The sequence below is a fragment of the Mya arenaria genome, chromosome 6 (assembly GCF_026914265.1).
Source record: "Mya arenaria isolate MELC-2E11 chromosome 6, ASM2691426v1".
Taxonomy (NCBI): domain Eukaryota; kingdom Metazoa; phylum Mollusca; class Bivalvia; order Myida; family Myidae; genus Mya; species Mya arenaria.
The window spans coordinates 5,917,566-5,989,654 of record NC_069127.1 but is presented as its reverse complement, the minus strand read 5'-3'; the positions used below and the strand labels follow the sequence as shown (position 1 = coordinate 5,989,654).

The 72,089-nt window shown below is 39.1% G+C and overlaps 3 protein-coding genes across 9 annotated transcripts in view; 2 read left to right on the top strand and 1 right to left on the bottom strand.

Annotated features, from left to right (window-relative positions):
• Positions 1 to 36,038: 36,038 nt before the first annotated feature.
• On the top strand, positions 36,039 to 43,274 carry LOC128237205 (glutathione S-transferase P-like). Its single transcript, XM_052952537.1, has 7 exons — positions 36,039 to 36,210; positions 36,494 to 36,526; positions 36,727 to 36,827; positions 37,151 to 37,238; positions 38,157 to 38,260; positions 42,002 to 42,100; positions 43,025 to 43,274. Coding segments are annotated over exons 1-7 (615 nt in total). The 5' UTR covers positions 36,039 to 36,209; the 3' UTR covers positions 43,214 to 43,274.
• A 1,117-nt stretch (positions 43,275 to 44,391) lies between these two features.
• LOC128237206 (glutathione S-transferase P-like) lies at positions 44,392 to 57,642 on the top strand. 2 transcript variants are annotated; one of them, XM_052952539.1, is made up of 7 exons: positions 44,392 to 44,545; positions 46,081 to 46,113; positions 49,421 to 49,521; positions 51,189 to 51,276; positions 51,742 to 51,845; positions 55,245 to 55,343; positions 57,337 to 57,642. In XM_052952539.1, coding segments are annotated over exons 1-7 (612 nt in total). In that variant the 5' UTR covers positions 44,392 to 44,544; the 3' UTR covers positions 57,523 to 57,642. The 2 variants fall into 2 exon arrangements, with proteins under 2 accessions (XP_052808499.1, XP_052808498.1); XM_052952538.1 differs by lacking the exon at positions 44,392 to 44,545 and adding an exon at positions 45,660 to 45,784.
• Positions 57,643 to 64,170: 6,528 nt separating this feature from the next.
• Positions 64,171 to 72,089, bottom strand: part of LOC128237204 (uncharacterized) — an 11,463-nt gene continuing 3,544 nt past the window's right edge. For 2 of the 6 annotated variants that reach the window (XM_052952532.1, XM_052952534.1), the window contains exons 2-5: positions 68,795 to 68,910; positions 68,466 to 68,678; positions 66,377 to 66,523; positions 64,171 to 65,598 (exon numbers count right to left, since the gene is read on the bottom strand). In XM_052952532.1, coding sequence (XP_052808492.1) covers positions 65,306 to 65,598; positions 66,377 to 66,523; positions 68,466 to 68,678; positions 68,795 to 68,888 — 747 coding nt within the window. In that variant the 5' untranslated portion in view covers positions 68,889 to 68,910 and the 3' untranslated portion in view covers positions 64,171 to 65,305. Of the gene's footprint in view, positions 65,599 to 66,376; positions 66,524 to 68,465; positions 68,679 to 68,794; positions 69,396 to 72,089 lie in introns of those variants that run through there. The other 4 variants (XM_052952536.1, XM_052952533.1, XR_008261522.1 and 1 more) reach the window with 4 other exon arrangements.

Genomic DNA, 72,089 nt, shown 5'->3' with positions numbered 1-72,089 from the left:
ATGTAGGTTATTCTGTCTTGACCCTCTTGGCTGAATGTTTCAAGGGTATTAATCACACCCAGTGATAGCTCAAGGTTCTTCTGTCTTGATCCTCTTGGCTGAATCTTCCAAGTAACATTTCTTTGTCTCCTACTATTTCAGTCTTCACCTTTCTTTAAAATCTCTTACAATATCGTCACTTTTTCATACTTTCATGTTGTTAATGTAGATGAACTTTCAGCATATTTTTCTTAGTCCATTAGGTTGGGGCTGTGCCTGAAAGTAACAAAACTCATCAAACAATCTAGTATTATACTTTTAAATGAACACAGAATTCAACTTGAAATGCTCTACTCGAATGTGAATAGTTATGTCTCCCCCTCTCTGGGGGAGACATATTGTTTTTGCCCTGTCCGTCAGTCCGGTAGTCCGTCAGTCCGTCAGTCCGTACGTCACACTTCGTTTCCGATCGATAACTGGAAAACCGCATGACCTAGGATCACCAAACTTGGTAGGGAGGTTGGTCGTGAGGTGTAGAGGATCCCTATTGTTTTTGGGGTCACTAGGTCAAAGGTCAAGGTCGCGGCGACCCCCAATATAAAAAACATTTCTGCTCAAAATCTTGAGAACGGTTTGACCTAGGTTCACCAAACTTGGTAGGGAGGTTGGTCGTGAGGTGTAGAGGATCCCTATTGTTTTTGGGGTCACTAGGTCAAAGGTCAAGGTCGCGGCGACCCCCAATATAAAAAACATTTCTGCTCAAAATCTTAAGAACGGTTTGACCTAGGTTCACCAAACTTGGTAGGGAGATTGGTCATGAGGTGTAGAAGATCCCTATTGTTTTTGGGGTCACTAGGTCAAAGGTCAAGGTCGCGGCGACCCCCAATGTAAAAAACATTTCCGCTCAATATCTTGAGAATGGTTTGACCTAGGTTCACCAAACTTGGTAGGGAGGTTGATCATGAGGTTTAGAAAACTCCTATATTTTGAGGGGTCACAAGGTCAAAGGTCAACGTCGCTGTGACCTCTAATGTAAAAAAATATTTCCGTGCAATATCAGGAGAATGCTTTGTTCGTTTCCGATCGATAACTGGAAAACCGCATGACCTAGGATCACCAAACTTGGTAGGGAGGTTGGTCGTGAGGTGTAGAGGATCCCTATTGATTATGGGGTCACTAGGTCAAAGGTCAAGGTCGCGGCGACCCCCAATATAAAAAACATTTCTGCTCAAAATCTTGAGAACGGTTTGACCTAGGTTCACCAAACTTGGTAGGGAGGTTGGTCGTGAGGTGTAGAGGATCCCTATTGTTTTTGGGGTCACTAGGTCAAAGTTCAAGGTCGCGTCGACCCCCAATATAAAAAATATTTCTGCTCAAAATCTTGAGAACGGTTTGACCTAGGTTCACCAAACTTGGTAGGGAGGTTGGTCATGAGGTGTAGAAGATTCCTATTGTTTTTGGGGTCACTAGGTCAAAGGTCAAGGTCGCGGCGACCCCCAATGTAAAAAACATTTCCGCTCAATATCTTGAGAATGGTTTGACCTAGGTTCACCAAACTTGGTAGGGAGGAAGTACAAATTTCATGTCCATTATTGATTATTTCTCACCTACGACCACACAATGGGGGGAGACATGCGCTTTTTCAAAAAAGCAATCTCTAGTTCTTATCATGTTTACATTCCTACAATTATTTAATCATATTAACCCTCAGAAGTATTATTGTTTCCTTATTTGATGTTGTATAAAGTGTAACAAAATTGAGTATAATTAAATTCACTTTATTTTAGGTCATGCTAAATTGGAATTTTGTTAAGGGTCCGCATGCACCAAGGTTTTTCGCTCCTCGAGCCAAATAAAAAAAACAATATTTTTCTAAGACATTCTTGATGGGTGTTCTATATTGTAAAAACGTACAACTGTTCTCTGATATGCAGGTGTGCCATTGAAACACTGAAATTACTATTACAGTTCGTAAGAAATGTTTACTTTAATTTTTGTGAAAGCTAGTGACAGTTGTTGGTATTGAGTAGACACTACATTGACATGCAGTATGAACTTGCATTTGCTTGTAAAGTGGTGTGGTTATAATTGTTAATAAGTAATCCACTTTCCTTTTGACATACAAAAAATGTTATTATCTATGTATGTAAATTGTATTCAATGATATTGTTAAATAGAAAAACATTCTTCTTATACATATGTATATCCTATGCGGGTCCTACATGGGTCTCACTGACTGACTAAAATGCGACATACACTGACCGCCATTAACTGATTAAGATGCATATCATCACGTCTTCCACAAAATCTTGTAGACCTTAGTGATGTTGAGGGGGAGAGAGGCCTTGATCCAGTTCTGGTCTTTCTTTTCACTCAGTAAATCTCAATAAAATGTCATTATTTAGACATGAGATCGAATTCATTTCATTTAGGTTCGCTATCCAAGTAAACAAATATGTGACAAACATTCAACAAAACCTGTGTTCTAAAACACATTGGCTTCAATCTACTAGTAAAGTAGCTTGAAAAGGTCAAGGGTATTAATCATGCCCAGTGATTGATGTAGGTTATTCTGTCTTGATCCTCTTGGCTGAATGTTTCAAGGGTATTAATCTCACCCAGTGATAAATATAGGTTCTTCTGTCTTGATCCTCTTGGCTGAATGTTCCAAGTAACATTTCCTTGTCTCCTACTATTTCAGTCTTCACCTTTCTTTAAAATCTCTTACAATATCGTCTCTTTTTCATACTTTCATGTTGTTAATGTAGATGAACTTTCAGCATATTTTTCTTAGTCTATTTGGTTGGGTCTAACAGTGCCTGAAAGTAACAAAATTCATCAAACAATCTAGTATTATACTTCTAAATGAACACAGAATTCAACTTGAAATGCTCTGCTTGAATGTGAATAGTTCTTATCATGTTTATATTCCTACAATTATTTAATCATATTAACCCTCAGAAGTATTATTGTTTCCTTATTTGATGTTGTATAAAGTGTAACAAAATTGAGTATAATTAAATTCACTTTATTTTAGGCCATGCTAAATTGGAATTTTGTTAAGGGTCCGCATGCACCAAGGTTTTTCGCTCCTCGAGCCAAATAAAAAAACAATATTTTTCTAAGACATTCTTGATGGGTGTTCTATATTGTAAAAACGTACAACTGTTCTCTGATATGCAGGTGTGCCATTGAAACACTGAAATTACTATTACAGTTCATTAGAAATGTTAACTTTGATTTTTGTGAAAGCTAGTGACAGTTGTTGGTATTAAGTAGACACTACATTGACATGCAGTATGAACTTGCATTTGCTTAGAAAGTGGTGTGGCTGTAATTGTTAATGAGAAATCCACATTCCTTTTGACATACAAAAAATGTTACCTATCGATGTTAAATGTATTCAATTACATTGTTAAATAAAAAAAACATTCTTCTTATTCATATGTATATCCTATGCGGGTCCTACATGGGTCTCACTGACTGACTAAAATGTGACATACACTGACCGCCATTAACTGATTAAGATGCATGTCATCACGTCCTCTACAAAATCTTGTAGACCTTAGTAATGTTGCGGGGGAGAGTGGCGTTTATCCAGTTCTGGTTTTCCTTTTCCTTTATTGAAAATTGGGCTCTCTTATCCCTCAACAAATCGCGATAAGATGTCATTATTTTAAATTTGGCTTCCTTCTTGCTCAATAATTCTCGATAAGATGTCATTATTTAGAATTGGGCTTCCTTCTCCCTCAATAATTCTCGATAAGATGTCATTATTTAGAATTGGGCTTCCTTCTTGCTCAATAATTCTCGATAAGATGTCATTATTTAGAATTGGGCTTCCTTCTCCCTCAATAATTCTCGATAAGATGTCATTATTTAGAATTGGGCTTCCTTCTTGCTCAATAAATCTCGATAAGATGTCATTATTTAGAATTGGGCTTCCTTCTTGCTTAGAATTGGGCTTTCTTCTCGCTCATTAATCGCGATAAGATATCTCTATCCAAGTGAATGAATATGTGACAAACATGATTACTGATACTAATATTTTATACAAGTTTATTTCATTATCAAGCACTTTTTTACCATTCTCTTCATGAAGATATATTATACTATTTACAGTTGGTTTGGTCCTTCACTGTTTCTGGACACTTTATTTCACACAGACCTTCACCACAACAGTCACATTGTACAACCATGTCAGGACTGGCAGCCAAATATGGATGTTTCAAAGAAACAGTCAATCCAGTCTCACTAGACTTGAAATGCTTGTGTTGCTTCATAGAGAGTGTTTATTCCATCTTGGCTATTGTTTCTAGTGAAGTTCCATGCTTCATGGCAATACTTGTTGTGAAGGCTTTTTTCCTAGAAGTGTGTTTAACCGGGTTCACAATCCACCAAACTATCAAAACATGTTGTATACCAGGGATGTGATTTGTCCGCGGATTCGCAGAATTCCGCGGATCTAATGGCCCCAGAGACCCATCCCCCCCCCCCAAAAAAAAAATAAAAAAATAAAAAATAATAATAAAATATATATATATATATATATATTGTTTTTTTTTACCTGAAAAATTTATTTGGTTGCTTTCAGTTGTTTAAGTTAATATTCAAGTTTGCTTCAAATTTAAAGTCAGGAGAGCCCTCAAAAGAGCTTCTAAAAGCTATTTTTTCTTCTACAGCAGTTCGCTTTTGACCCCAAGAGTGCCCCATAAACCCATGGCCGAAAATGTTTCAGCCCTCCAGCTACCAGGTCAATCACATCCCTGTATACGTATTTATTATGTTCAAATACACATAAGAAGGTTGTCTCTCCCTTTTTGGTTCTGTGATACACAAATGATTTCATCTATAAAAAATACAAAGTAATATAAAACCTAAAAATGCATCCTTTTAAATTGTCTCTGTATTCAAAATTTTGAAACACTATCTTGTCCTTTAACACATTGCCTTGTCAAATCAATTAGATATAGTGTCATTAATAATTGTTTTAAAACAGCACTTTTATATATTTATGTCTCCCCCTCTCTGGGGGAGACATATTGTTTTTGCCCTGTCCGTCAGTCCGGTAGTCCGGTAGTCCGTCAGTCCGTCCGTACGTCACACTTCGTTTCCGATCGATAACTGGAAAACCGCATGACCTAGGATCACCAAACTTGGTAGGGAGGTTGGTCATGAGGTGTAGAAGATCCCTATTGTTTTTGGGGTCACTTGGTCAAAGGTCAAGGTCGCGGCGACCCCCAATGTAAAAAACATTTCCGCTCAATATCTTGACAATGGTTTGACCTAGGTTCACCAAACTTGGTAGGGAGGTTGGTCATGAGGTGTAGAAGATCCCTATTGTTTTTGGGGTCACTAGGTCAAAGGTCAAGGTCGCGGCGACCCCCAATGTAAAAAACATTTCCGCTCAATATCTTGACAATGGTTTGACCTAGGTTCACCAAACTTGGTAGGGAGGTTGGTCATGAGGTGTAGAAGATCCCTATTGTTTTTGGGGTCACTAGGTCAAAGGTCAAGGTCGCGGCGACCCCCAATGTAAAAAACATTTCCGCTCAATATCTTGAGAATGGTTTGACCTAGGTTCACCAAACTTGGTAGGGAGGTTGGTCGTGAGGTGTAGAGGATCCCTATTGTTTTTGGGGTCACTAGGTCAAAGGTCAAGGTCGCGGCTACCCCCAATGTAAAAAACATTTCCGCTCAATATCTTGAGAATGGTTTGACCTAGGTTCACCAAACTTGGTAGGGAGGTTGGTCGTGAGGTGTAGAGGATCCCTATTGTTTTTGGGGTCACTAGGTCAAAGGTCAAGGTCGCGGCGACCCCAATGTAAAAAACATTTCCGCTCAATATCTTGAGAATGGTTTGACCTAGGTTCACCAAACTTGGTAGGGAGGTTGGTCATGAGGTGTAGAAGATCCCTATTGTTTTTGGGGTCACTAGGTCAAAGGTCAAGGTCGCGGCGACCCCCAATGTAAAAAACATTTCCGCTCAATATCTTGAGAATGGTTTGACCTAGGTTCACCAAACTTGGTAGGGAGGTTGGTCGTGAGGTGTAGAAGATCCCTATTGTTTTTGGGGTCACTAGGTCAAAGGTCAAGGTCGCGGCGACCCCCAATGTAAAAAACATTTCCGCTCAATATCTTGAGAATGGTTTGACCTAGGTTCACCAAACTTGGTAGGGAGGTTGATCATGAGGTTTAGAAAACTCCTATATTTTGGGGGGTCACAAGGTCAAAGGTCAACGTCGCTGTGACCTCTAATGTAAAAAAATATTTCCGTGCAATATCAGGAGAATGCTTTGATCTAGGTTCACCAAACTTTGAAGTGAGGTTGGTCATGATGTCTAGTTGATTTTGCAATCAGTTGGTCAAAGGTCAAGGTCACTGACCTTGAGGTGAAGAACCGGTTTCTGCTCAATAACTCAAGAACGTTTACACCCAGGAACTTCATACTTGGTATGCCAGTTAGTCATGACTAGTTGATGGCCCCTATTGATTTTGGGATCCATCATTGATTATTTCTCACCTACGACCACACAATGGGGGAGACATGCGCTTTTTCAAAAAAGCAATCTCTAGTCTAGATATAGTTATTTTAATTAACAAAAACATTAAATAGTAAAAACAATGACACAGCAGAAATACTCACATGAATGTATAAACTCAAAGCCCCAAGGCCAAGTTACACTACATATAGTCAGGCCATAGTATTCAATCCCCGAAAATACTTGTATCTCTTTAATGTAACTGCCAGACAAAAAAAGCTTTAGTAAAGTAGTGGTTAACGGTCAAGGGTAATAATCACACCCAGTGGTGGATGTAGGTTATTCTGTCTTGATCCTCTTGGCTGAATGTTCCAAGTAACATTTCATTGCCTCATACTATTTCAGTCTTCACTTCTCTTTAAATATATTTTACAATATATTCTCTTTTTCATACTTCCATGTTGTGAATAAAGATGGACTAACATCTTTTTCTTAATCTATTAGGTTGGGGCTGAGCCTGAAAGTAACAAAATTCATCAAACAATCTGGTATTCTACTTTTAAATGAACACAGAATGCAACTTGAAATGATTTACTGAATGTGAATAGTTCTTATGTTCACATTCCTACAATTATTTAATCATTGTAACACTCAAAAGTATTATTGTTTCCTTATTTGATGTTGCATAAAGTGAAATAAACTTGAGTTTAATGAAATTCACTATTTTAGGCCATGCTAAATTGGAATTTTGTAAACCGTGCACGTGCACCTAGGTTTTTCGCTTCTCGAGCCAAATAAAAAACAATACTTTTACGAGAGATTCTTGATAGGTTTTCTATATTGTAAAAACGTACAACTGTTCTCTGATTTGCAGGTGTGCTATTGATACACTGAAATTACTATAACAGTTCATAAGAAATGTTAACTTTAATTTTTGTTTAAAAGCTAGTGACAGTTGTTGGTATTGAGTAGACACTACATTGACATGCAGTATGAACTTGCATTTGCTTGTAAAGTGGTGTGGTTATAATTGTTAATAAGTAATCCACGTTACTTTTGACATACAAAAAATGTTATTATCTATTGATGTTAAATGTATTCAGCTTGTAAAGTGGTGTGGTTATAATTGTTAATAAGTAATCCACGTTACTTTTGACATACAAAAAATGTTATTATCTATTGATGTTAAATGTATTCAATTATAATGTTTAAAAAAAATAATCTTAATATACAAATGTAGGTCCCATGCGGGTCCTACACGGGTCCCACTGACTGACTAAAATGCGACATACACTGACCGCCATTAACTGATTAAGATGCATGTCATCACGTCCTCCTTTAGATCTTTTGTAGACCATCCTTAGTGATGTTAATGGGGAGAGTGGCCTTGACCCAATTCTGGTCTTCCTTTTCAATCAGAAATTCTCAATAAGAAGTCATTATTTAGAATTGGGCTAATCCTTCTCACTCAGTAAATCACGTTAAGATGTCATTATTTAGAATTGGGCTTCCTTCTCCCTCAACAAATCGCGTTAAGATGTCATTATTTAGAATTGGGCTTCCTTCTCCCTCAACAAATCGCGATAAGATGTCATTATTTAGAATTGGGCTTCCTTCTCCCTCAACAAATTGCGATAAGATGTCATTATTTAGAATTGGGCTTCCTTCTCCCTCAACAAATCGCGATAAGATGTCATTATTTAGAATTGGGCTTCATTCTCCCTCAACAAATCGCGTTAAGATGTCATTATTTAGAATTGGGCTTCATTCTCCCTCAACAAATTGCGATAAGATGTCATTATTTAAAATTGGGCTTCCTTCTCCCTCAACAAATCGCGATAAGATGTCATTATTTAGAATTGGGCTTCCTTCTCCCTCAACGAATCCCGATAAGATGTCATTATTTAGAATTGGGCTTCCTTCTCCCTCAACGAATTCCGATAAGATGTCATTATTTAGAATTGGGCTTCCTTCTCCCTCAACAAATTGCGATAAGATGTCATTATATAGAATTGGGCTAATCCTTTTCACTCAGTAAATCGCCATAAGATGTCATTATTTAGAATTGGGCTTCCTTCTCCCTCAAGAAATTGCGATAAGATGTCATTATTTACAATTTGGCTAATCCTTCTCCCTCAAGAAATCTTGGTAAGATGTCATTTTATAGAATTGGGCTAATCCTTTTCACTCAGTAAATCGCCATAAGATGTCATTATTTAGAATTGGGATTCCTTCCCGCTCAGAAAATCGCGATAAGATGTCATTATTTAAAACTGGGCCAATCCTTCTCACTCAGTAAATCGGCATATGATGTCATTATTTAAAATTGGGCTTCCTTCCCGCTCAGTAAATCGCGATAAGATGTCATTATTTAGAATTGGGCTTCCTTCCCGCTCAGTAAATCGCGATAAGATGTCATTATTTATATTTGGGCTTCCTTCCCGCTCAGTAAATCGCGATAAGATGTCATTTTTTAAAATCCCCTGGGAAGCCTCTCAGAAAAATGGCATGTATGAGTATGGATCAACATGAGTCGTCTTACCGTCATCCATGCTCATCAAGGGTGGACTTAAGACAGATAGGTTTTACAGGATAGATCATCTCCAGTCTAATTAAGTTTTACAGGATAGATCATCTCCAGTCTAATTAAGTTTTACAGGATAGATCATCTCCAGTCTAATTAAGTTTTACAGGATAGATCATCTCCAGTCTAATTAAGTTTTTTTATCACTCCGAAGTCAACTTTAGGATCACGCCGTGGTCCCCTGCCCTCTTAAAATTTTCAAGAATCAGGGAGACCATCAGTGTTTCCCGAACCTCCAGAAACTCCGCTCAGGTCAGCGGGTCCTCAATGCCCCTGATGAGCAGTTGGGTGCAAACTTCCTGGTGTCCACCCGCCAGGAAGCTGCCAGCCTGCCAGGCCTGTAACGGCAGAGCGCCGTCAGGTGTCTGTGCAGCTTGTTTCACCTGAAATAACAAGAATATGAGTTAGGACCCCAGTGCTATACTTCCATAGCAAACATTAAGTCGACGATCACAGTGTATTAAGTCTACAATCACAGCGATGTGCTTTGAAAAATATCCTTCAGTCGACGATCACATTAGCTTAAGTAGACAATCACAAAGTAATACTTTGAAAGTATTTCTTAAGTCGACGATCATGGATGCTTTAGTAGATAATCACATATTAAGTTGACGATCACGATTAAGTCTACAGTCATTTTTTTTTTACAAGATCTTGTACTCACTCGCTGGACACAGATGTCCTTTTTCAGGGATGATACGACAGCCTTGACTTTGGAAGCCGTCACAATTGTCTCTTCGTGCGACACGTTTTAGTACTTTCGTGTATTCAGGTATTGACAGAGCGTACTATTTTGACGGCTTTACCGTACAGCGATTTGTAGTAAGGATCTGATATGCCTACTATGAATGTTGGCCCTGAAGGAACTCTGTTCAAAAACGATAATGACAAACAATGCAATTTGGAATTTATGATACACATTCATTAACACTTTACAGTTGCACATAACAAATAAACAACGTTGGACAGATTCCTCTTGATAGAAATGGAAATATAGTGTGTGCCCAAATTTGATGAGATTTATGGGATAGTAAAATATTTTATATACGTTATGACTTATAAGCTGTCTATATGACGTTTAATGAGTCGTCAGTCTAATTATACAATGTATGTCATTTAAGTTATTGTTGATTACATTGTTTGTATGTTGTTTGTGTAAATGTTATTAAAACAAACAATGCTATTGTTACTGTTTTGTTCACAGGCTGCATTTGTTAATAAAACTTGAATCCTGGAACTGTGCAACGATTATTTGAAACACTTGGATTCAACTTTTTATGCCCCCGAAGGTGGGCATATTAAAATCGCACCGTCCGTCCGTCCGGCTCTGTAACTTTCCCTTGTATGGACAGATTTTAAAAATAACTTGCCCCATGTGTTCCACATACCAAGACGACGTGTCGCCTGCAAGACCCGTGTCCCTACCTCAAAGGTCAAGGTCACACTTAGTGTTTATTTACAATGGAGTCCTGCATATAAGGACATAGAGTATAGGTTGTCGTGTCCTGGCTGTAACTTTCCCTTGTATGGACAGATTTTAAAAATAACTTGCGACATGTGTTCCACATACCAAGACGACGTGTCGCGTGCAAAACCCGTGTCCCTACCTCAAAGGTCAAGGTCACACTTAGTGTTTCTTCATAATGGAGTGCTGCATATAAGGACATAGAGTATAGGTTGTCGTGTCCGGGCTGTATCTTTCCCTTGTATGGACAGATTTTAAAAATAACTTGCGACATGTGTTCCACATACCAAGACGACGTGTCGCGTGCAAAACCCGTGTCCCTACCTCAAAGGTCAAGGTCACACTTAGTGTTTCTTCATAATGGAGTGCTGCATATAAGGACATAGAGTATAGGTTGTCGTGTCCGGGCTGTATCTTTCCCTTGTATGGACAGATTTTAAAATAACTTGCCACATGTGTTCCACATACCAAGACGACGTGTCGCCTGCAAGACCCGTGTCCCTACCTCAAAGGTCAAGGTCACACTTAGTGTTTATTCACAATGGAGTGCTGCATATAAGGACATAGAGTATAGGTTGTCCTGTCCGGGCTGTAACTTTCCCTTGTATGGACAGATTTTAAAATAACTTGCCACATGTGTTGCACATACCAAGAAGACGTGTCGCGTGCAAGACCCGTATCCCTACCTTAAAGGTCAAGGTCACACTTAGTGTTTATTCTCAATGGAGTGCTGCATATAAGGACATAGAGTATAGGTGGTTGTGTCCGGGCTGTAACTTTCTCTTGTATGGACAGATTTTAAAATAACTTGCCACATGTGTTCCACATACCAAGACGACATGTCGTGTGCAAGACCCGTGTCCCGTCTCAAAGGTCAAGGTCACACAAAGTGTTTATTCACAATGGAGTTCTGCATATAAGGACATAGAATATAGGTTGTCGTGTCCGGGCTGTAACTTTCCCTTGTATGGACAGATTTTTAAATAACTTGCCACATGTGTTCCACATACCAAGACGACGTGTCGTGTGCAAGACCCATGTCCCTACCTTTAAGGTGAAAAATACACTAAGTGTTTATTCACAAGGGAATTCTGAATATAAGGACATAACAGTGTAGGTTGTCAAGTATGGGTGGTATTTTTTATGTTCAGAGGCAATTTAAAATAACTTGCCATATGTATTTGACACGTAAAGGCAAGATCAACTTTTCATGTACTGACCTTGTTCGTAGGTCAATGTCACATTCGGGGGCTTTCGTCACATACTGTGACAGCTCTTGTTTTTGTTATCTTTGTGGTTAAAATGATACGTTTAAACTATGTATTTTTCACGTTTATTGATAGTTGTAAATGTTTTATACAGGTATTTATTATGTGTTGTTTTTTCATCTTTTTGATTGTATTTGTCTATTCCACAAAGCATTCATCTGTATTCCACATAGTATTTATTTATACTCAACCTAACGTTTATCTCTTTTCCATAAAGCATTTCTCTGCATTCCGTAAGCATTTATCTGTAATCCTGTATTTTATTCAATGTACGGTATTGCTTGTATGTATTTTTGTGAATGTGTTATCAATAAACATGAATTGAATAATCAATAAACATGAATTTAATAAAATCGACGCAGAGAAATTCAATATTTATTTTCTTATTTTTAGCCCAGCTTTGCCGTAGGCTGAGGGTGAGCTATTAGGATAGATGAATGTCAGTTGTCCGTCCACACTAAGTTTGTTAACACTATAGTGGTCTCATTTTTGCCTCAATTGTCTCGAAACCTGGTCAGGATGTTTGTCCCAGTCATTACTCGGACGAGTTCGAATATGGGTCATCTGGGATGAAAAACGAGGTCACATGACCCAAAATTAGAAATTCTATAGAGGCTACTTTTTCAGTCCAAATATCCTGGAAATTCGTTAGAAAGGTTTTTTTAGTTGATTTCTAGCTCAAGTTCGAATATGTGTCATCTGGGGTCGAAAACTAGGTCACAGAGCCTAAATATGGAAAAAGGTTAACACTCGAGAGGTAACATTTTCCCAATATTTTGGAAATTTGTCAGAAAGGTTGTTTCTATGATTTCTAGCTCAAGTTCGAAAATGGGTAATTTTGGGTCAAAAACAAGGTCAAAGCCCAAATATCCTGGAAATTTGTCAGAAATGTTTTTTTTCTTTGATTTCTAGCTCAAATTTGAATACGGGTCATCTTGGGTCAACTAGGTCACATAGCCCAAATATTGAAAAAACATATGGTAACAGATACCAAATATAGAGAAACCTTGTTAACACTCTAGAGGTATCATTTTCAGCCCAAATATCAGATTGCAATATTTATAAGAAATAAAATGGAAACTGCAGTGACGACAAGCCCTGGCCATGATTTAATGAAGATCATGTTTACAGGTCTACACGTAATGCCGTTCTTGACGCAAAATAATAGTTACACTGGCACAAGGTTATGTCCTTACAGACACTAAAATAGAAACACACAGGCAAAAGGCTAAGGTCTTGCAGACAATAAATGAGAGACATGCAGGAACAAGGCTAAGGTCTTACAGACACTGAACGAGATACACGCAGGTACAAGGCTAAGGCCTTACAGACACTAAAATAGAAACACACAGGCAAAAGGCTAAGGTCTTGCAGACAATAAATGAGAGACACGCAGGAACAAGACTAAGGCCGTACAGACACTAATTGAGGGACACACAGATATAAGGCTAAGGCCGTACAAACACTTAACGAGTGGCATACAGGTTGAGGCTGTACAGACACTAAATGAGACATGCAGGCACTGGGCTAATACCTTATGGACACTAAACGAGAGACACACAGGCACAAGGCTAAGGTCTTACGTACACTAAAATAGAGACACACTACAAGGCTAAGGCCGTACTGACAAAAAACGAGAGACACGCAAGCGCAGGACTAGGGCCTAACACACACTCAATGAGAGAGACGCAGCTCCAAGGCTAAGGCCGTATAGACACTAAATTAAGAGGCACACAGGCACACGGTTAAGGCCCTACATACACTAAACGAGAGACACGCAGGAACATGGCTAAGGACTTCAAGACACTAAACGAGATGCACACAGGCACACGGATAAGGCCTTACATACACTAAGCAAGAGACACGCAGAAACAAGGCTAAGGCCTTCCAGACACTAAGTGAGAGACACACAGACACAATGCTGATACCTTACAGACACTAAAAGAGAGACACACAGGTACAACGCTGATACCTTACATACAGTAAATGAGTGACACACTTGAACAAGGCTAAGGCTTTACAGACACTAAATGAGAGACACGCAGTACAAGACTAGGGCCTAACAGACACTAAACGAGAGACACGCAGGAACAAAGCTAAGGCCTTAAAGACACTAAAGGAGAGACACACAGGTACAAGGCTAAGGCCTTGCCGACACTTAACTAGAGACACACATGTATAAGGCTAAGGCCTTACAGACACTAAACGAGAGACATGCTGGCGCAAGACTAATACCTTACAGACTATAAACAAGAGACACGCAAGAACAAGGCTAAGGCCTCACCGACACTTAGCAAGAGACACACAGGCGCAAGACTAATACCTTACAGACCATAAACAAGAGACACGCAGGTAAAAGGCTAAGGCCTCACCGACATTAAAAGAGAGACGTGAAGGTGCAAAGTTGATGCCTAACAGACACTAAATGAGACACACAGGAACAAGGTTGATGCCTTGCATACACTAAACGAGAGACTCTGGTGCAAGGTGAGGCCTTACATATACTTAGCAAGAGATACACAGGCGCAAGGTTGAGGCCTTACATACAGTTATCGAGAGATACACAGGCGCAAGGTTGAAGCCTTACATACACTTAACGAGAGACTCTCAGGCGCAAGGTTGAAGCCTTACATACACTTATCCAGAGATACACAGGCACAAAGTTGAGGCCTTACATACACTTAACGAGAGACTCTAAGGGACAAGGATGAGGCCTTACATGCACTTAACGAGATACTCAGGGTCAAGGTTGAGGCTTTACATATACCTATCGAGAGATACACAGGCGCAAGGTTGAAGCCTTACATACACTTAATGAGAGACTCTCAGGTGCAAGGTTGAGGCCTTACATACACTTAACAAGAGACTCTCAGGCGCAAGGTTGAGGCCTTACATACACTAAACAAGAGACTCTCAGGGACAAGGTTGAGGCCTTACATACACTTAACGATAGACTCTCAGGTGCAAGGTTGAGGCCTTACGTACACTTAATGAGAGACTCTCAGGTGCAAGGTTGAGGCCTTACGTACACTAAACAAGAGACTCTCAGGGACAAGGTTGAGGCCTTACATACACTTAATGAGAGACTCTCAGGCACAAGGTTGAAGCCTTACATACACTTAATGAGAGACTCTCAGGTGCAAGGTTGAGGCCTTACGTACACTAAACGGGAGACTCTCAGGCGCAAGTTTGAAGCCTTACGTACACTAAATGAGAGACTCTCAGGCACAAGGTTGAGGCCTTACGTACACATAACGATAGACTCAGGCGCAAGGTTGAGGCCTTACATACACTTAATGAGAGACTCTCAGGCACAAGGTTGAGGCCTTACATACACTTAACAAGAGACTCTCAGGCGCAAGGTTGAGGCCTTACGTACACTAAACGGGAGACTCTCAGGCGCAAGTTTGAAGCCTTACATACACTAAACAAGAGACTCTCAGGCGCAAGGTTGAGGCCTTACATACACTAAACAAGAGACTCTCAGGGACAAGGTTGAGGCCTTACATACACTTAACGATAGACTCTCAGGTGCAAGGTTGAGGCCTTACGTACACTAAACGGGAGACTCTCAGGCGCAAGTTTGAAGCCTTACATACACTAAATGAGAGACTCTCAGGTGCAAGGTTGAGGCCTTACATACACTTAACGAGAGACTCTCAGGCGCAAGGTTGAGGCCTTACATACACTAAACAAGAGACTCTCAGGGACAAGGTTGAGGCCTTACATACACTTAACGATAGACTCTCAGGCGCAAGGTTGAGGCCTTACGTACACTAAATGAGAGACTCTCAGGCGCAAGGTTGAGGCCTTACGTACACATAACGATAGACTCTCAGGCGCAAGGTTGAGGCCTTACGTACACTAAACGAGAGACTCTCAGGCACAAGGTTGAGGCCTTACATACACTTAACGATAGACTCTCAGGCGCAAGGTTGAGGCCTTACGTACACATAACGAGAGACTCTCAGGCACAAGGTTGAACCCTTACAAACACATAACGATAGACTCTCAGGCGCAAGGTTGAGGCCTTACGTACACTAAACGAGAGACTCTCAGGCACAAGGTTGAAGCCTTACATACACATAACGATAGACTCTCAGGTGCAAGGTTGAAGCCTTACATACACTTAACGAGAGACTCTCAGGCACAAGGTTGAGGCCTTACATACACTTAACGAGAGACTCTCAGGCGCAAGGTTGAGGCTTTACATACACTAAACAAGGGACTCTCAGGCGCAAGGTTGAAGCCTTACATACACATAACGATAGACTCTCAGGTGCAAGGTTGAAGCCTTACATACACTTAACGAGAGACTCTCAGGCACAAGGTTGAGGCCTTACATACACTTAACGAGAGACTCTCAGGCGCAAGGTTGAGGCTTAAAATACACTAAACGAGAGACTCTCAAGCACAAGTTTGAAGCCTTACATACACATAACGATAGACTCTCAGGCACAAGGTTGAGGCCTTACATACACTTAACGAGAGACTCTCAGGCACAAGGTTGAGGCCTTACATACACATAACGAGAGACTCTCAGGCGCAAGGTTGAGGCCTTACATACACTTAACAAGAGACTCTCAGGCGCAAGATTGAGGGCTTACATACACTTAACGAGAGACTCTCAGGCACAAGGTTGAGGCCTTACATACACTTAACGAGAGACTCTCAGGCACAAGGTTGAAGCCTTACATACACATAACGAGAGACTCTCAGGCACAAGGTTGAAGCCTTACATACACATAACGATAGACTCTCAGGCGCAAGGTTGAGGCCTTACGTACACTAAACGGGAGACTCTCAGGCGCAAGGTTGAAGCCTTACGTACACTTAACTAGAGACTCTCAGGCGCAAGATTAAGGGCTTACAGACACTTAACTAGAGACTCAGGCGCAAGGTTGAGGCCTTACATATACATATCGAGAGATACACAGGTGCAAGGTTGAAGCCTTACATACACTTAACGAGAGACTCTCAGGCACAAGGTTGAGGCCTTACATACACTTAACGAGAGACTCTCAGGCGCAAGGTTGAGGCCTTACATACACTTAACGAGGGACTCTCAGGCGCAGGGCTGAGGCCTTACATACACATAACGAGCGACTCTCAGACGCAAGGTTGAGGCCTTACATACACTTAACGAGAGACTCTCAGGCGCAAGGTTGAGGTCTTACATACACTTAACGAGTGACTCTCAGGCGCAAGGCTGAGGCCTTACATACACTTAACAAGGGACTCTCAGGTGCAAGGCTGAGGCCTTACATACACTTAACGAGCGACTCTCAGGCGCAAGGTTGAGGCCTTAAATACACATAACTTGAGACTCTCAGGCGCAAGGTTGAGGCCTTACATACACTAAACGATAGACTCTCAGGCGCAAGGTTGAGGCCTTACATACACTAAACGAGAGACATGCTGGCGCAAGGTTGAAGCCTTACATACACTTAACGAGAGACTCTCGGGCGCAAGGTTGAAGCCTTACATACACTTAGCAAGAGATACACGAGATACACAGGCGCTAGGTTGAGGCATTACATATACTAATCGAGAGATACACAGGCGCAAGGTTGAAGCCTTACATACACTTAACGAGAGACTCTCATGCGCAAGCAAGGTTGAGGCCTTACATACACTTCACGAGAGACTCTCAGGCGCAAGGTTGAAGCCTTACATACACATGGCAAGAGATACACAGGAACAAGGCTAAGGTCTTACAGACACTAAACGAGAGACTCTCAGGCGCAAGGTTGAAGCCTTACGTACACTTAACGAGAGACTCTCAGGCGCAAGATTGAGGCCTTACATACACTTAACGAAAGACTCAGGCGCAAGGTTGAGGCCTTACATATACTTATCGAGAGATACACAGGTGCAAGGTTGAAGCCTTACATACACTTAACGAGAGACTCTCAGGCGCAAGGTTGAAGCCTTACATACACTTAACGAGAGACTCTCGGGCGCAAGGTTTAGGCCTTACATACACTTAACGAGAGACTCTCAGGCGCAAGGTTGAGGCCTTATATACACTTAACGAGAGACTCTCAGGTGCAAGGTTGAAGCCTTATATACACTTAACGATAGACTCTCGGGGAAAAGGTTGAAGCATTACATACACTTAACGAGAGACTCTCAGGCGCAAGGTTGAGGCCTTACTTACACTTAACGAGAGACTCTCAGGCGCAAGTTTGAGGCCTTACATACACTTAACGAGAGACTCTCAGGCGCAAGGTTGAGGCCTTACATACACTTAACGAGAGACTCTCAGGCGCAAGGTTGAGGCCTTACTTACACTTAACGAGAGACTCTCAGGCGCAAGGTTGAGGCCTTACATACACTTAACGAGAGACTCTCCATACATACACTAAACGAGAGACTCTCAGGCGCAAGGTTAAAGCCTTACATACACTTAACGAGAGACTCTCAGGCACAAGGTTGAAGCCTTACATACACTTAATGAGAGACTCTCAGGCGCAAGGTTGAGGCCTTACATACACTTAACGAGAGACTCTCAGGCGCAAGGTTGAGGCCTTACATACACTTAACGAGAGACTCTCAGGCGCAAGGTTGAAGCCTTACATACACTTAACGAGAGACTCTCAGGCGCAAGGTTGAGGCCTTACATACACTTAACGAGAGACTCTCAGGCGCAAGACTGAAGCCTTACATACACTTAATGAGAGACTCTCAGGCGCAAGGTTGAGGCCTTACATACACTTAACGAGAGACTCTCAGGCGCAAGACTGAAGCCTTACATACACTTAATGAGAGACTCTCAAGCACAAGGTTGAGGCCTTACATACACTTAATGAGAGACTCTCAGGCGCAAGGTTGAGGCCTTACATACACTTAACGAGAGACTCCCAGGCGCAAGGTTGAAGCCTTACAAACACTTAACGAGAGACTTTCAGGCGCAAGGTTGAGGCCTTACATACACTTAACGAGAGACTCTCAGGCGCAAGACTGAAGCCTTACATACACTTAATGAGAGACTCTCAGGCGCAAGGTTGAGGCCTTACATACACTTAACGAGAGACTCTCAGGCGCAAGACTGAAGCCTTACATACACTTAACGAGAGACTCTCAGGCGCAAGGTTGAAGCCTTACATACACTTAACGATAGACTCTCAGGGACAAGGTTGAGGCCTTATATACACTTAACGAGATACTCTCAGGCGCAAGGTTGAGGCCTTACATACACTTAACGAGAGACTCTCAGGCGCAAGGTTGAGGCCTTACATACACTTAATGAGAGACTCTCAGGCGCAAGGTTGAGGCCTTACATACACATAACGAAAGACTCTCCGGCGCAAGGCTGAAGCCTTACATACACTTAACGAGAGACTCTCCTTACATACACTTAACGAGAGACTCTCAGGCGCAAGGTTGAGGCCTTACATACACTTAATGAGAGACTCTCAGGCGCAAGGTTGAAGCCTTACATACTCTTAATGAGAGACTCTCAGGTGCAAGGTTGAAGCCTTTACATACACTAAACGAGAGGCTCTCAGGCGCAAGGTTGAGGCCTTACATACACTTAACGAGAGACTCTCAGGCGCAAGGTTGAGGCCTTACATACACTTAACGAGAGACTCTCAGGCGCAAGGTTGAGGCCTTACATACACTTAATGAGAGACTCTCAGGCGCAAGGTTGAAGCCTTACATACACTTAATGAGAGACTCTCAGGTGCAAGGTTGAGGCCTTACATACACTAAACGAGAGACTCTCAGGTGCAAGGTTGAGGCCTTACATACACTTAACGAGAGACTCTCAGGCGCAAGGTTGAGGCCTTACATACACTTAACGAGAGACTCTCAGGCGCAAGGTTGAGGCCTTACATACACTTAACGAGAGACTCTCCTTACATACACTTAACGAGAGACTCTCAGGCGCAAGGTTGAGGCCTTACATACACTTAACGAGAGACTCTCAGGCGCAAGGTTGAGACCTTACATACACTTAACAAGAGACTCTCCTTACATACACTTAACGAGAGACTCTCAGGCACAAGGTTGAGGCCTTACATACACTTAACGAGAGACTCTCAGGCGCAAGGTTGAGGCCTTACATACACTTAACGAGAGACTCTCAGGCGCAAGTTTGAAGCCTTACATACACTTAACGAGAGACTCTCAGGCGCAAGGTTGAGGCCTTACATACACTTAACGAGAGACTCTCAGGCGCAAGGTTGAAGCCTTACATACACTTAATGAGAGACTCTCAAGCGCAAGGTTGAGGCCTTACATACACTTAATGAGAGACTCTCAGGCGCAAGGTTGAAGCCTTACATATACTTAACGAGAGACTCTCAGGCGCAAGGTTGAAGCCTTACAAACACTTAACGAGAGACTTTCAGGCGCAAGGTTGAAGCCTTACATACACTAAACGAGAGACTCTCGGGGACAAGGTTGAAGCCTTACATACACTTAACGATAGACTCTCAGACGCAAGGTTGAGGCCTTACATACACTAAACGATAGACTCTCAGGCGCAAGGTTGAGGCATTACGTACACTAAATGAGAGACTCTCAGGCGCAAGGTTGAGGCCTTACATACACTAAACAAGGGACTCTCAGGCGCAAGGTTGGGGCCTTACATACACTTAACGAGAGACTCTCAGGCGCAAGGTTGAAGCCTTACATACACTTAACGAGAGACTCTCAGGCGCAAGGTTGAAGCCTTACATACACTTAATGAGAGACTCTCAGGCGCAAGGTTGAAGCCTTACATACACTTAACGAGAGACTCACAGGCACAAGGCTAAGGCCTTACATACACATATCGAGAGATACACAGGTGCAAGGTTGAAGCCTTACATACACTTAACGAGAGACTCTCAGGCGCAAGGTTGAGGCCTTACATACACTAAACGAGAGACTCTCAGGTGCAAGGTTGAGTCCTTACATACACTTAGCAAGAGATACACAGGCGCATGGTTGAAGCCTTACATTCACTTAGCAAGAGATACACAGGCGCTAGGTTGAGGCCTTACATATACTTATCGAGAGATACACAGGCGCAAGGTTGAAGCCTTACATACACTTAACGAGAGACTCTCAGGCGCAAGGTTGAAGCCTTACATACACTAACGAGAGACTCTCAGGCGCAAGGTTGAGGCCTTACATACACTTGGCAAGAGATACACAGGAACAAGGCTAAGGTCTTACTGACACTAAACGAGATACACAGGCACAAGGCTAAGGTCTTACAGACACTAAACGAGAGACACAGGCACAAGGCTAAGGTCTTACAGACACTGATTTAGAGACAAAACACTCATCAAAATAACTCAAATAGGCTACACATGCATCGAAATACGAGTCTGTGTATGTGTAATTCCTTCAATCACTGTTCACTTCTGTTTTTCCTTTTGACAAACTTTCAAAATTTGAAACACTTGTTTACGACCATTACATTGTTTGGAAAAACCTCATTATTGCATGAAATTATACTCAAAGCTTGAAAGTTTATTCGGTTGAACTCGTTTTGGTGTAATTTGCTTATATAAAAACTCGAGAAGTAGTAAAAACAACTCATTTTTCGTTGTTTGGGCGGGCGGCCGGGCGGCGTCAAACTCACCTATGAAACTGAATAACTTAAGTAAGGGTTGACATATCTTGACCAAACTTGGTCTATAGAATGAGTTTATGGGTACCTCTCATTGGATTGCGTTTGGTGTCCCTAGGATCAAGGTCACTGTTACTAAAAATAGAAAAAGAGTCCTTTAATTGGATTGCGTTTGGGGTCCCTAGGGTCAAGGTCAAGTTCACTGTTACTAAAAATAGAAAAACAGTTGAAACTGAATAACTTAAGTTAGGGATGGCATATCTTGACTAAACTTGGTCTATAGGAAGAGTTTATTGAGACCTTTCATGGGATTGCGTTTGTGGTCCCTAGGTTCAAGGTCAAGGTCACTGTTACCAAAAAATAGAACAACAGTTGAAACTGAATAACTTAAGTTAGGGATGACATATCTTGACCATACTTGGTCTATAGAAAGAGTTAATGGATACCTTTCGTGGGATTGCGTTTGGGGTCCCTAGGGTCAAGGTCACTGTTACTAAAAATAGAAAAACGGTTGAAACTGAATATCTTTAGTTAGGGTTGACATAGCTAGACCAAACTTGGTCTTAAGGAAGAGTTTATGGATACTTTCATGGGGTTGCATTTGGGGTCCCTAGGGTCAAAGTCAGGGTCACTGTTACTTAAAATAGAAAAATAGTTGAAACTGAATAACTTTAGTCAGGGTCCACATATCTTGACAAAACCAGGTATAAAGGAAGAGTTTATGGATACCTTTCATGGGATTGCAGTAAGGTCAAGGTCACTGTTACTAAAAATAGAAAAATGGTTGAAACTGAAAAACTTCAGTTAGGGTTGACATATCCTGAACCAAATTGATAACAATGAAGAGTTTTATGGATACCTTTCAATCGATTGCATTTGGGGTCCCTATGGTCAAGGTCACTGTTACTAAAAATAGGAAAACAGACGAGAGACATGCTGGCGCAAGACTAATACCTTACAGACTATAAACAAGAGACACGCAAGAACAAGGCTAAGGCCTCACCGACACTTAGCAAGAGACACACAGGCGCAAGACTAATACCTTACAGACCATAAACAAGAGACACGCAGGTAAAAGGCTAAGGCCTCACCGACATTAAAAGAGAGACGTGAAGGTGCAAAGTTGATGCCTAACAGACACTAAATGAGACACACAGGAACAAGGTTGATGCCTTGCATACACTAAACGAGAGACTCTGGTGCAAGGTGAGGCCTTACATATACTTAGCAAGAGATACACAGGCGCAAGGTTGAGGCCTTACATACAGTTATCGAGAGATACACAGGCGCAAGGTTGAAGCCTTACATACACTTAACGAGAGACTCTCAGGCGCAAGGTTGAAGCCTTACATACACTTATCCAGAGATACACAGGCACAAAGTTGAGGCCTTACATACACTTAACGAGAGACTCTAAGGGACAAGGATGAGGCCTTACATGCACTTAACGAGATACTCAGGGTCAAGGTTGAGGCTTTACATATACCTATCGAGAGATACACAGGCGCAAGGTTGAAGCCTTACATACACTTAATGAGAGACTCTCAGGTGCAAGGTTGAGGCCTTACATACACTTAACAAGAGACTCTCAGGCGCAAGGTTGAGGCCTTACATACACTAAACAAGAGACTCTCAGGGACAAGGTTGAGGCCTTACATACACTTAACGATAGACTCTCAGGTGCAAGGTTGAGGCCTTACGTACACTTAATGAGAGACTCTCAGGTGCAAGGTTGAGGCCTTACGTACACTAAACAAGAGACTCTCAGGGACAAGGTTGAGGCCTTACATACACTTAATGAGAGACTCTCAGGCACAAGGTTGAAGCCTTACATACACTTAATGAGAGACTCTCAGGTGCAAGGTTGAGGCCTTACGTACACTAAACGGGAGACTCTCAGGCGCAAGTTTGAAGCCTTACGTACACTAAATGAGAGACTCTCAGGCACAAGGTTGAGGCCTTACGTACACATAACGATAGACTCAGGCGCAAGGTTGAGGCCTTACATACACTTAATGAGAGACTCTCAGGCACAAGGTTGAGGCCTTACATACACTTAACAAGAGACTCTCAGGCGCAAGGTTGAGGCCTTACGTACACTAAACGGGAGACTCTCAGGCGCAAGTTTGAAGCCTTACATACACTAAACAAGAGACTCTCAGGCGCAAGGTTGAGGCCTTACATACACTAAACAAGAGACTCTCAGGGACAAGGTTGAGGCCTTACATACACTTAACGATAGACTCTCAGGTGCAAGGTTGAGGCCTTACGTACACTAAACGGGAGACTCTCAGGCGCAAGTTTGAAGCCTTACATACACTAAATGAGAGACTCTCAGGTGCAAGGTTGAGGCCTTACATACACTTAACGAGAGACTCTCAGGCGCAAGGTTGAGGCCTTACATACACTAAACAAGAGACTCTCAGGGACAAGGTTGAGGCCTTACATACACTTAACGATAGACTCTCAGGCGCAAGGTTGAGGCCTTACGTACACTAAATGAGAGACTCTCAGGCGCAAGGTTGAGGCCTTACGTACACATAACGATAGACTCTCAGGCGCAAGGTTGAGGCCTTACGTACACTAAACGAGAGACTCTCAGGCACAAGGTTGAGGCCTTACATACACTTAACGATAGACTCTCAGGCGCAAGGTTGAGGCCTTACGTACACATAACGAGAGACTCTCAGGCACAAGGTTGAACCCTTACAAACACATAACGATAGACTCTCAGGCGCAAGGTTGAGGCCTTACGTACACTAAACGAGAGACTCTCAGGCACAAGGTTGAAGCCTTACATACACATAACGATAGACTCTCAGGTGCAAGGTTGAAGCCTTACATACACTTAACGAGAGACTCTCAGGCACAAGGTTGAGGCCTTACATACACTTAACGAGAGACTCTCAGGCGCAAGGTTGAGGCTTTACATACACTAAACAAGGGACTCTCAGGCGCAAGGTTGAAGCCTTACATACACATAACGATAGACTCTCAGGTGCAAGGTTGAAGCCTTACATACACTTAACGAGAGACTCTCAGGCACAAGGTTGAGGCCTTACATACACTTAACGAGAGACTCTCAGGCGCAAGGTTGAGGCTTAAAATACACTAAACGAGAGACTCTCAAGCACAAGTTTGAAGCCTTACATACACATAACGATAGACTCTCAGGCACAAGGTTGAGGCCTTACATACACTTAACGAGAGACTCTCAGGCACAAGGTTGAGGCCTTACATACACATAACGAGAGACTCTCAGGCGCAAGGTTGAGGCCTTACATACACTTAACAAGAGACTCTCAGGCGCAAGATTGAGGGCTTACATACACTTAACGAGAGACTCTCAGGCACAAGGTTGAGGCCTTACATACACTTAACGAGAGACTCTCAGGCACAAGGTTGAAGCCTTACATACACATAACGAGAGACTCTCAGGCACAAGGTTGAAGCCTTACATACACATAACGATAGACTCTCAGGCGCAAGGTTGAGGCCTTACGTACACTAAACGGGAGACTCTCAGGCGCAAGGTTGAAGCCTTACGTACACTTAACTAGAGACTCTCAGGCGCAAGATTAAGGGCTTACAGACACTTAACTAGAGACTCAGGCGCAAGGTTGAGGCCTTACATATACATATCGAGAGATACACAGGTGCAAGGTTGAAGCCTTACATACACTTAACGAGAGACTCTCAGGCACAAGGTTGAGGCCTTACATACACTTAACGAGAGACTCTCAGGCGCAAGGTTGAGGCCTTACATACACTTAACGAGGGACTCTCAGGCGCAGGGCTGAGGCCTTACATACACATAACGAGCGACTCTCAGACGCAAGGTTGAGGCCTTACATACACTTAACGAGAGACTCTCAGGCGCAAGGTTGAGGTCTTACATACACTTAACGAGTGACTCTCAGGCGCAAGGCTGAGGCCTTACATACACTTAACAAGGGACTCTCAGGTGCAAGGCTGAGGCCTTACATACACTTAACGAGCGACTCTCAGGCGCAAGGTTGAGGCCTTAAATACACATAACTTGAGACTCTCAGGCGCAAGGTTGAGGCCTTACATACACTAAACGATAGACTCTCAGGCGCAAGGTTGAGGCCTTACATACACTAAACGAGAGACATGCTGGCGCAAGGTTGAAGCCTTACATACACTTAACGAGAGACTCTCGGGCGCAAGGTTGAAGCCTTACATACACTTAGCAAGAGATACACGAGATACACAGGCGCTAGGTTGAGGCATTACATATACTAATCGAGAGATACACAGGCGCAAGGTTGAAGCCTTACATACACTTAACGAGAGACTCTCATGCGCAAGCAAGGTTGAGGCCTTACATACACTTCACGAGAGACTCTCAGGCGCAAGGTTGAAGCCTTACATACACATGGCAAGAGATACACAGGAACAAGGCTAAGGTCTTACAGACACTAAACGAGAGACTCTCAGGCGCAAGGTTGAAGCCTTACGTACACTTAACGAGAGACTCTCAGGCGCAAGATTGAGGCCTTACATACACTTAACGAAAGACTCAGGCGCAAGGTTGAGGCCTTACATATACTTATCGAGAGATACACAGGTGCAAGGTTGAAGCCTTACATACACTTAACGAGAGACTCTCAGGCGCAAGGTTGAAGCCTTACATACACTTAACGAGAGACTCTCGGGCGCAAGGTTGAGGCCTTACATACACTTAACGAGAGACTCTCAGGCGCAAGGTTGAGGCCTTATATACACTTAACGAGAGACTCTCAGGTGCAAGGTTGAAGCCTTATATACACTTAACGATAGACTCTCGGGGAAAAGGTTGAAGCATTACATACACTTAACGAGAGACTCTCAGGCGCAAGGTTGAGGCCTTACATACACTTAACGAGAGACTCTCAGGCGCAAGTTTGAGGCCTTACATACACTTAACGAGAGACTCTCAGGCGCAAGGTTGAGGCCTTACATACACTTAACGAGAGACTCTCAGGCGCAAGGTTGAGGCCTTACTTACACTTAACGAGAGACTCTCAGGCGCAAGGTTGAGGCCTTACATACACTTAACGAGAGACTCTCCATACATACACTAAACGAGAGACTCTCAGGCGCAAGGTTAAAGCCTTACATACACTTAATGAGAGACTCTCAGGCACAAGGTTGAAGCCTTACATACACTTAATGAGAGACTCTCAGGCGCAAGGTTGAGGCCTTACATACACTTAACGAGAGACTCTCAGGCGCAAGGTTGAGGCCTTACATACACTTAACGAGAGACTCTCAGGCGCAAGGTTGAAGCCTTACATACACTTAACGAGAGACTCTCAGGCGCAAGGTTGAGGCCTTACATACACTTAACGAGAGACTCTCAGGCGCAAGACTGAAGCCTTACATACACTTAATGAGAGACTCTCAGGCGCAAGGTTGAGGCCTTACATACACTTAACGAGAGACTCTCAGGCGCAAGACTGAAGCCTTACATACACTTAATGAGAGACTCTCAAGCACAAGGTTGAGGCCTTACATACACTTAATGAGAGACTCCCAGGCGCAAGGTTGAGGCCTTACATACACTTAACGAGAGACTCTCAGGCGCAAGGTTGAAGCCTTACAAACACTTAACGAGAGACTTTCAGGCGCAAGGTTGAGGCCTTACATACACTTAACGAGAGACTCTCAGGCGCAAGACTGAAGCCTTACATACACTTAATGAGAGACTCTCAGGTGCAAGGTTGAGGCCTTACATACACTTAACAAGAGACTCTCAGGCGCAAGGTTGAGGCCTTACATACACTAAACAAGAGACTCTCAGGCGCAAGGTTGAAGCCTTACATACACTTAACGATAGACTCTCAGGGACAAGGTTGAGGCCTTATATACACTTAACGAGATACTCTCAGGCGCAAGGTTGAGGCCTTACATACACTTAACGAGAGACTCTCAGGCGCAAGGTTGAGGCCTTACATACACTTAATGAGAGACTCTCAGGCGCAAGGTTGAGGCCTTACATACACATAACGAAAGACTCTCCGGCGCAAGGCTGAAGCCTTACATACACTTAACGAGAGACTCTCCTTACATACACTTAACGAGAGACTCTCAGGCGCAAGGTTGAGGCCTTACATACACTTAATGAGAGACTCTCAGGCGCAAGGTTGAAGCCTTACATACTCTTAATGAGAGACTCTCAGGTGCAAGGTTGAAGCCTTTACATACACTAAACGAGAGGCTCTCAGGCGCAAGGTTGAGGCCTTACATACACTTAACGAGAGACTCTCAGGCGCAAGGTTGAGGCCTTACATACACTTAATTAGAGACTCTCAGGCGCAAGGTTGAGGCCTTACATACACTTAATGAGAGACTCTCAGGCGCAAGGTTGAAGCCTTACATACACTTAATGAGAGACTCTCAGGTGCAAGGTTGAGGCCTTACATACACTAAACGAGAGACTCTCAGGTGCAAGGTTGAGGCCTTACATACACTTAACGAGAGACTCTCAGGCGCAAGGTTGAGGCCTTACATACACTTAACGAGAGACTCTCAGGCGCAAGGTTGAGGCCTTACATACACTTAACGAGAGACTCTCCTTACATACACTTAACGAGAGACTCTCAGGCGCAAGGTTGAGGCCTTACATACACTTAACGAGAGACTCTCAGGCGCAAGGTTGAGACCTTACATACACTTAACGAGAGACTCTCCTTACATACACTTAACGAGAGACTCTCAGGCACAAGGTTGAGGCCTTACATACACTTAACGAGAGACTCTCAGGCGCAAGGTTGAGGCCTTACATACACTTAACGAGAGACTCTCAGGCGCAAGTTTGAAGCCTTACATACACTTAACGAGAGACTCTCAGGCGCAAGGTTGAGGCCTTACATACACTTAACGAGAGACTCTCAGGCGCAAGGTTGAAGCCTTACATACACTTAATGAGAGACTCTCAAGCGCAAGGTTGAGGCCTTACATACACTTAATGAGAGACTCTCAGGCGCAAGGTTGAAGCCTTACATATACTTAACGAGAGACTCTCAGGCGCAAGGTTGAAGCCTTACAAACACTTAACGAGAGACTTTCAGGCGCAAGGTTGAAGCCTTACATACACTAAACGAGAGACTCTCGGGGACAAGGTTGAAGCCTTACATACACTTAACGATAGACTCTCAGACGCAAGGTTGAGGCCTTACATACACTAAACGATAGACTCTCAGGCGCAAGGTTGAGGCATTACGTACACTAAATGAGAGACTCTCAGGCGCAAGGTTGAGGCCTTACATACACTAAACAAGGGACTCTCAGGCGCAAGGTTGGGGCCTTACATACACTTAACGAGAGACTCTCAGGCGCAAGGTTGAAGCCTTACATACACTTAACGAGAGACTCTCAGGCGCAAGGTTGAAGCCTTACATACACTTAATGAGAGACTCTCAGGCGCAAGGTTGAAGCCTTACATACACTTAACGAGAGACTCACAGGCACAAGGCTAAGGCCTTACATACACATATCGAGAGATACACAGGTGCAAGGTTGAAGCCTTACATACACTTAACGAGAGACTCTCAGGCGCAAGGTTGAGGCCTTACATACACTAAACGAGAGACTCTCAGGTGCAAGGTTGAGTCCTTACATACACTTAGCAAGAGATACACAGGCGCATGGTTGAAGCCTTACATTCACTTAGCAAGAGATACACAGGCGCTAGGTTGAGGCCTTACATATACTTATCGAGAGATACACAGGCGCAAGGTTGAAGCCTTACATACACTTAACGAGAGACTCTCAGGCGCAAGGTTGAAGCCTTACATACACTAACGAGAGACTCTCAGGCGCAAGGTTGAGGCCTTACATACACTTGGCAAGAGATACACAGGAACAAGGCTAAGGTCTTACTGACACTAAACGAGATACACAGGCACAAGGCTAAGGTCTTACAGACACTAAACGAGAGACACAGGCACAAGGCTAAGGTCTTACAGACACTGATTTAGAGACAAAACACTCATCAAAATAACTCAAATAGGCTACACATGCATCGAAATACGAGTCTGTGTATGTGTAATTCCTTCAATCACTGTTCACTTCTGTTTTTCCTTTTGACAAACTTTCAAAATTTGAAACACTTGTTTACGACCATTACATTGTTTGGAAAAACCTCATTATTGCATGAAATTATACTCAAAGCTTGAAAGTTTATTCGGTTGAACTCGTTTTGGTGTAATTTGCTTATATAAAAACTCGAGAAGTAGTAAAAACAACTCATTTTTCGTTGTTTGGGCGGGCGGCCGGGCGGCGTCAAACTCACCTATGAAACTGAATAACTTAAGTAAGGGTTGACATATCTTGACCAAACTTGGTCTATAGAATGAGTTTATGGGTACCTCTCATTGGATTGCGTTTGGTGTCCCTAGGATCAAGGTCACTGTTACTAAAAATAGAAAAAGAGTCCTTTAATTGGATTGCGTTTGGGGTCCCTAGGGTCAAGGTCAAGTTCACTGTTACTAAAAATAGAAAAACAGTTGAAACTGAATAACTTAAGTTAGGGATGGCATATCTTGACTAAACTTGGTCTATAGGAAGAGTTTATTGAGACCTTTCATGGGATTGCGTTTGTGGTCCCTAGGTTCAAGGTCAAGGTCACTGTTACCAAAAAATAGAACAACAGTTGAAACTGAATAACTTAAGTTAGGGATGACATATCTTGACCATACTTGGTCTATAGAAAGAGTTAATGGATACCTTTCGTGGGATTGCGTTTGGGGTCCCTAGGGTCAAGGTCACTGTTACTAAAAATAGAAAAACGGTTGAAACTGAATATCTTTAGTTAGGGTTGACATAGCTAGACCAAACTTGGTCTTAAGGAAGAGTTTATGGATACTTTCATGGGGTTGCATTTGGGGTCCCTAGGGTCAAAGTCAGGGTCACTGTTACTTAAAATAGAAAAATAGTTGAAACTGAATAACTTTAGTCAGGGTCCACATATCTTGACAAAACCAGGTATAAAGGAAGAGTTTATGGATACCTTTCATGGGATTGCAGTAAGGTCAAGGTCACTGTTACTAAAAATAGAAAAATGGTTGAAACTGAAAAACTTCAGTTAGGGTTGACATATCCTGAACCAAATTGATAACAATGAAGAGTTTTATGGATACCTTTCAATCGATTGCATTTGGGGTCCCTATGGTCAAGGTCACTGTTACTAAAAATAGGAAAACAGACACAGGCTGAAGTTCTTCTGCCAATCATTAAAAACCTGGTTTCGTCGCATTGCGGCGTTTCTTGTTTCTAGATGTTCACACTCGATGTCACTTGTCGTTCATAGCAGTTATACTGTTTATCTTAACTCCAGATAATTTAGGAGTTTCAAGTGTTTGTTTGAACTTGTCTTAGAAGGAACGATGCCCTACAATGACGTTTTTAAAAGATCCCTCTGCACCTCGACCATATTATTGTTTCTAAGGGGAAAATGAAAATAGCTTAATGGTTGTTGCAAATAGATTATTGCCAGGTGACTACGCGCTGATAGTGTGCATCCGGGAATCATTCTATAGAATAGTTAAACATATATTCAAATGTCAATTTAAGAGTTTCCACTAAGTTGTCCAAACAATGTGTTCGCAAAGTTTATTTTGTCCAGTAAGTAGCATTGTGAACAGGCGCGAATAAATTTCTTTTATTTCTTTGATTACTATAATTCCGAAAATCGACAGTTTGATACAAGTCAAAAGTCGAATCATTATGTACCATCTTTAAGATCTTACAGAACACGACACATATTCATTAAGACTTTTACAATGTATATCGTCTTCGTAACCCAATATATACGCACAAAGGTTTGGTGGACAGGTAATACAATATTTCATAAGAAGTTAATGAGTGTAGGTAATGTCATCAAATAAGTGTGGGATCAACAGAAAAACAACTTTCTTTATCAAACGAAGATCATTTTATATCAACTTAGCACAAAAACCTCTCTGGCAGTGTTACCCCGCCTCTGTAAGGTTGTACATAGCGGAATTCTTGCCGTTCCTGTAACTGGAAATTCTTTTCGGGTAGTGGTATCAACCCCCTATCATAAGGTTAGTCGAATTCAAACAAGTTTCTTTTCAAGTATAGTATTTATGTTGATTATTTAGAGTTTCACTAGTGCTGTGCCCAGCTTATTTTACCGGTCAGGATTTAGTTTTGATTTGACAACAGTGAGTTAAACAAGAGGGCCGTAATGGCCCTAAATCGCTCTTACTAAGTCAACGTGTTTGACCTTTATTATCACTATAGCTTGGTATTTGCTCTCGAAACTGTAAGCATGGTCGAAATTTCATATCAGCAAATTCAAAAATAAAAAAGTTGGTCACATTCAAGTTCATCCGAGGACAACATTGATTTTTGTTTTTAAAACTCTACACATGGCCAAAATTTGATTGCTGTAGATTCAAAAAATAAGGAAGTAGGTCAAAAGGTCACAGTCAAGATCATCAAAGTACAATATATTTGTTTTGAAAATTGTGATTATGATCCAAATCTTTTTTGCTGAAGCTTTAAAGAACGTAAGTCAAAAGGTCACAGTAAATGTCATTCGAGAACAATTTTTATATTTGTTTTGTTTTTAAACTTTACACTTGGTCAAACTTTCATATCTTTATAAGATAACAAAGTAGGTCAAAAGGTCACAATCAAGGTCATTTAATGAAACCAATTGATATCTGTTTTCAACATTTAGCACATTCTCCAAACTTCATTGATGTAGCTTCAAAAATAAGAAAGTAGGTCAAAAGGTCACAGTCAATGCCACCAGAGGACAACATTGATATTTGTTTTCAAAACATCACATATGGTTCAAATTGTATTGTTGTAGCTTCAAAAATAAAAAAGGTATATCAAAAAGTCACAGTTAAGGTCATCCAAGCACGACAATGATATTTATTTTCAAAATTGTCAAAAAAAATGTGTTGCATAAAAAAAGAAGTAAGGTCAAAAGGGGTGGGACCGGCTATGAACCCAGGGGCATAATTCGCACCCTCTTGGTAGTGGACCACTACATAATATTAGATACAAACTATTAAAGGTCTCGGCCTAGCGGTTTCAGGTAGGAAGATTTTCAAGATTTCCCTATATATATATATATATCCGTTCAAAGAACACGTCAAGGTGTGGCTTGTTTTGACCACATGGGCATAAATTGATGTTCAAAAGCAATTGTGTTAACAACAGAAACACAGACGACGGGCAGTGCACCATCCAATAATATCAACAACTTGCATTGAATTGTTAAGACCTAAAAGTGCTACACACTGGTCAGACAAGAATATATCACTACCTCTGTCATAAACAACAAACTTTTCCTTCACTATACATGAATTAAATTCATGTTCATATAAGATGAATTAACTATCCACGCAAATTGTTAGATTGTAGCATACAATGGTCTAGTTCATTGGAAAGGTCTGTTTAGCAAATTCATTATTAAGTAAAACAAAATTCTTATAAAAAAAATAAAAAAAAATATAATAATGACTTAAGCCTATTAAAAGAACAGAAATTACCTAGCAGTGATATTTTGAAGAATTCATGAAATATAAAATATATTCCTTGTTTCTAAAATTCAACAATTCAATCTCCCACAGAAAGGTAGACAATATAGCAAAATTTGCTGCCCATGCTTGAAATCAGATTTTAATAAAATATGTTTATAGTAAACATGTAACCCACGGGATGGGGCAAATTTTGACCACATGGGCATAATTTTAACAAACTTGGTAGACAACCACAAGACAATGTTACATAAAAAATATCTAAGCTGTAACAACTATTTGCTATAGAAATTAAAGATAATATCCTGCGCAGTAAATTAAAACACGGTTGTCGAACAATCGTTTTTACTTAGCGGAATCCGACAAGCTTATGAAAACGGGCTGCCATGTTTCGATTGGCTATCAAAAGTTTCGCCATATTTAAAAATCCGTTTTGCCAGATAGTTTTTTAACTAGGTGAAAAGTATTGTTCGACACATTCGGAGCTCCTCGGCCATTTTATCGAAAACAACCTCGGATGTATTTGGACGGTTTACACACTCAAAAAGTGGTACGTTTAAGTCCGCTGCAAGTAGATCGCGTTGTAATTTTATTTAGCAGTTAAACTTTGTGACTTAGCTCTTGGGATTCTTCATTATGTTTGCTATAATACAATTCAATGACAATAAATTTAAACTTAGATCAATAAATACAACTCTAAAACACTACATTTAACTAATGATATAATTCAAAATTTTACGAACTACTTCAACAGATGTACCGGCATACATCCGAGGTTGTTTTCGATAAAATGACCGAGGAGCTCCGAACCCGTTCGACAATAAGTAACTGAACATTGTATATGTAATAGATACAGTACGATTTTTTCTCCAAAAGTGTCCTCTTACAGACGTAAGAAGCCGTTTCGCTAGGACCAACACCAATTTTGTCCGAGGCTAATACACTTATCGTCGATGCTGTATTTGTTTAATAAAAAAGTAACGGTATCTGACTTACACGACGATAAGTGTATTGCTTATATTAGTAAGCAAATAAATGCATTAATAAATATAGATAGATAAATAGAACTATTTTTCCAAAATATAACATAAAATTATTATCATGGCCTTTCTAAATACAATGTATCGGCTAGTGGGATTACTCGAAATTCTCGTGCACGGTCCGCTTACAACCGTAAGAAGACCCTTTTTCAATAGCTCTGCTGGGGGTATGGTCTATAAATTGTGTTTCTACTAGCCTTCAGTGTTGAATTAGAACCCAGAACACCTGTTGCCTCTGAGCTTAAACTATTAATATACAAATAACGAAAAAAAAGATACCTTTTATTTGCTGTGTTTTCAACACCGCGCTTTATGCACATTCTATGATTAGTTAATCTTTTAGAAATAGATTGTTCAAAATAAATATTATACAGCACCGCCGAAACATTGGTGTGTGTGTGCGTGTGTGTGTGTGTGCGTGTGTGTGTGTGCGTGTGTGTGTGCGTGCGTGTGTGTGTGTGTGTGCGTGCGCGTGTGTGTGTGTGTCCATTACAACGTCTCCCACCATTTGATGTAATCATATTACAATCCACTGCGAATACACTGTTTGTATGAAGAGATAATGGAATAAGATGCATGTCCCTTGTTTGCGGTATGGGTGCGATGTGTATATATGTGTGTGAACGTGCATCCTTTTTCATCCTGTATATAACTGTGCATCCTGTATATAGTTGTGCATCCTGTATATAAATGTGCAACATTGTTCGACAGTTGTCTTAATTAGATGTGTACAGTGTACATTATTCGAAATGCGTATATTTCGATTGACATACGAATTTAGATATTATGCTCTTTAAAGCTGCACTCTCACAGATATACTATTTTTACAACTTTTTATTTTTTTTGTCTTGGAAAGTGCACATTTTTGCGTAAATATCATCAAACCAATGATATATGATTGCTGATAAAAAAAGTAAGATCGTAGATTTTCATATTTCCGTTCGAAAATTAATGTTTTATGGCTACTAACGGTTTAAGAAAAAAATGCATAAAACATCATTTTTTAACTTAAATATAAAAAAACTGCGATCTATTTTTTTGTCAGCACTCACCACTGTTATATGACTGGTTTCCATAGATTTTTGCAAAAAAAAATGGCTTGTTCCAAGACAAAAAAATAAAAAAGTTGTCAAAACCTTCAATCTGTGAGATTTCAGCTTTAAAAGTCACCATATGAATTGTATTTGATACAGACACATAATGAGTCGGCATTCAAACTTAAATGAAGTTGTATTATTGGAGTTTAATTCAACCATGAGTTGAGATAAAAATGTTTGTCAAAAACAAGTAGAAAAAAAGCGAAAAAGGGTCATTATATCCTACATTCAACATTCTTAAAAAAATAACATTTTTTTCTGGTTAAACGTCTGTTCATCCTCTCGGCTGTTCTAACAAATATTTTAACAAAAGATTTCAAAAGCAGTGAATTGAGGACACACTGAGGAAAATCAATATCATGTGTTGCACATGATTTAAGGCACATAACAAAAATATGTCCGTGTTACGTCCTTATGTAATCGGTTTATGTTTCATTCTGGTGTGTGCGTGCATGCGTGCGTCTGTGCGTGCGTGCGTGCGTGCGTGTTTATTATTTAAAGGTACCCGTTTTACAAATCAGCTTGCCATTACAACGAGCGAGATTTGTTAGATTTAGATGCAAATGTTTAATACACCATAGCCTGTTGGTATCATTCGATGAGTAGTGCTAGCTGTGAACATGAAAAAGTAAATGGTAGAAACTGCATTAAAGAAAAAGTTTTGTAGTTTGTATAATTGTCTGAAATTCAACCGAAATTATCTATAAAAATACCTTCAATGGCCAGATAAGGTTCTTATGTATTTTCTGTTTGAAGCTTGCATAGTCTTTCACTACACACAAAACCTTTCAAATGACACCAGACGAATGTGGGGTCGCTAGGCATTCAAAATTCGCATAAAAAAGTAACGGGTACATGGATACAATATATTGATACATGTTCATTCGTTTTGTCTCTCAATATTTTGTTTAGCTCTTGAAACAGAAACATCGAAAACTGTTGATCTTTTGTCTCACTAATCTTGGGTATGGCCACTGAAAACACACAATTTATAAGAATGTCCCACGGATCAATAACGTAATCCTCGTCATTCTGCACAACCGTTGAACTACACGTACTCAGTGTTTTGTCAAAGATAACACTATCCCTGAGTCTGAATAAAGTACACGTGGCCTCTCAAACGGTCCTTACATTCATATTTGCTGTTCTCAGTGTGAAGATTTAAATCATTGGGCGTGGTTTATATTTGGAATATTTCAAAAGTGAGTAGAAAAATGTTGTCATGTCTAATTGTATGGTGCATATGTTTTACTTGTATTTTAAAGTGTGGTTTTATTCGCTGATATTATGAAATCTCTTCCAGATGTTATTTATACTTTATCTACTTGCAATGTTGTCGAATTTTTGTAAATGCAGAATGTGGCCTTAAATGATATTGTAAACATGTTTAATTGTGAACATGTTTAAAACAAATATATTTTCCACACAGTAATCAATCCATCTATTTTTGTTTATTTCTGATAAGTTGCTGTACGTATATTTCAGTGCCGATCCAATTGTTCTACTTTCCACTCAGAGGTTCGTCTTAACCATGATCATCATCTCTATCGGAGAGCTTGTTTTTGCAAACTCAACATCCTCTGTGTTATGATTGTGGTTAATTCAAATATATTCCATTTATAATCCATTTGGTACACGTGCTGCCAGTGAGTGTATGATATATGAGCTACTGATTTGTATATGCCTTAATCTAAATTCATGTCTTGTTATATCCCTAGGCCGGGCCCAGTCCATCCGTTACCTGCTACTCGACAATGGGCTTGAGTATGAGGAGATCAATGTTGGACCCGAATGGGCTACGAAATGGAAAGCTGAAACTGTTAGTATTCTTTTAATATACTGACGTGTTGTAAATTATGTATATGATCGTTGGAATTTAATATCTTCCTTTGGCATTTTTATAAAATTATAAAACTATTGGTATCATGACAAATTAATTCCGATAAATAATGCGATAATATTATTAAATTGAATTATTAAGTGGTTGGACTAAACTATTATCAACAGTAGCAACACTGACCCCAATTGTCAACCGGCGATTTGGTAGAGCAACAGCCTATATTATTTTTTAAATAAAGTTAACATGCTGAGGGGCCCGAATGTGGATACTAATTTGTAAAACAATTATATGAACAATTTCAGCCATTCGGTCAATGTCCAATGATACAAGACGGCGACTTGAAGCTAGCCCAGTCATGTGCCATCCTTAGATATTTGGGGAGAAAAGCCGGTAAGATACATCTTTGGCTCTATACCATGTATATATAGCAGCTAATTGTTTTGAGTAGTAGGTTATATGCTGCATGAATATCTTTTTCTTTTTTTTATTATGAAATATTCACAAGAAAAACACATATAAAGCAGTATACAAGCAATGATAATGATGTATTTACTATTTTAACAAATATACTTTAATACTATGCAACTGGATCTATATGAGTTTTTGGTTGCGTTTTGGTAGAGTGATGTTATTTATGTAGGTTTTTAAAATAGTGATAATTGGTGTTACTGTTTGAAATTTAAGTATTATTATTGTGAATGATGATTAATGGACAGTAAGGAGTATGGAGCATTAAATATTGTTGTTGTTGTTGTTGTTGTTGTTGTTGTTGTTGTTGTATGGAGCATTCAAAGATTTAAATAATTGTTCAAAAGGTTCCATTTTTTCTGATGGATATGTATTCGATTGTAAACGAGGGCAGTTTCTCGTTCTATGGTTTCTCTTAGTCTGATATAATTCAAAAAGAATATCTTAGGGGGAGGGGGGGGGGGGGCAGGACTGAAAGCATTTGGCATAAACTATTTAAATGGAGATTGAGGGTTCCTCCATTTGATCAGATTTTAACAATTTGAAGTCGGAAATGGTACATTTTGAGCCTATTTCATTACTTTTTTCTCTCATATTAAAAGAAAAAGTTAACTTGGATAATTTAAGACGAGGCGGGTGCCGGCTTCACCCCTCTAAATACGCTCGTGTCATTCACATATTGTTTACGATGCTCAGGGAGCAAAATGTTACCTAAAATGATATTAGGTTGAACATGTCATCATGTATATAGTAGAAATGCAATAGAAGTGTTGCCGTGACTTTGTCTTGGAGATTTATTCTGTGGTGTCAATAGCTTCTGTTATCTTCAATTGTTTACAGGTATAGATCCAAGCGACCTTGTGTCCGCCGCCCGTGTTGACATGATCAACGACCATGAGGAAGACATCAGAAATACCTATGTAAAACTCATCTACCAAAACTATGTGAGTTGACCTGAAATGTTCCTTCCCATGGCACCTATATCTACGGTTTATTGGTTGAATTGGTTAGGAGCGTTTTTAGCTCGACTATTCGAAGAATAAGGAGAGCTATACTACTCGCCCTGGCGTCGGCGGCGTCGTCGGCGTCGGCGTTGGCGTCACACCTTGGTTAAGGTTTTGCATGTAAGCACCTTTAAGTCACTATCTCAGTAAATACCTCAGTTATTACATCGAAACTTTGGATATGTATTCCCAACTATCTTACTTAGTAAATTAATGAAGTTAGTTAACAATTATTTGAATATAATGCAAATAATAGGCCTTTACTATTCGACTTAGAAATTCTGGTTAAGGTTTTGCGTGCAAGCACACATAGGTTGATATCTCAGCAACTACTTAAGGTATTGCATGAAGACTTTATACAATGGTACTCAACCATCCAACCTACTTAATTAACTAAGTAAGATAACTCTAGTTTGCATTTAATGCAAATAATAGGCCTTTATTGTTCGACTTAGAAATTCTGGTTAAGGTTTTGCATGTAACCACATTTAAGTCAATATCTCAGCAAATATATCATATATTGCATTGAAACTTTTGATATGTATTCCCAACTATCTAACCTACGAAATTATAGAAGTAAGATAACACTTATTTGAATATAATGCAAATTATGGGCCTTTATTTTTTTACTTAGAAATTCTGGTTAAGGTTTTGTATGTAAGCACTGATAGGTTAACATCTCAGCAACTACTTGATGTATTGCATTGAGACTTTATACAATGGGACTCAACCATCCAATCTACTTAAATAACCAAGATAACTCTTGTTTGCATTAAATTCAAGTAATGGCCCCTTTTTTATTCTACATAAAAATTATGCTTAAGGTTTTCCATTTAACCTTCTTATTTAATCAAGTAATATAACTCTATCTTTCATATTATATCATTTTTGCCCCTTTATTGTTAGCACACATAGGATAATATCTCAGCAACTACTTGATGTATTGTATTGAGACTTTATACGAATATACGGCGAAATAGTCGAGCGCGCTGTCTCTGTGACAGCTCTTATTAAACAATTAGTTGGCACTGGGCATGCGCTGCATGTAGCCCAGTAGCCTTAACTTCATTCGGAACTCCTCGGCCATTTTTTGGAAGTAGTTCGTATTTTTTTAATTATATCATTAATTTAATGTTGTGTTTTAGCTTGTATTTGTTGATTTAAGTTTGAAATGATTGCCAGTAATTGTATTATTGCAAACATACTTCCCTAGATTGAAGTCATTAAATTTAACTGCTATATTGAAATTACTTCGCGATCTACATACAGTGTAGTTAAAGTACGTGTACCGATTTCTTACACTGTAAACCGTCCATATACATCGGAGGTTGTTTTCGATAACAATGGCCGAGGAGTTCCGAATGCTTAACTTAAACCAAATGTAGGTTGTATTCTACGATCTTTTAAAAGGCAAATGGATAAAGCCAAACAGACTCTAACCGAGAGACAAACAACGTCACAGCATAACTAAACAAACGTCCAAATACCGTTAATAGTAAAAGTTAACAAAAACTCCTGGTAAAAGGTCAATGACTTAGACTTTTTAGCTCACCTTAGCCGTAGGCTGAGGGTGAGCTTTTAGGATCGATGATTGTCCGTCGTCTGTCGTCCGTCCACACTGAGTTTGTTAACACTCTAGGGGTCACATTTTTGCCTCAATTGTCACGAAACTTGGGCAGGATGTTTGTCCCAGTAATTACTCGGACGAGTTCGAATATGGGTCAACTGGGGTCAAGAACTAGGTCACAGCGCCCAAATATGAAAAAAAACAAAACTTGTTAACACTCTCGAGGTAACATTTTCAGCCCAAATATCCTGGAAATTTGTCAGAAAGGTTGCTATAATGATTTTTAGCTCCAGTTCGAATATGGGTCATCTGGGGTCAAAAACTAGGTCACAGAGCCCAAATATGGAAACACCTTGTTAACACTCTCGAGGTAACATTTTCAGCCCAAATATCCTGGAAATTTGTCAGAAAGGTTGTTTCGATGATTTCTAGCTAAAGTTCAAATATGGATCATCTTGGGTCAAAAACTAGGTCACAGTGCCCAAATATGGAAATACCTTGTTAACACTCTCGAGGTAACATTTTCAGCCCAAATATCCTGGAAATTTGTCAGAAAGGTTGTTTAGATGATTTCTAGCTCAAGTTCGAATATGGGTCATCTGGAATCAAAAACTTGGTCACAGAGCCCAAATATGGAAATACCTTGTTAACACTATCTAGGTAACAATTTCATACATCAGAGAAGCCAAATCCCTGTTATTGCCCTTTAATTATCAACAAGTCTTTAGCACAAAGTTTTACTGAGGTGAGCGATATAGGGCCATCTTGGCCCTCTTGTTTTAACTTGCATTGGCTTTAGATCAAGGTTGTATTCTAATAGAGTGTTTAGGTATCTTAAAAGGATATTAAGAACAAAGTGAAGCATATCGCATTGACAAATTATTGACCTTGAAGTGCATGTATCCACAGCAAGCTCTGATAGAGTTATCAGTGTCGCTACATGCAGATAAAGCTATATAGGCTACCCCATATAAGGTCAAATCACTTACCCTAAGGGTCTCTGTATTTGTATGTAGCATATATATGTGAAACACTACAGTATTCAATTAATGTTAAAGGAAATCAATGCCAAAGAAAGAACATTGGATTTTCATAACAAATTATCAAACTATAAGTATCAGTGTTGTGCTCTGGCAATTTGGTACACGGGCTTATTCAAGATTCTGTCCGTGTTTTGCTACTGGAAATCGTACTATTTCATTATTTATTTTTTTTCACCAGTTTAAATAACACATACACATTTTATTGTTTTCATCAAGTATCCAAATTTTGATTTAATTCATTGTTCACTCCGTGCCTTTCTAAAGTCATCACACTCTAATTGGGACCTAATGTGAATGTGGTGACCTGCACATGGCTTGTTTGTTTGTCTCCTGTTTATGGCCAAATTGATTTAATGCCATGCACATAGACCTGAAATAAAAACACCCACACGAACCAATTATGAGTTTTAACTCTTAAGTATTGCTTAAAACCTTGATGTCATCGACATCGTTGTGCAAACCTTTACCTGGGGCATACATCAAAAGCCTTGCAAGATCTTCGAATGCAATTTAGTCATCATGTTGCCAGATATAACATGCAATTATACAGCAAGGTCCATAACTCTTGTGTCATAATTGTCAATTAATGCGCCTTGGATGTTTGAAAAAGTCATGCAAAGACTTAAACTTGCCTGTAACATAATACAATGTATAACCATTTAAAATAAACACATGTTACTTTGGACACATGTTAGTGAAAACAAATGCACATGTCTAACAATGCCCATTGCGATGGTTTTATTACTATGAAGTTATGTCCATTGATAGTTTGAAGATAGTCATAAATGTAACGCAATAACCATTCGTTGTACATGTATGTACATGCAATTTATATAAATGTACGTATTTCCAGTGAGAATATGCATATGTGTTGCTAGGTCCATTACACTTGCTTTAATAAGTGTCGAGTGCCCCCTATTGCCTGAAAGGAACAGAAGAGCGTTGGCGTTCGTTTGAAGGCGCCCTTGTTTAAACAATAGTATTACGTTATCGTCAAGAAATCATCATTGCAATGCTTTGTCAGAGTTGAATAGATACAAACCTGATAATTTCATTACTGTGTAATTTTAGGAAACAGGAAAAGCGGACTTCGTAAAAGACGCTTCTACAAAGGTCAAGTACTTAGAGGACATGTTCAAAGCAGGAGGGAACGAGTTTATTCTTTCAAAGGTGAGGCGCTTTTTTCCCTTTCAGAAGGTATTTTGCTGCAATGGGTTATGTGACGATTTCATTTCTCTATATGAACTTTTAATCGTAAAGGGTTGTTTGCATTTTTATAGAATTGCCAATACCATAGGCCTGAAAATAGCTTGTATTACGTACGCCACTATAACCGATCTAGCATAACATTACTTTTTAACTCTTAAATGTCACTATATTCCACCACAGCAGGAGTTCATTCAAATCAAAGTACTGTGCCTTAAACCACTTTGATAAAAGCAGTTTTATTAGTTACTGAAAGGCGCCATGTCTTATTTTAAAAGCAAAACTGTGAAAGTATTTAGAATCTTCCTTAGGCATTGAAGCATAATGAAAGTATCGATGTGACGTACAAAAGTCATGTTTTGATATTAGTGATGTTATGGCAATATGTAAATACCAACTTGTCAGAGATAATTAATAAATTAATTACAAGCCAAACAAAGATCTGTTTGACTCAATGTTTCTTCACTAGCAAATGTATCAAGGAACTTGATTTTTGACCCCTGAACCCAAAATCAAAGAAGTTTGCCCTTAAATACCAAATAAGAATTTTTCTGAACACAAGTTCATATATCCTCAAGATTTTTTCTCAAATTCTATTAGAACCTTGTGTATTCTAAAACTTCTTTAAAATGATCAAACAGTTCTAGAACAGTAGCATTCTGTTATGAATCTATCTCACTTTATTGTATGTAAATAAATTATTAAACTTGAGATACATGTACTGAATTTAAAATTTATATATGTAACAATTTGTACGTTTTGAAGACCTATATGCGATATAATTCGCAATAATCTGATTAAGATGTACTGAATTGTACTTTAAACAGACACTCATGTGTCTTGGTGGCAATAAATCGCAAATGATGGGTGATTTGCTTGTCTTTTCAGATATCTTGGGCCGACTACCAACTGTTTGATCTTCTAGACATCCTGTGTATTCTCTCCCCTGGTTTTCTGGACCAATCACCATCGCTGAAGGCCTTCTATGACCGCATAGCTGCCAGACCGGCCATCAAAGCGTTTCGGGAGACAGAAACAAATATGAAGGCTACTGTAAACGGCAATGGAAAACAGTAGACTGAAAATGAGATACTTTATTTAAACGCATTGTTAGCGAACAATTAAAGCACAAAAATCATTTGTTCATTTTGAATAATTTTAAAGCGGTTGCATATTAGTGCCGTAAGATAACCTGTAAACGTTCACGATTTTTTTCTTGTTAACCACTTGATTTTCGCGAAAATTATCTAGCTATCCAGTTAATATTCACGAAACTTTTTCGGTAAGATAAATATCATCAGACTAAAAATGGGATGAACCTGGGTTCTAAAAATGTACAGAATGAACCAGTAAGCATTTCCTTAAATGTGCCGATTTATCTCCAAAACTGGCTATCTGTACTCGGAAAACAATAGCAATTCTGCCATTGACCAACACAAGGTATCGGATAGGGTTTGCGCGAAAGCAAATTGTATTAAATCGTAGTTTTAAAAAACCAAGTACATTGAGTGAGTCGCTAAGCCTAGTAAGAACGTGCATTGTTTTCATGAGATATTTTAACACAGACATAATTTCCATCGAAGAACAAGCGTCATCGTAAACAAGCATATATAGAATACAGTGTTAATACTCACCGAATCGAGGACGTTATTCACTCCAAAACAATGAACCAGGAAACCTGGACGCACCGGACATTTAATACTGCCCGTGTTATACAGCTACGCCGAAAAACGTGTGTGTGCGTGCGTGCGTGCGTGTGTGTATTGTGTATTACGTGTTGAATTGCAACGTCTCCTACCATTTGATGTAATCATGTTATAATCCACTGCGAATACTCTGCTTGTACGAAGAGATAATGGAATTAGATTCATGTCCCTTGTTTGAGGTGAAAGCGGTGCACATAAGTGTGTGAACGTGTTTCTTTTTTCGTCCTGCATATTACAATGCACTATTGTTCTACAGTTGTCTTAAGTGCACAGTGTACATTATTCGAACTGCGTATATTTAGACTGACATACGAATTTAGTTATTATGCCCTTTAAAAGTCACCATATTAATTAGATTTCATACAAAGACATATATTTAATTATAATAAGTCGGCATGTGAATTAAACTGATGAAGTTGTATTTGATTTTAATTCAACCTTGAGGTTGGACGAGTAGTGTTTATCAAAAATAAGACAGTTTCAAACAAGAGAGAGACAAAGGTCATTAATGTTCAACCTACTTAACAACAATAACAACCTTTTTCTGGTTATACTCTGTGGTAATTTGTATCAGTAAACCGCCATCAGCTATTCGGAGTTTATCAAACTATGCAAACGCATACATGTGCATTCTCTCTGCTGTTTACAGTGTCCTGATTTAAGTTCTTGTTCCTGGTTATAATCTTAGGAATAAGGACCAAAAGTAAGTATTTAGGGCTTGTTAGGCACATTTTAGTAGTGTATATGTCATGTAGAGGCTGTTTTAAACATAAACAAGTTTTTGATCTAGTCTTTGTTCAGATTGAAAAACTTAAAGAAATAGGGCTGATCATATTTCCTTGTGGTAAAACATTTTAATGGTTTTTCGTTTGTCAAAAACGGTAACTTGAAATGCAGTCTGGTGTGTTAACAAAGGATTGCACAATGCATCATGTGCACATGGCATAAACCGTACGGTGAATTGATGATAGACTGTAAACGTGGTAAAGGATCAATATTTTGTGTGCACATATTTTAAGGCACATAACAAAATTATGTCCGTGTTTCGTCCGTAGGCAATGTTAATGCTTGAAAAATATTCACATTCATAAGTGCGTGCGTGTGTGTGTGCCCGCGTGCGTGCGTGCGTGTCCTTGCGTGCGTGCGTGCGTGCGTGTGTGTGTTGGTTTCAGCATTTGATGAGTATTGCTAGCTGTGAACTTGAAACGTAAATGGTAGAAACTGCATTCAATAAAGAGCGTTGTAGTTCGTAAATTTGTCTTTTCTTTAACTGAAATAAGACATGAAATTATCTTCAAAGGCTATATAAGCCTGTTATTGTTATATACAACTTTGATCTTAGAATGGTGTAGCTAATCGGATTGGTATTAATATCCCTGTTGTAATGCAATATGCACCTTAAATAAATCGTAAGATCATACATCATTGGCTTAATTCATTCAACATATTAGCTAGTTATTAATTACAAGCACATTAGCTACATCATTCTCAGATCCAATAAAGACCAATAATGAATACCAGTCAGGACTCATAATGGGTCGCTGGGCATCGAAAATTGACATAATTGAGTAACGGGTACATGAAGGTGCCGTTTTAGAATAAACTACATGTTGATACATGTTCATTCGTTTTGTCTCTCAATATTTTGTTAAGTTCTTGAAAGAAACAGAAACATTGAAAACAGTCGACCTTTTGACTAACTGATCTTGGGTACGGCCACTTCAAACACACAATTTATAAGATTGTCCCACGGTTTCATATCGTATTCCTCGTCACTATGTTCGTTTAACCACCCGTATCAGTGTTTTGTCAAAGATAACACTATCCCTGAGTATGAAATAGTTTACACGTGGCCTTTGCAAACGTCCTTGTATTCACATTAGCTGTTCTCAGTCTGCTGATTTAGGTCGTTGTGCGTGGTTTATATTGGAATATTACAAAAGTGAGTAGAAAAAAAATGTTTTCGCGTTTAGTTGTATGGTGCATATGTTTTACATGTAGTTTTAAAGTGTGGTTTCACATGTTATGAACTATTTATCAGATACATACTGATATTTATACTATATATAACTGCAATGTTGTCAAATGGTTGTTAGTTCAGAATATGAATTTAAATAATGTTTTGCACATGTTCAAAAAACTATGTTTGTCACATAGTGGGTAATTAATCCATCTTTTATTTGTTCTTCTGATTATTTCTTTCTGATAAGTTACTGTACGTATTTTTTGTTATTTCAGTGCCGATCCAGTTGTACTACTTCCAACTCAGAGGTTTGTCTTAATCATAGTCATCATCTTTACCGCAAACTCCCACATTTTCTGTTTTATATGGTGGCATGTAACTGCCGTAAGATAACCCGTTGACGTCTGAGAATTCATCACTTAATTTTCGCGATAATTATCTAGCTATCTAGTTACTATTCGCGAAACCTTTTCGGTAAGAAAAAATATCATAAGACTGAAAAGTGGCTTGAAAGTGCCCAGAAATGCAACCTGTCACCTTCTTTAGCTGAAGAACATTGACAGGTTAACTAGTTATGGTTTGCGCATTACACTTAGTAACATACTAACTAGTTAACTAGATAAGATTCACGTAAATGCTCCTTTTTACTGAATAAACAGCAAACAAAAACAATGGTAACAATGGGATACTGTTGGCGTTTGCATTGTGGCGCTCTTTTAAATAGTGTTATGTTAATATTAATTTATTGAGACATAACGAAATACTTGGGACCTCTTAAAAATGCCTTTAAAATAATTCAATGTTATATGCGTATTAACATTAAAATTACAGATCATATTAGCATTATACATGGCGATATACTATAGTGAAAAGGACCCGCAGCTCTAGTCAGATGAGCCAAACCATTTTGGTGTGCTTTCCTTCGTTCCACGTTGGTAACCATTCGAAATAAGCTTCACAAATTGTTACGCAGATTTCAATAAGGTTGAACCGACGACCCCTCGTACAGCAGTGGCATTTGTTCGGGATTCAAAAGTTCGCGATTCACAATTTAATGTATGCTTGCTACAATAAAGGACATGTTTTGTGTGCCAAAATGATTGAACCAACCAACACTATCTTATGCGTTTAAAAGGGGTACTTTAATTTAAAGAACATATTTGAATATTTTTAAACCAGACAGTTATAAGCTCGACTATTCAAAGAACAATGCCTATGCTTTGCATGTAAGCACCGTACGTTATGTTATTATCTCATCATCTCATCTAGCAAAGTAGTAGTGTAGAAATGGGGGGAAAAAGCCACCTGGGCCCGAAAGCCACTTGGGGCCAAAAGCCACCTGGGGTCAAAAGCCACCTGGGGCCAAAAGCCACCTGTGGGCTAAAGGCCACCCGGGGCTAAAAGCCACCTGGGGAAAAGAGCCACTTAAACCATGGTATACGTGTGACGTAGTCGAGCTAACCCTTACTGGAGTCCTTAACCTCGACCTTAACCCTAGAGGTGGGGTGTATATTGTCATACATGACGAGCGCTAAACCAGGGGAGGTAACTGCGTACTCCGATTTCGCTTTACACGCGATAGAGTCGCTTATCTTAGATACATACCTTACGAGCTCTGCTTTTTGCATGAAAGCATATTTAAATTAAAATCTCAGCAAATACACCATGTATTGCATTGAAACTTTAAACACCGGCTTCCAACCAGCCAACTTTCTTTATAAATCAAGATAAGTATCATGCATATGATTCAAATAATGTTCTCTTTTGTTGTTCGACTTAGAAATTCTGGTTAAGGTTTTGCGTGTAAACACATCAGCAACTACTTGATGTATTGCATTTAAATGTTATTAAAAAAACAGCCAAGTATGATAACTTCGTCATGCATATAACTTTACCATATTATTTTCTGGTTTAAGTTTTGCATTTAATCTTGTGATACAATGATTCATGCATGTTTTACAAAACTTTTGCAATCCTTAACTTAAAAGCAGCGGAATAGCCGAGCGCGCTGTCTCTGTAATAACTCTTATTCAAACATAAAATGAAATGTTTGGCCTTCCCCGTCCACTTGTGTAGGAAGGAAATGTATTTTAATTTGAAGCACATTGAGCTTACAACCCATTCAGTACCTTTTATTTAAATAAGTTCATTGTGCACATTCCGTCGTATGGGTTGTTAGATTAAACATTTTAATAGCACATGCAAGCTTGTTAGGTGTATTATTTCGACTAGCAAATGCGAAAATGTTCTAAGTGACATTCAATTCAGGAGCTTTCATTCCTCGTTTTTTAACTCGGCATGTATGAGATTTGATGTTTGTGGTTCATTGCACTTTTCCTCACAAGTCGCTCTTTGTATGCATAGGCCAGGGTCAGGCCATTTGATATCTGCTCTCTCTTGCTGATCAATCGCTCTTTATATCCCTAGGCCGGGCCCACGTCATCCGCTACCTGCTAAATTTACTCATCAGTCAGTCTTTATGCTAGGCCGGGGCCAGGCCAACCGCTACCTGCTATATTTACTCATCAGTCACTCTTTATTTCCCTAGGCCGGGGCCAGTCCATCCGCTACCTGCTACATTTACTCATCAGTCGCTCTTTATATCCCTAGGCCGGAGTCAGGCCATCGGCTACCAGCTATATTTACTCATCAGTCATTTTTAAATCCCTAGGCGGCGGCCCGGCCATCCGCTACCTGCTACATTTACTCATCAGTCTCTCTTAATATCCCTAGGTCGGGGCCCGTCCATCCGCTACCTGCTACATTTACTCATCAGTCGCTCTTTATATCCCTAGGCCGGGGCCCGTCCATCCGCTACCTGCTACATTTACTCATCAGTCGCTCTTTATATCCCTAGGCCGGGGCCCGTCCATCCACTACCTGCTACATTTATTCATCAGTCGCTCTTAATATCCCTAGGCCGGGGCCAGTCCATCCGCTACCTGCTACATTTACTCATCAGTCGCTCTTTATTTCCCTAGGCCGGGGCCAGTCCATCCGCTACCTATTACATTTACTCATCAGTCGCTCTTTATTTCCATAGGCCGGGGCCAGTCCATCCGCTACCTGCTACATTTACTCATCAGTCGCTCTTTATTTCCCTAGGCCGGGGCCAGGCCAACCGCAACCTGCCGGGGCCAGGCCAACCGCTACCTGCTACATTTACTCATCAGTCACTCTTTATATCCATATGCCGGGGCCAGTCCATCCGCTACCTGCTACATGTACTCACCGGTCGCTCTTTATATCCCTAGGCCGGGGCCAGACCAACCGCTACCTGCCGGGGCCAGGCCATCCGCTACCTGCTACATTTACTCATCAGTCACTTTTTTATATCCCTAGGCCGGGGCCAGTCCATCCGCTACCTGCTACATTTACTCACCGGTCGCTCTTTATATCCTTAGGCCGGGGCCAGGCCAACCGCTACCTGCCGGGGCCAGGCCATCCGCTACCTGCTTCATTTACTCATCAGTCACTTTTTATATCCCTAGGCCGGGGCTAGTCCATCCGCTACCTGCTACATTTACTCATCAGTCGCTCTTCATATCCCTAGGCCGGGGCCAGGCCATCGGCTACCTGCTATATTTACTGATCAGTCACTCATTATATCCCTAGGCCGGGCCCAGGCCATCCGCTACCTGCTAATCGACAATGGGCTTGAGTATGAGGAGATCAATGTTGGACCCGAATGGGCTACGAAATGGAAAGCTGAAACCGTAAGTATCTGACATGCAGTATTGTAACTATAGCTTATGCTTGTTATAATTTATGAATAACTTTCTAGGACATTTGTTGAAATCATGAAACTATTGGTATCATAAATGCCGGGCCAGGTCCCCTCGGAAATTTTTAAAAACAATGGTGCAATCTGAGTTGCTTAATTTAGTCCTGGAAAATGGACACTTTGAGGATCATGTAATAACGTACGCATACTGCAACTTAAAACAAAATTGTCAGAATCATGTTGATTCAACCGCGTACTCTCGCATAGGCAGCTACGCGTCTGGTTTGACTAACATATAATCAACACTAGCAACACTGACCCTAATTGGCAAACCTGTCATTTCGTAGGGAAAAAAACAATATTTCTTTTTATGCCCCTCTTCGAAGAAATAAAAGACCCATATTGATTAAAGGGGTCATCAGGTCAAAGGTCAAGGTCACAGTGACCTTTAATGGTAAAATAATTTTACAGCTTGTCCGAGTAATAACTCAACAATGCCTAGACCTATGGCCATCACACTTAACATTGAGGCTCGTCCTGACCAGTAGATGACTCCTATTATATTATGATATTATGGGTCATCGGGTCAAATGTCAAGGTCACAGTGACCTTGAATGATAAAAGGTTGTCTAAGTGATAATTCGACAATGCCTGCAACCATGTCCCTCAAACTTGACCTGGAGGCTGGGTTTGATCAGTAGATGACCCCTATTGATTGAAGGGTCATCGGGTCAAAGGTCAAGGTCACAGTGACTTTGAAGGCAAACTTAACAATTTCTTGACCCCTGGTCATCAAACTTGACATGAAGGTTGGCCCTGACTTGTAGATGAGCTCAATTGATTTTAGGGGTCATTGAGCCAAAGTTCAAGGTCACAGTGCCTTAAATTAAATAAAACAAACAAAGCTTCTCCCAGTGATATCTCAACAATGCCGGGACCTATGATCATCAATCTTGACATGGAGGCTTGGCCTGACCAGTAGATGACCACCCTATTGAATTTAGGAGTCATCAGGTCAAAGTTCAAGGTAACAGTGATCTTGAATGCGAAAAATGTTCTTCGAGTGATAACTCGACAATGCCTGCACCCATGGACCTCAAACTTAAAAAAGAGGGTTGGGCCTGACCTGTAGATGACCCTTTGATTTTAGGTGTCATTGGGACAAATATCAAGGTCATACTGACCTTAAACGCAAAAAGTGTCTGTGTGATAACCTGACAATGACTGCACCCATGACCCTCAAACTTAACATTTGGGTTTTGGGTGACCAGTTGATGACTCATGTGGATTTTGAGGTCATAGAGTCAAAGGTCATGGACAAAACTCATATTCATCATTTAAATTTCATCATATTTACTTATTCCCTGCTGCTAAGAGGGTACAGTCATCATCTGAACATGACTGAAAACTGTACCTAATATCCTCACACTTTGAATGGTCATAATCTTAAAACTGCCTCAAAGGCATCGAATGTCATTGATAAATCAGCTGTCATTTCGGTCCATGCATATTTCATTCAATTGTCAAAATAATTCTGACAACATTGCGCTCAGGGGGGCATAATGTTTAAAAAAACATCTCTTGTTTAATTAAAGTTTACATGCTGAGAAGCCCGAATGTGGTTACTAACTTGTAAATCAATTATATGAACAATTTCAGCCGTTCGGCCAATGTCCGATGATAAAAGACGGCGACTTGAAGCTAGCCCAGTCATGTGCCATCCTTAGATATTTTGGAAGAAAAGCCGGTAAGACACATCTTTGGCTCTGTATTATGTAAATTTAGCAGCTTATTGTTGTTGTTGTAAGTTGAATGTTATTTACTGCATGCATGTCGTTCAGTTTAGTATCAATCAGGGGCGGCTCCAGAAATTGACGTTAGATGGCGTTACTAAGGGGCGCAAACTTTTGACATGCTTGACTTGCATGGAGATTGAGGGTTACACCCTTAAGCAAATTTTAATAATTTGTAGTCGGAAATGGCGCATTTTTAGCCTAGTTTATTTCTTTTTTCTCTAATATTGAAATAAAAAGTAATGTTGGACGATTTAAGAGGTGGCGCGCGCCGGGTGTGCCCTCCTAAAAATATATTCATTTGCACATGTCATAATAGATAAAATAAAACTGCAAAAGAAGTGTAACTGTGACGTTGTCTTTGGGTTTTATTCTGTGGTGTCAATAGTTTCTGTAATCTTCGATCACCATTTCTACAGGTATCGATCCCAGCGACCTTGTGTCCGCCGCCCGTGTTGACATGATCAACGACCATGAGGAAGACATCAGAAATGCCTATGTCAAACTCATCTACCAAAACTATGTGAGTTGATCTAAAATGTTCCTTCCTATGACACCAAAATCTACGGTTAATTGGTTGAATGGATGGTTAGAAACGTTATTTTATACATGTAGTTTTCTATATTTGTAAAAAAAAACTGATAAAATACCTGCTTATGAGCTATTTATTTAAAGAATGAAAACAATTTTATAACCCATAAATGCTGTTACGTCCCACAGGGGCAGGTTGCGTTGTTTTGACACACCACGCCCCCCGTCCGCAACCTGCCCCTGTGTTACGTCCCTGATATCTGCCATATTTAATTAGCATTATAGAAACATATGTCTTCAAGAATGATTAGAGATCAGCCTCATGCCTCCACCAATGGGACCACCGGATAGGTTCACATGCAATCATTTATAATAGATCTGGCAACTATGCACCTGTCATTATTTTGCCCGCCCGGGGGGGGGGGGGGCGGCGGGCATACACGGGGCTTTAGACAGAACACCATTCCTGAAAGGCGGGAATTTGACAAATATCGTCCAACAGAGCCGTGCACGCTAAAAAACAATGTTCATACTTTGTTTACAATAATTATACATGCCAGCTAGTATGTGTATACACGAACAAATTTACCCACGCAACGCAACTATATCGTAGATGCAAGCAGGGCACCAACGCATGCGCCATGAATAATTTCCGGTTGCGTAATGTCCATGTCGGCATATGCGTAAAGAAATAAACAAAGATTGTAAATCGTGTGCACGGCTCTGTTGGACGATATTTGACTTCCATTTCACCTGTATCGTGATAGATATATTGTTTCTCTTATGCACACGTGTTGAATTGATTATGCAATAGCGGGATAATGCATTTTAGTCTGGAAAATTTCGGTGAAAATTGCGGGTAGTTGGTTCGTAGAGTAACATGTTTTAGGAAATTCGGGTTTGAAATTGCATTTGTTTTCGTTAAAACTGTACATTTTTTAAGATTGACACTAACTCTACAAGGAAAGTCCAAAAATGTAGAGTTTGGTTAAGATTTAATAAAGTTATGGCCTCTTAAACAGGGTCATGTCGGCAAATACATGGAAATTCAAGTTCAAGTCGTCACCCTTTACCAAGATGATAAAATAAAAAATAAAAAATAAAAATATAAAAAATTGCCAGTTTTCACAAGTTACCATCCCGGGAATCGGGAATTTCGAAGCCACAAAAGGGGAGTAACCGCGAAAAGTCGAAAGACGACGGCGATATTTTTATTCGTGTTTTTATAGTAGCAGACGTGCATGACGGATGACCTATCGATTTTTTCTGTTGAGAAAATTGTGGGATGGGGCGAGAATGTTTGTCATCTGTTTTCGCGAATTAGACCCATTTATTTTGCGAGTCTGAGAGGCGTCACATGAAACTCACGATATGTCGTATTAATAATACTTAATCCACAAAAGAACGCTCACTATACCTGTAGAATATAAACGATTTACAGCAGAAAACTTCTAAAAATAAGCATTCATCAAAAAATGAAAGTAGAATTGGTAATCTTATTTCATTGATTCCCGCTTTGTTAAAAACGTAAATCAAATATTTCGCAAACACATAGGAGAACCAATTCAACATGTATGATATATTCTTAGCGATTACATGGTTTACTGACATTGTCAGAATGACCTCGATATTAAAGGTACTGTCTGACCTAATTTAAATTTTAAACGCGTACAGAACTGATTCATATGATTGATCTATTAGATATTTACCCTCTCCCCTACCACCGAGGCATTTGATGCACCAAGCAGGCTCAAGGGTGGGGATTTAGTCAAAAGTGGTTGTCTCTAGGGTGGGGGTTTAGACTTCAAACAATTCAAGATGTCAAATTCCACTGGGTTAGCCCGCCGGCCCAAGCCCCCCCCCCCCACACCCGGGCGAGCAAAATAATGACAGGTGCACTATTTATCCATCTGACAAAATGACTCCTTGGCGAATATCCCATCAACCGATGGGAGTAAAACTCCCCCTTTGGCTTCAAAATTCTGTTTAAGTCACACTTGGGGATGTGACGGGGTCAAGCCATAAGGCAGCCATTATAGGGCGCGGGCAGACCTTTTTAAACTCAACACAAAACATTGATCCATCTGACGAAACCGACTTTCAGAACACAGATTACAACCGCCAAATTCATATTTAGTCCGTAATTGGCTTTATTAAGTGGGTTACTTAGAAGCGCCAATCAACAATCCTTGATTTTGCGAAACTTAAATCTGACTAATGCCACAATATGTACAGTACTGCCATTCAAATGTTGCTTGTTACGAAAATGTGTTTTTTTTTGTTAAAATAAACATTTCTATTTATTAATTTATTGTTTGTTTTTTTTTTCTTTTGTGGTTTACATTTAGTTTACGTCAACCTTTGAACATATTAGCGATTTCCACAACGCAACACATAATCGGTGTCTTAGTAAACAGTCTGTTTGACGACTTCAAACTTAAAAAAACACTGAAAGATATTTCATATCAAACTGGAAAATTGGAAATCGGGTCGTTCGAAACATCGGTTCCCTCGAGGTTTTGGCTCGGTCCCTGGCGACCTCGAGCGATCGCAGTTTTACTGTATGGAATTTTGATTACAAATTATCAAACTTAGAAGTACATGTATCGTCGGCGTTCTCTGGCAATGAGTATAATGGCGTTCACGCTTCTGTTCGTGTTTTTCTGTTGGGAGTTCGTACTACATGTGTTTTGTTTTTTTGTAAATAAAATATACGTATTCTATTATTTTCGAATTAATGCATTTTTTTCACTCCGTGCCTTGCCAAAAATACACATTTTAATTGAGACTCAGTGTGAATGATGAGCTACATTTGACTTGTTTGTTTTGTCTCCTGGTTACGGTCATACGGTTTTGATGCCGCAAACAGCATGGACAGACCTGAAACAAAAACACGAACCCTCATGATTTTAAACTCAAACATTGCTTTTAACCTTGGTGTCGTCGACACGTTGTTCAACTCTTAGCCTGGGCTATATTATTAAAAAAATCACGATATTCGAATGCAACCGACACATGTTGCCAGATCATTATAAGCACACATTAAGAAAATGCAACTTTGGACACATGTTACTATGAAGTTATGCCCATTGATAGTTTGAAAATAGTCATGACTGTAACCTAATAACCTTCAAGATCTTCCGTGCTATTTGTTTACGTATTACCAGTGAGAATATGCACATGTATTGCTAGACCCATAACACTTGCTTTGATAAGTGTCGAGTTATGCCCCTTATTGACTGAAAAAAAACAGACGAGCGTTGGCGTTCGCTTGACGGCGCCCTTGTTTAAACAATATGATAACGTTTTTCGCCTGGAAATTGTCATTGAAATATTGAAAGGAAACAAAAAAGATAATTTTATCAAATTTCAAAGTTCTGTTTGATTTTAGGATGCTGGGAAAGCGGACTTCGTAAAAGACGCTGCTGCAAAGGTCAAGTTCTTAGAGGACTTGTTCAAAGCAGGAGGGAACGAGTTTATTCTTTCAAAGGTAAGGCGATTTTTTCCTTTTCATTAATCATTTAGTTGAAACGGTTAATGTGACAAGTTAATACCTTCATATGTAGACTTATCGTAAAAGGTTGTTTGCATTTTTATATTGTTTTCAATGCCATAGACCTGAAAATAGCTTGTCTTAGGTACGATACTAGGTCAAAAGTAAAGAAAGTAAGTGTTATTCCCAAAGCACGTTGATATTAGCAGTTTTGTAAGATACTGAAAGGCGCCATGTCTTATTTCAAAACAAAACTGTCAACGCATTTAGAAGCTTCCTTCCTTAGCTCTAAAATTCATGTTTCGATGTTGGTGATACAAATACTCTGTTTATTGGCACAATGTTAAAATCAAACATAGACTTAAAGGGACTGTACACCAGATTGACACGAAAAAACTTTTTTTTCTGTAACGAATCTCAGGACAATTATTTGATAAAATGGTGTACTCTTTGATATCATAATTGTAAAAAGAATACCAAAATGTAAAAAAAATATCGAGTCGGAGACCGGGTTCGAACCGGGGTCGCCAAAATTGCAGACCAGTGTTGTATCCACTGTGCTACGAAGGCTTTCTCTCAACAGGTGGAATATTTTAATTATATACCTAACTTGGTAATATCACGTGATAACATCGACTTGCCAATCACGCATAAGGAATGAATTCTACTGGGTAAACATACCTAGTAATCTTTTTTAATGGAAAAATACCAAAAACTGCGAAAAGTAAATTAGTTGTAAACAATGTGGTCCTTCATTTAGTAAGTTTCCATGCATTGTACACATCGATACCAAGTTTATGTCAGTTTTCGACAATTTTCTTCTTTTTTTTCGCTATTTAATCATACGGAGAACAGCCCCTTTAACATGAGACACAGATCGTACACATCAACACATACATAATGCATGTAACACAACACAGATAAACCACATTCAAAACAACACAGACATAATGAATGCAACACAACACAGATATACCACATATATAGCACAGACTTGCCACGTACAAAACAACACAGACATAATGCATGCAACACAACACAGATATACCACATATATAGCACAGACTTGCCACGTACAAAAAAACACAGACATAATGCATGCAACACAACACAGATATACCACATATATAGCACAGACTTGCCACGTACAAAAAAACACAGACATAATGCATGCAACACAACACAGATATACCACATATATACCACGACTTGCCACGTACAAAACAACACAGACATCATGCTTGCAACACAACACAGATATACCACACACATAGCAGCACAAACTTGCCACATACAGCACAGACTTACCACAACCATAGCAACACTGGCGTAATACATGCAACATAACACAGCTATACCATATACAAAGGAGCACATATTTTCCATATACAAAAGAACAAAAACATACCACACATGCTGGTGTTATCACTCTCATGTCGTTAGAATTATTAGAACAGCGCTTGTGAAGTAAAATCTTAATGTTTATCTTCTTCAAACAACGATCTTTTTGACTCAATGCTTCGTCACCAGCAAATGTATCAAGGAACTTGATTTGACCCCCAAACCCAAGATCAGAGAAGTTTGCCCCTAGATACAAATAAGATTTTTCCAGAACATGCTCCGAAAATCCTCAAGATTTTTTTAAATCAAATTCTATAAGAATCATTTTCATTCTTAAACTTGTATGAAATAAATTTAAAATTCTAGAACATTCGAAACAACTCCTGTGAAAATTCATAGTATGTAATGAATCTAGGTCATCTTACAATAAAAATTAAACGGCGAAGTGCTGAACTGCAATATCATTCGCTATAATCTGATTGAAATGTGGCCATTAGACTGAACTTATCGTAAATACTTTATGAACGGATTGCAATTGTCAAGCACTATTTCGTACTGTATTTTTGTATTTTGTACATTAAACTTTAGACACCCATGCGTCTTGGTAGCAAATAAACGCAAATGAGGGATGAATTGCTTGTATTTTCAGATATCTTGGGCCGACTACAACCTGTTTGATCTTCTAGACATACTGTGTATTCTCTCCCCTGGTTTTCTGGACCAGTCACCATCGCTGAAGGCCTACTATGATCGCATAGCTGCCAGACCGGCCATCAAAGCGTTCCGAGAGTCGGACAGAAATATGAAGGCTGTAAACGGCAATGGAAAACAGTAGACTGACAATAAGGGGCTTTATTTAAAGGCATTGTTAGCGAACAATAAAGCATATGCATATCCTGAATAAGAATATAAATATTATTAATACGTAAATATGAAATGAATGACACAATTATAACGATGTTGTACTGATTTTTGAAGGAAAGGCAAGGGGTTTGGGGATACTCCCCTTCGAAAAATCGTTTTATTACTTTTTCTCCTATACTGAAATAAAACGGGAACTTAAGTGATTTAACTCGGGGCACGCGCCGTGTTCTCTCAATCATCACGTTATGTCATGAACATCTAAATTTGACATTGATCTTTGTATGTGTTACGGGTTCATTTTGGTGATCCTCAGAAATGGAGCAAGCGCAGCGCAGGTCAGTTCAACATTTATTTTCATAGAGCATATTTTGTCACTCTCCGTGACTTGGTACTGTCGTCTATTTTTCATAGATCGCTATGCGCCTGCGTGAAGTAACTATGATTGGCAGAATAGTGGCTGCGGTTTTCAAGAGGCTGTTTAAACTTACACCATGAACCAGAATTTAAAAGGATTGCATCACTAAAATACAAGCAATTCTGAAACATTTCACGTGCAGATGCAGAAAATAGCATAGTCGTTTATGGGCTAAGAAATATTTTCATATCTTTTCTGTCAAAAACATTATTCAGAAATTAACGTCACTTACTTATTTGTTTACATCGGTTGAGACCCGTGGTGACCCATATGAGAACTCCTTTACGTCACGTGATTTCTCACCCTGGTACCTGAGCAGTTGCCGGATAACACTGGAGAACTAAATAGAGAAATACTAAACATTTTCAAGTGAAATTTCAGATGTAGAAAATAAAGCTCTTATTTCTTAAATAAATGTGATGCAAGCATTTTCGAATAAAACATCGATGTTGCTTAGTGAAAAATCGCACTATTCTCTTGAATATCAATTCATTATCTAGAAAATAAAAATATCAGCATATCGATGGCCCCCTCCTTTTTCTCCATCTCGTCATCAAAATCATCGTTTTCATCATCATCGTCCAACAGTTTACCCTGAAAATGAATGACCACAATTGATCAGACATTCTGACAGTCGAAGTAATAGACATTTCGTGTTATTGTTTAGGTCAATGTTGTGATATTATATCAGCCATTTACCTCTCCATACAACCCTGATGAGGATGTGCCAGACTCTGCCTCCGTAATCTGCTCCTCTTCTTCATCTATGTCTACAACTTCTGAACCTTCAGGGGCTTCCTTTTCTGACCGCTTGTAGCCACCAACTAGCCGAGTACGACTGGATGCATTCTGAAAAAAAAAACATTGTGAAAAGTAAAGACGAAGTTGGAATACACTCTGTACACATTGCAAAGATGATCATTGTGACTTTTTATTGTTAGCTTTTTTGCTATTCATAGGGTATCGAGTTACAAGAAATAAATCCTGGTTAGAGGCACGCAATCTATACTTTGTCTACAGAAATATGATTTTACTCACTATAGATCGGTCGGGGACTTCTTGATATTCTTATAACATTTAATATTATACCTCACATCAATTTGTCCCTCCTTTGTATATATAAACTCGATCGGTCCGTATATCACTGTATTTTGATGAAAATCTAGTTTAATGACGTCAGCGGTCCATATCATATTTTTGGCCGGTCCGGACCTCGCCAAAAATGTAATATGGACCGCTGACGTCATACAATTGGTAAGTGTGGCATGCTATATTCACAACGGCGAAAACTTGTCGCAAGTAAACATTATTAGCTTTGTTCAATAAAACACATTTGAATCGCTTTAAAAATATTGAATTGTAATGAAAAGAGTTCGGTATAATATAAGAAATATAACACACCACTTCGGGTCATATGGCATTATAAGGACCGGTCAGTCAGCCCCGGGGGGAATGGACCTGGCCTAACGCCTCGGTCCATATACACTTTTGGTGGCTGATTGGCCGGTCCTTATAATGTCATATGACCATCAGTGGGGTGTTATATTTCTTAAATAGCAAATGTCAACTGACCTAGAAGTGTTTCATTGTATCTTATGGGTCAAACGCCTCAACAGATGGACCCTGATTACTAAGTTATTAAGAGAGGATGAATTCATCCTTGCCATTCTTTTTGATTTGGTAAAGCTTTATGACTGAACATGAATATTCATTTCGGACGGATGTTGGAGGCAAAGTAAGGAGGAGGTTAATCACTGCGAAGATGTTCGAAACACCTTCAATCCCCAATCTGGTGATTGTGGCCCAGTCTAGACTTCCCTTGGTGAGCTGGACTGTATACCTTAAATAAATCTTACACACACATATAGACAATTTGTAAACAAATGAGTTATCAAGCGGATTATTTGACTTCTTACCACACAGTTGCTTTTTACTTTATACTTTAGCGGAGATAAGGGCTGAAAATAAATAACGACATGTATTGGCAACATTAATGTTCTTAGGTTTAAACCTACTTCTCCTGATTTTTTCAGGAATGTTCATTCCTCTTGTATAGCATCGACATCGACCCTAGCATTTGTAAGGTTACGATCGAAATGCCTCAGAATTGTAGCGATATCATCATTGCCAAATACTGAAATATCCATTTTAAAGAGGTAAAATCATATAAATAAATCAATTTTGAAAATAAATCCTAGAATATTTAAAATGAAGAGTTTTCGGAGAAATAAATATAAAATAATCTTATTATAAATATAAATACAATCTTATTTTTGTATTGTGGTATTATGCTAAGCATCAACATCATTTACAAAACAAAATACTATAATTCAAATATCTGAATAGAAATTGAACAAAACAAAACAGAAGCACAACTTCATATTTAACAAGGCTGGTCAGCAAACATGAACCTGAAACATGCAGAAGCAGCATTAACTGTGCAAAACTAAAACAAGAAACTGTTAAACAGTCTAATGACTGAAAGGAGCTGTTCAACATTTTAACTGCTGAAATAAAACTGTTCAATAATTTTAACAGCTAAAGAATGAACCTTTCATGGCAAACAGATCTAAAGGCCAGTTTCTAAAATCGCTAAAATATGTTGCTTTCATGGCTTCAGAGTTAGGAATGCCCTCTGCGAGTTGCTTTACACAGACTGTTGGTTTTGGCCCTCTTAACATCTTCCCCCTGATATTCTCCATCCTGAACCTTATATATTGCTTCAGGGGTGCTAAATTTGTACGAAAATGATATAAAAATCTTCAATCAACTTTCCTTCCCATATGTATTTATAGTCACATAAACATTAAACAAAGGATTAGCCTTTCTGAATCATAGCATCATAACACTGGTGAAGGAGTTTCATTCCCTTGACTTAATTCCAAGTTCAACATTCCATTGATTTTAAACATATATCCCAGTTTGACCAATTTAGGTTAGAAAATTACCTCATCACAAACCGCTCCGACTCTGTGGCCTCAATTTGTCCACATGCATCAGCTATTGTCATACCATCCTTCTGTAAGTTCCTGCTCAGTCTGTTCAGCAATGTGATAACCTCCTGATATTAAACAATATATCACATAACTTACGTTTCAGACTAATTTCACCTCATGTCAAACAAAAGCGATTTCTCCAGCTTTTTTCACATTCATGTCTGGTTTTTAAAGCAATATCATTAATACTTTGATAGTTAAGAACTCTAATATTTATTTATTTTGATTCAGTAACACAACTATACCATAATCACCTTCAGTCGCAGCATAAACACGAGAATGTTTGCATCTGTGGCAATTCTTGCAAGTCCTTCAGCTTTCGCATTGCCATATGAAGCTGAATCAATGTGCTGTCAGATGGCTGGATACCCTTTCATGAAGTTATTTATGCAATATTGATGTTAGGAAGCCACCTTGTTCCACCAGCACGCATTGGAAGGACAACCTTTGTTCTCAAGAGCTTGAAATGCGCGTTTCAAATCCCGTTCTAGCTTTGGGGAACGCTTGTACAAGTAGTACAGTCCAAGCGGAAGGGTCATCAGCTTCTCATAAGCATGCAGGCATCTTTTTCACAGTGTCCTTGAAGGAGTGATCGAGCGTATGTGCCGAACAATGTACAACGCCAATTTCGGGATGGGAGTTTCTCAGCAAGGCTGCTAATCCAGATTTGAGCCCTGAAATTTCCATTGTTTGCAGAATGTTTATACGTATATTATATCAATATATATATTTTTTTAAATAACATTTTTTTTTTCGGATTACACCAAAAATGATGATTCCTACATACCTTGCATATTTGCAGCTCCATCAGAACAAAACTCCACAAGCTTTGTCTCGTACACGGTCAAGATTGTGGAAAACCTCTTTGATGTGAGAATGTATATCTGCTGTTGTTGCAGATTGCGCACAGCAAATGTGCAGGAACTCATCATTAACAACCCCATTCATGTAGGTTCTTATGTATATGGACTCAGAGTCATCGTCTGTGAAATCACTACTGCCGTCAATTGTAAATGAAAAGAACTAAGCATTATGCAGATTTTCAATCACACTTTCTTGCCACTGAAGCGACGGAACTGACTATATCAGCAGCACATTGATCGTTGACATAGGCAGTGCCAACATCAAGTCCCTTCGTTTTGTCTAACTTGCAAAGAGAAACAAAGTCATAAAAAGGCATGTGTTGTTTGGCAATGTAATGACCATTTCTGAATTTAATTGACAGTTGCTCAAATTCAACCATTCTCAGTTTAGAAATGCACCTTGTTGCTTCACTAGGTTTGTCTTCTGGCATAGCTTTAAATCTCGGTGCAATTTTGAGATGACATTTTCTACTTTCGTGGCATTTTATTGCATCAAGACGGATGTTGTCACATCCTTCTTTTGAAAAGAAGGATAACTTTTCACCGGATTTCAGACACCAGTCACAGTCAATACTTTTGCTATGAGAATCAAACCGCAACCAGGCTCTATCTTTCGTCAAGGAAGGCAGAAACTTGCGTTCCCGTTTTTCCTCATATTCCTTTTTCGTGGCTTGTCAGCCAGCCACCTCTGTTTTTCGTTTTCCTGGCTGAGAGCCGTCTACGAACTTCAAATGGGCTGCCATTTTTCGATTGCGTATGTTTTTAATTTGAATATGTAGTACGATGTCGGAACCAAATTAATTTTGCATTGCGGTTCTCGGACTCAAACTATATAAGCAACGATGCCCATTGGATATCGGGACCCAGCATATTGATATAAGCGGTTGAGGCCAGATTGTAGGTCAAACAATTTTCCGAAAATCACTAGTCGTTACTAAAAGAAGGAACCAGGACATTGATCTTAGCGGTTTTGGCCAGTTTAAAAGTGAAAGTAGGAATTCTTTTTGTCACTAGCAAGTCGGGCTAGTACATAGAGAATTTTCACACGCTCGAGAGAAAAAATACTAGTTTTTTGCTGTCGAACTAGTGCTAATTCGACCACTGTTTAAATTGATGATGATTAGTATAGAAAGCAACACAGTGTTTTTGGCATTAAGAAAGTCATGCGTTATACAAATTTCGTAATGACGTTGTCTGCGCTAATTTTAGATTATACTTTCGGTTTTATTGCATTTTGTAATTGCGATAAATGCATTATTTATCACAAGGGCAGTAATGTCAGGTGCGTCCATGCTTCCCGGTTCATTGTTTTGAGTGATAAACGTCCTCGATTCGGTGAGTATTACTACTGTTATCTATATGTTTCAACGATAATTTTTAGAAACGACCTTGTGTACCGAATGAAGAGCAATTGCTCGTTTACGAAGACGCTTGTTTTGGATCAAAACAATGTCTGTATTAAAATATCTCGTGAAAACAATGCACGTTCTTACTAGGCTTCCCGACTCACTCAATGCATTTTTTGCTTCAAAACAACTATTTAATACCATTCTCTTGCGTACAAACCCCACCCGATGCTTTGTTTTGGGCAATAACAGTTATTGCTATTGATTTCCGAATGCAGACAGCCAATTTTGTAGTTAAATCGGCTCATTTACGAAAATGCTTGCTGGTTCATTCTGTACATTTTTAGAACCTAGGTTCATCCCAAATCTGGAAGATCTACCGGCACACTGTATTTACCCGAATTAACAGTCGTTTTGTTTTAGTTTTCACAAAAATTAATTTTGTGTTTGTGCTATGGCAGTTTTTTACGCCCTTTTATATAAAAAACGCATAAAAATAATAATAATCAAATTCTATGATAAATTTATCAGTTTGTATGCGACATAATACTGTTATTCTATTGTGGTGTGTGACCCCAATCACCGTATATGGGTAGACGTAGTATAAGAAAGTGTGCTATGAATGAACCCACTGATTATCATTGATATACACGTAAAACGATGGGGGAATGACCATGAATGTTATCGAGGTAGACATTGGCAAACTGTTCACGTTGCCATAGAATGATATAGTCAATGAAACTTAGATTACAGGTAAAACATACTCGAAATAAATAGTGTAACTTATTAACCTACAAATGTATACAAGTGTAAGATAAACATTTGGAAATTAAGCATACTTTAACCCAATCATGTGGGTAGTCCATGCATGATTGTTATTTCGCCCGTCTTCGCCAAAACTCCACGTTTTCATTACAAATATATGTGGGGTGTTTTATTACGCTTGAAGACGACGCAGTTATTCTAGCAAATAAACACAACGTTGAAAAAAATACGATAGAAATTATAAAAGTTTATTCATGAAAATGTAACTTGTAATAACAAAATAAATATAACGTATAATAACAAGATAAAAACAAACACACAGGGAACACTCGAGCATAATGGCAATGGCATGACATCTCACCGGATAATGAACAGTATTAATACCGAAACATAACAAAATCATTCTGCAGGAAATACCGTACAGACTACTTTACTTTTACTCTGGATACCACCACGAAGTTATGTTTTTAACACTGTTCAAAGTAACATGGACTGTCCGTTTATGTTAAAAATCATGAATATGGTTTAACAGAAACAAGCTTTGATGCATAACATATCACTATAAACTTTAACTTGCATTCGCAGCAGGTTTTGTTTTATAATTGACCTAAGAAATACTGAGCTAATTGTTTGCTAAAATATATTTCATGATTAACGCATATTTAGCTACATCACATGGAAGGGCTTTGAAACGAAGCACAATATCTTGCGTTCTGACTAGAACACCGTATGTTCTACATCTTGCTTCATTACATCCTGAATTCGTTATTCGAGCAACTGCATAGGACGCATCGTGAAAATGTATATCTTAATCTCACATATAATCTATACAAGCCTAGTTCTCCAAGACTCAAAATAAATAACAAACGTCAGCAAGCATCAGGACAAATACCTCATAGCCTAATTTAGCAAGCATCATTCCATACGTTATGTTTACGAGTGTCTAATATTATTACACCAGGTGGCGCTACGCTTACAATGCGATAATTTCCGCGAGCTTCTTAAAATGTGTTCAGCAATCGTAAAAACTCGGCTTTCTCCGGCGGGCTTCGGAATAGATATATGTCGTATTGTGTCGATGGTTTCCGTCTATTTCCGTACAACTTTCCGAACTTGCACCCTCTGGTGTCAAGAATGGGGCTGTTCTGAGTGCTGCTTCGTGGCTTGCTTACTTTTACTGTTCGGAATTGTTAATCGTTAAACCTATTTTAAGCGAATTTAAAAACAAAAATCGGCATAAATTTAAGATAAACTGAACTGGATATAGCATAAAGCAACAGGGATTTAATCAAGCAAGATGTACATGTATACAATCAAGATGTACAAATCAGATAGCAAGATGTTTTATTTTTCTTATTTTTTCCCTACATCAGAGCCAACACTTATTGTAACTGTATACCCGCAAGATTTTTCGCCGATGGAATTTGTCCACTTGCTCGTTTTGACGCATTGCAATGTGCCTTTCTAAAAGCTGTCTGTTCATTGGAGTTGCAGGATTCAGTATTCCTTCCAAATTCTTCCTGCTCAACGTCATTTGAATATTTTGAAGATCAACAATATATTTAAGGAAAAACGGACATCGCTTGCATGTCTTGTCCGGATAGGTGCTTAACACGACGTTCTGTGTATTCGGACACTTCGCACTATCGGCACATTCACTCTCTGTAAAATAAGCAACAAATGAGATCATACTAGCTATCGACTAGCGGAATGTCTAAATCATAGCAATTTCGGACTCTCAAATCATAACTCAATTGTACACCATTAACAAACAAAGTCACAGTATGTCAACTTCATCGAAATTATTGCGGATTTCAAATTACCAACAAGAACTCTCACAGAAATATGACAAATGAACTTTAGAGAACCTGTTGGGCAAATAGCCATTAGTAGCTGGGCGTACAAACAGCTTTTAGTATATGTTTCCATTACGACATTTCCATGCAGTTTGGAAATATTGAAAGATGAATAATGATTGGTTACCATGAACTCGACCTTCGACCCATTACCTAAAACTCGATAAGTTTATCTACTTGTCAGGAGCAACCAGCTTCCCTAGGCACCAGCGTTCTTCAGTTATAGATCGGAAACAGATGTTTATCTCAATGTTAACACGGCATTGACCTTTGATACAATGACCTCAAGTCCAATAGGATTCATCTGCTGGTCATGACTAACCTGCCTACGAAATTCGAGTTCCCTGTGCCTACGCGTTTACAAGTTAATAATCGAAGAGCGTGTGGAATGAGAAGGTAGATTTACGAATTACTTAATGACGCCCTCCGGTTGCATAAGAATTAAAAGTTATTACTTAAAGCATGAACGGTAATAATGAAGGCCTGGCCAATGATATAATATAGGAGAGAATTCGGAAGGCATGAACAAGTATAACCAACCAAGTATATCAGAAGATAGGGTAGTACTGTAAGTTACACCATACCTGAAATGGAAATGATACTTTTATCTTCCAGCTTTATATGAACAACTGTATCTTCGCCTAGCCAACCCTTCGCAGTCTTTATCAAACCCATGCCTTCCTCTTGGCTTAATTTTGACATTGGTCTCCGGGTGCAAATGTAAAACAAATCTGAAAAAGAATGGTAGACATCTAAAAAAGAATGGAACACACTAGATTTTACTTGGGTTGGTTGCAAGCCTGCTACATGTATTTCGTTTACTTAATTGAACGACGCCGACCCTTGAATAATATGGTGTTGGACAATGGCACGGATCAGTTAATGTGATCAGCAACAAGAAAAAAAAATTCTGAGCTCAAAATCGTAAAAATTGTGATATAACTTTGAAAAACAATTTGTGATGTTTTGGTTTGCCTTAAATTTATAATAATGTAAAGCCCGTGTTGTTACAGCATCGACTAGCTGCTCGACTATTCCACCGCTTTTAAGCTAATAATTGCAACGTTTTAGTGGTACATGCACGGACCAGTGTACAATTGTATTAAATGAGAAACCTTTACCAGAACTTCTAAGTCAATAAATAAAGGTGCAAAATTTTTATTATATGGAAAATTTCATGCAAACCCTGATTTTGTAAGTCGAATAATAAAGGGTTAAAATGTATATCATATGCGAGATAGAGTCATTGTATTCGATTTATTAAGTATATTGAATGGTTGGGAACCCATGCATAACGTTTCGGTGCACAATATGATGTATTTGCTGATATATTGACTTAAATGTGGTTACATGCAAAATAGAGTTATCTTTCTTGGTTGGTCAAGTAGGTTAGATGGTTGAGTACCGTTGTTTAAAGTCTCAATGCAATACATCAAGTAGATGCTGAGATATTACTCTAGGTCAGATAACATGCGAAACTGTAACCAAAATTTCTATGTGAAATAAGAAAGGGCAATTATTAGCGTTTAATGCAGAATAGTGTAATCTAAATTAATTTATTAGGCATGTTGGATAGTTGGGAACACAATGCTACAGTTTCAATCCAACACATGTTGTATTTGCTGAGATATTGACTTACATGTGGTAACATGCAAAACCTTAACCAATATTTCTAAGTCAAATAGTAAAGGGTCATTTTAATCATTTTATGCAAACTAGAGTTATCTTACTTGGTTATACAAGTAGGTTGGATGGTTGAGAAGCGTTGAATAAAGTTTCAATGCAAGACATTGAGTAGTTGCTGAGATATTAATACTTGAGTGCTTATATGCAAAACTTTAATAATAATTCGAGTAAAAATTGGCAAAAAGTGCATTATATGCAAGGTAGAGTTATCTAACTTGATTAATTAAGTAGGTTAGATAGTTGGGTACACATGGCTCAACTTTCAATGCAATTCCTGATGCATTTGCTGAGATATTTCCTTAAATGTGGTTGCATCCAAACCCTTAACCAGCATTTCTAAGTCCAGTAATAAAGGTCCATAATTTGCATTTTATGCAAAAAGAGTTTTCTTACTTGGTTATTTAAGTAGATTGGATGCTTGTATAAAATCTCAATACAATACATGAAGTATTTGCTTAGACATTAATCTTTGTGTGCTAAGTTCTAACATGCAAAACCTAAATTAGAATTTCTATGTAAAATAATAAAGGTTCATAATTTCGATTGTTTTCAAATAAATGTTATCGAACTTGATTCATTAAGAAGGTTGGATAGTTGGGAATACATATCTAAAGTTTCTATGCAATACATGATGAATTTGCTGAGATAATGACTTAAACGTGATAACAAGCAAAACCGTAACCAAGTTGTGACACCGATGCCGTTAATATAAACAAGACTGTTGCACTTATCATGTGAATGAAATATTTAGATATATCATTAATATCAATTATTCTGTAAGCCATTTTAATATATCATGCAAAATTATTTTATATATTAATTGTAAATTACTGAATACTTACTTCGTAGCTTTGTTTTTTTGGTATTTTTTTATGAACTATTTAAGCGAAAGCCTTTTTAAGAAAATATTCAATTGGTAGACCATTTCTAATTCTTAGAAATCTTTTAATACATACGAGCAAACAATTATGTAATGTTTATTTTTACTTTTTAAAGAATAACCGTTTCGGCGAACAACTTTACCGCGATTTTCCTCCAAGAACACTGTGCTCTCGGTTTTCTTCGCCATGTAAGCCAGTTCGTTGAACAAGTCTTTTCTGTTTATAATCCACAACACTATTTGTAAAATCACTAAGTTTTCATTGTCTACCAGGCCAATTGTCCTTATGTCCTCGAAACTGATTTCTTTTCCAGATTGACCTGTTCAAATGAAAACACACATTGAAACAAACAATAATTAGAACAACAGCAAAACAGACAACAAATTATGTTTATCAATACATTTCGAAGGCATGACCGGATAAGACGCTTGATACCAGGAAGTAAAGTAGAAATTCTCAGCAAGTCCTCAGCAGTTAGTTTGATAAGAATTTCCTCTAGTATATTCTCTGTCACTTGCTGTTTCGCCATCTTTCCGCGACACTTTATTCGACTGTAAACACACAATGTATAAACGTTATACTAATTTCATTACAGTCTTAATCAAATTCTTTAACGTTCTGAGTCACACTCCCATACGAATGTTTACTAACACTGTGATATCACGCGAAAGCAAGCTGACTGATTTCATAAGTTCGAACGAACTACTCTTTGACACACTTTTGTGTTTAAAGAATAGATATGTAACCAATAATGTTTAAAAAAATATTTAAATGCATTTATGTTGTATCAATTAGTTATATATGACTCAATAACTCATAGACTGGTTTAAAGAATAAATATGTAACCAATAATGTTTAAAACCATATACATGTAGATTTTGTCAAATTTTCCATCGCCTCGTAACCTCATGAATATAGTAGAGCAAATCAGGTCAAGGAGTTGTGACGTGTCAAGTCACTGATATTGACACTGTCATACTTATTTCCACTTAGTTCTGTTATCAATTACATCACTCAATCATTTGATAGATTGATTAATTGCCTATCTCTATCTCCTTATTGATTTATTATTGAGTAATTAAACGAAGAATTTGTAGCGAATTTGGGCCGAGCGATACGTTGTTAAACTGTTGTCTGCCGCTTTTACAGTAAGGCGTAGGATTTTGCTATTGTACACTTTCACTTTCATTTTGAATAGTTAGGAAATCCGCTATATTTCAATCATCTTAAAAGTTATTATTTCATTGGCAAAATACGTTTCGGAAGAATAGGAGGCGTAAGGAAATAGTAAGTAGTCATAAACAAATAGTATTTGGATTGCTTATATATTTGTTATGCACTCAATGCTAAACTTTTAATATGGGGTATGAAATTAGTTTAGAGAGTGAATTTCTCAATAAAAACAACAGCTAATAATACAACTTGATCGTAAATTGAAATAAGATGGTTGAATAATAATAATCATGATGCGAACAGCGATTTATTATAATAATGTTGTTTTCTGAAAATATGAAAATATAAGGCGTAACCCCCTATGAAAAAGACTTTACGTTGAAAATGGACTATTCCAACTGGTTAGGACCGTCCAATGTGGTCACGTGATATCGTGGGTATAAATACAGCAAACCAGCGGGTTTTATTCTTCTTGTGCTGGCTTCTGCGAGAGCAACAACTTGCTAAGACAAGGTGTACTATATTTATTGTCTCTAATAGGGGTTAAACACTATTTGTCCTAGCGGCAAATATACATGTTAATTCCCTAGGGGTTTATACCGAACTATCTATATTAATATAGATATAAGTATGGTATAAACTGTGAACCAGAGAGTATTAAATAGAAAAGCGCCTCCTTAACAATAGAAGTAATGAAAGTAAACTCAAAAGTCCTTACCATACATTGACATAATACTATTAAGTACAGTTTTTAAGTGAAAAGCTAGGGATATAGGAAAAGTTAGATAATTTAATATGTGCGTCTATGAAAACTGTAAATATTCCAATCTTAGTTGATTTATCATTGATTGAACGATAATTATTTTCACGATCCAATCATTTTAAATAATCATTAGTGCAAATTATTTTGGCAAAGTAGCCAAAGAGGAAAATCTTATATATAACCATTTGAAAGTAAGCCCCGGCACGTTACAAAATTTGGCTCCCAACGTGGGGCTATTTGAATTTTCATATATATTCACAAACCTATGACAATGGCCGGAAGAAGTGATCGTGAACGTCATATGGAGCAAGAGATAGATGATTTAAGGCGACAGCTCCATATAATGAAGTTACAACAAGAAATTGACGCAATGCAACGAGAGATTGACATAACTTCATATAAAATAAATGCTTCTACACCAGTCAGAGAAAATATACCGCGTGGTAGAATGGAAATGCCTAGTTCAATTGTTAAACGAGAACTGATAGAAACCACCCCAGCTTTTCATTCAAAATTGACAAGACCAAGACGGTTGTTGCCTGAAACGCCAAATAAATCAAGTGTTTCCTTAACGAACATAGCATGCCAGACGGAGTGCATGGATAATGACAGGCCAGATAAATTCGTTACTGAACGAAGGAAGAAGGTACGTTGTTCAGAAACTGCGCCATTAGAAGATACGAAGCAGATATGCAATAGTGGGGGCACAGTTGGTCGGGGTTTAACAATGAAGCCCGCGACTTATGATGGGACTAGTGCCTGGGCGGACTATAAAGCCCATTTTGAAGCATGTGCTTCATTGAATGGTTGGGATAACCATCAAAAAGGCCTGTATCTGTCTGTTTCATTGAGGGGACAGGCGCAAGGTGTATTCGGAAACCTTGCAAATAACACTACCGACTACAAGAAGTTGGTGAGTGCTTTGGAGGATCGATTTGCACCTCCAAATCAAACTGAATTGTACCGGGTACAGTTAAGGGACCGGCAACAAAGAGCTACTGAGACAATGTCAGAGCTAGGCCAGGATATTCGCCGTCTCACAAATTTGGCATATCCAAGCGCACCAAATGACGTGCGAGAAACGCTCGCAAAAGAGCAATTTATCGATTCATTGATAAATGGAGATATGCGATTGAAAGTAAAACAGGCTAGGCCTGTTGATTTAAATGATGCTGTTCGACATGCTGTTGAACTACAGTCATTTTACCGTGCAGAAAAACGGCAAAAAGGAACGGTACGGGCTACCACCCATGATGAAGACAAACACTCACGGGAGTCCATGTCTCAAATGAGGGAAGAAATTCGACATCTTCGAGCAAAGCTGAACGCTCAAACACAATCGAAATCGTTCAGTAAAAATGAGAGTGGTAGTAGAAGTTATCAGCAAACACCGTACAAGAAACAGTTTTATACAGAAAACAGATCATTTGGTAAACAGCCGAATAAAAGACAATTTGACAAAAAGAAAGCATGTTTTGAGTGTGGGTCAGAACAACACTTAAGGTGGGATTGTCCAAATATTAAAAGTAAACCTTATGACGGAAAGGAGGAAAATAATAAACAACAACAGCAGCAAAGCTTAAAACAAGCTCATATCCAAACATCGGCTGGTTTATTTGTGTCAGCTAAAATAGGGAGTATAGACGTCGCCTGCCTTATAGATACAGGAGCTACGCTAACATTAATTTCCAGTAAAATGTGGGAAATGATTAAAGGTTACCACATCCTTTCGACTTTTGAAGCTCCAATTATAACGGCTTCTGGAAGTAACATGGTTATAATCGGTAGCACGGA

Coding starts and splice junctions, on each gene's coding strand:
- LOC128237205 (XM_052952537.1), top strand. Junction 37,239..38,156: donor ATATTTGGGGAGAAAAGCCG/GTAAGATACATC, acceptor AATTGTTTACAG/GTATAGATCCAAGCGACCTT. Junction 38,261..42,001: donor AACTCATCTACCAAAACTAT/GTGAGTTGACCT, acceptor GTGTAATTTTAG/GAAACAGGAAAAGCGGACTT.
- LOC128237206 (XM_052952539.1), top strand. Junction 51,846..55,244: donor AACTCATCTACCAAAACTAT/GTGAGTTGATCT, acceptor GTTTGATTTTAG/GATGCTGGGAAAGCGGACTT. Junction 55,344..57,336: donor ACGAGTTTATTCTTTCAAAG/GTAAGGCGATTT, acceptor TTGTATTTTCAG/ATATCTTGGGCCGACTACAA.